At 40.3% G+C, this 72,089-nt stretch overlaps 2 protein-coding genes and 2 pseudogenes across 2 annotated transcripts in view; 3 read left to right on the forward strand and 1 right to left on the reverse strand.

The window, feature by feature from the left end:
- MORC1 (MORC family CW-type zinc finger 1) overlaps window positions 1-13,152 on the reverse strand; it is a 208,992-nt gene extending 195,840 nt beyond the window's left edge. Inside the window, exons 1-5 of the mRNA XM_062180799.1 lie at window positions 13,106-13,152; window positions 12,452-12,486; window positions 7,486-7,554; window positions 2,325-2,415; window positions 863-971 (exon numbers count right to left, since the gene is read on the reverse strand). Coding sequence (XP_062036783.1) covers window positions 863-971; window positions 2,325-2,415; window positions 7,486-7,554; window positions 12,452-12,486; window positions 13,106-13,152 — 351 coding nt within the window. The remainder of the gene's footprint in view (window positions 1-862; window positions 972-2,324; window positions 2,416-7,485; window positions 7,555-12,451; window positions 12,487-13,105) is intronic.
- An 11,520-nt stretch (window positions 13,153-24,672) lies between these two features.
- LOC133750982 (roquin-1-like) lies at window positions 24,673-26,231 on the forward strand (annotated as a pseudogene).
- An 8-nt stretch (window positions 26,232-26,239) lies between these two features.
- On the forward strand, window positions 26,240-27,501 carry LOC133750986 (ankyrin repeat domain-containing protein 12-like; annotated as a pseudogene).
- Window positions 27,502-44,147: 16,646 nt separating this feature from the next.
- On the forward strand, window positions 44,148-59,828 carry C2H3orf85 (chromosome 2 C3orf85 homolog). The gene is made up of 4 exons (XM_062176486.1): window positions 44,148-44,198; window positions 44,299-44,351; window positions 56,828-56,961; window positions 59,296-59,828. The coding sequence occupies exons 2-4, from the start codon at window positions 44,303-44,305 to the stop codon at window positions 59,383-59,385; spliced, it is 273 nt and encodes a 90-aa protein (XP_062032470.1). The 5' UTR covers window positions 44,148-44,198; window positions 44,299-44,302; the 3' UTR covers window positions 59,386-59,828.
- The last annotated feature ends 12,261 nt before the right edge of the window (window positions 59,829-72,089 follow it).

Genomic DNA, 72,089 nt, shown 5'->3' on the forward strand with positions numbered 1-72,089 from the left:
CACTGCTGCTGGGGAGTCCCACCCCTCCGCTGGCAGCCTCACACTTCCATATTACACCCCCAAAACTCCATGTGCATTCCAGGTCTAGACTGGCTACACCAGGCCATTTGTCTCTACACACCAGACCGCAGCTCCAAATTTTACTGGCCACTTGAGGTTCTCTGATCTTTCTGTCCATACCATTGCTTTTGACAATATGGTGACAATTCATCAAACAGTATTCTTTTGTTTATGTAAATCATTGCATGCATGCCATATTTTGTGAAAAGGCTGAAAACTCTTTCATGGTCTCATGGTCTTCTGGGTTTCTACTTTCCACAGAGTGCATCCAGTGCTGGGGCAGTAGTAGTTACTCAAAATGTGTTTCTTTTGTGAAATTACAACTGATGTTCATAATAGTAAAACTCAGGCATGATAACTTAATAAAGTTCTGGATGAGCAAATGAGAGTTGAACTACAGTTATAGTTTTAACTCTAATTTGCATTGTTTCTTTATATTTTACACTCTAAGTTTTTGACTCCAATATACTTTTGACTTCAATATATTTTTAAAATGATAATCCATTTAAGAACAAGTAAAGAAGGAATTTTTAGACATCTTCTCTAAGTCCTTTGTGCTAGGGCAGCCTCTTATTCTGAGAGATTTAAGTACTTGGATAATGAAAATAAACTTCTCATTAAAGGGACACAACAGTCCTCCCATGACCCCAGAATGTCTGGTAACTATCTCTCTACTTATCAAGCATATTCCTAAAGATCTAAATCATAATCAGAATGAACCCATGACAGACTCCACCTCCTGAGAGGGCAAATGAAATCACCACTGATTCCATGGGAATAGAAGGAAACCCTCAAATCTTACCTCACTAAGGCCTTCTCTTTCACAAAATGTCTGAGAAAAAAACACACATGTCATTGTTTCTTCCTTCTTTGTAAAAAGAATAAAGTCTTTTCCAATCCTCATGGACCCACTATATGAAAAATGAAGAACATAATGGTTTATATCTCAAACACTGAAAAAGAAGAAACAGGTAGGCATCCTATTGCATACTGTAACAAATTATCCTTTTCAATAACCCCAACTTTGCTGATCTACCATGAAGAGGGCATAAGTAGTATTCTTACGCTTAAAGTGGAACAGACAATTTGGAATGGATCCAGCCCCACACTCTTCCTTTAGACATGGCTGCTGGAGAAAAGGTTGCACCCAGGGCTCAAAAGAACAACTGTCTGGTCCTACAATGAGCCACACAGATGAACCACATGTCCTTATTTTCCCTGAGGCAAACTACAAAAAATAAATAAAAATAAAAACTAAAGATATACCACCAAGCCTTAAATATGCTTTGAGAATCAAGACAGCATGGAGATGCAACTAAGTTTCTGAAGTCCACAAGCACTGCTTCAGTAATCCCTAAAAGACTTTTCTTCCTACTGTATGTGAGAATTAATTTTAAAATTTTGTAAAGATCCAAGTCAAGTCAGAAATGGGTAGTGGGGGAGGGGAGTGGTATGTAGAGTTGTGGCACAGCTGGTAAAGCTGCTGCCTGTAAGGCAGGTGTCCCAGGTGGGCAACAGTTTTTGTCCTGCCTGATCAGCTTCCTAAACAGCTCCTTGAAGATAGGAAGTAGAGGAAAAGAAGTGGGCCCCTGCCACTCACATGGGAGACCTGGCTTCAGCCTGGCCCAGCCCTGGCCATTGTGGCCATCTGAGGAGTGAACCAGCAGATGGAAGATATCTCTCTCTCTCTCTCTCTCTCTCTCTCCATTTCTCTCTCTCTGTCTCACTCTGACGTTCACATAAATAAATAAATAAATATTTCAAAAAAAAAAAAAAAAAGGCAGCCAATGTTGTAGCACAGCTAGTTAAGCTGCCTCCTATGACACCTGTATCCCATACAGAAAACAGTCTGGGTCCCAGCTGCTCCACTTCCCATCCAGTTCCCTGCTAATGCAACTGGGAAAGCAACAGAAGATGGCCCAAGTGCTCTGGCTCCTGCAACCCATGTGGGAGACACGGATGGGGCTCCACACTCCTGGCTTTGGCCTGGACCTGCCTCAGCCTTTGAAGCACATGGAGAGTGAAGGACAGGATTGGAGATTTCTCTCTCTCTGTCTCTCTCTCTTTCTCTGTCACTCTGCCTTTCAAATACATACATTTTTTTAAAAATTGAGTATCAGGATGCAGAAAATATGAGAGGTCCTTTCCCCAAGTTCATATTTTTTAAAGCTTCACATAATTGAATCATTCTATTAAGATTGGCTTTAACTAAATATTGTTCTCAGTAGAGATAAGATATGTGTTAAGAGGGGAAAAATACTCACCTTTTAAGACCATTGCCATACTGCCCAATGAACTTCATGGTAGACAACCGTTTCTTGGATGTTCCAAAGTATATGATGTCTGAAGCTTCTTCTGTAATTGACAAAGGCTTTTTAAGTGATTAGGGACAGTCTCTGACATCAGCCTGATGTCCATTCGTCAAGACTTTACGTGTCTCAGGATATTAGGATAAATCTACAGCTGCTACATTAACCTATAGACAAGGAGTCTTGCCAGGTTCTACAATCTGCAGCATGATCTTTATGGTATTAAACTGAAGGAGGTCAGAAGACCTAACCATGTGACCTTGGTTAGAATTTAAAACTCTGCACCTTGGGACTAGGGCTGTGGTGTAGCAGGGAAAGCCACTGCCTGTGATGCCAACAATCCCATATGGGTGCCAGTTTGTGTCCTAGCAGCTCCACTTCTGATCCAGCTCCCTGCTAATGTCCTGGAAAGAGCAGTAGAAGACGGCCCAAGTGTTTGGGGTCCTGTCACCCATATGGCAGACCAAGAAGAAGCTTCTGGCTTCTAGCTTTGGCTGTTGTGATCATCTGGGGAGTGAGGCCACAGATAGACATTTTCTTTCCTCTAAAAGTAAATTACTGGGAATAGGCATTTATCCTAGTGACTAAGACATGTGTGTCCCACATCAGAATGCCTGCATTCAATTCCCAGTTCTGGGTCCTCATTCCAGCAACATAGACCTCGGAAGGCAGTGATGACAGCTCAGATAATTGGGTCCCTGTAATCCATACTGAAGAGCTCAACTGCACTCTCATCTCCTAGTTCTATCCCAGGCCCAGCCCCAGTCATTGCAAGCAATTGGGAGTGAACTGTGGATATGCATGCTCTTCCTCTCCCTCTCCTTCTTCTTTTCCCTCTCCCTCAGCTTCTCCCTTGTGTATGTTTATCTGTCTGTCTCTCTGCCTCTCAAATATATAGAAAATTATAATAATTGTTTTAAAAAGCCAAAGGGTACTATTAACATTTATTTAGTATCACAGAGTTCCTAATGGAGATAAACGAAACAAATTAAATGAGATGATACAGTTGTGAAACTTTGAACTCTACTATTGGCACCTGAAAAGCACTAGTGAATGGTTAAGTGTTACAAATATTTGCATCACAGACTCATAGAATGGTAGATGTCCTAAACAGCACTCTGGCCACAAAATCAGCCCTTAAGGCATTTAGATCTGGCTAAAAAGCCCATGAGAGTATTTCAGGCATGGAAAGCCAAGACACTTTGGAAAAAAAAAAAAACTATATGAAAGATCTCTGTGAGTGAGATCCCGGTGGAAAGAACAGGTCATCAAAGAAGGAGGTACCTTTCTCTGAAGGGAGGAGAGAACTTCCACTTTGACTATGACCTTGTCTAAATATGATCAGAGTCAGCGAAATCAAAAGGCCTCCATAGCTTTGGCAGCTCATGACAAGAGCCTAGGGTGATTACTGAAGCCATGAACAAGAGTGTCAATTTGTTAAGTCAACAACAGGAGTCACTGTGTACTTACTCCCCATGTAGGATCTCTGTCCTTAATGTGCTGTACATTGTGATTTAATGCTATAACTAGTACTCAAACAGTATGTTTCACTTTATGTTTCTGTGTGGGTGCAAACTGTTGAAATCTTTACTTAATATATGCTAAATTGATCTTCTGTATATAAAGAGAATTGAAAATGAATCTTGATGTGAATGGAAGGGGAGAGGGAGTGGGAGGTGGGAGGGTTGCAGGTGGGAGGGAAGTTATGGGGAGGAAAAGCCATTGTAATCCATAAGCTGTACTTTGGAAATTTATATTCATTAAATAAAAGTTAAAAAAACAAATATTTGCATCACTAAAGGTTTCTGTGAACCTTTCCTTATCTAGGTTCACGCTTCAAGAATAAACAGAGTAGAGACACAACTAAACTCCAAGAAAGGCAGAATGGCTTCCACTATAATACTACCTGGGGCAGAGGAGCTCATCATTTCAGTATGTCAGAGTCATTTTCTTGATCCCTCCAGCACAACCTGGAACTCTAGAGATTTATCTTCTAGACTTCAGAATATGTTGGCCTACCTGAAGACCCATTTTATAACTGCCTGGAGAATTCTGTCAGTCTGGATATAGACATGTGACAGTGTAGTGGTACCTGGTACAGGGTATGCAAAAGTTATCAAATACCCTGCTTGTTTGAAGCTAATGACATTCCTTCACAAGTTCTTTTAATAGTTAGCCATTAGGTGAGGATATCTACAATGACAATATCAGATACCATTTAAGGAATAATTTTTTTTTTTTTTTTTACAGGCAGAGTGGACAGTGAGAGAGAGAGACAGAGAGAAAGGTATTCCTTTGCCGTTGGTTCACCCTCCAATGGCTGCCACGGCCGGCGCACTGTGGCCGGCGCATCGTGCTGATCCGAAACCAGGAGCCAGGTGCTTCTCCTGGTCTCCCATGCAGGTGCAGGGCCCAAGCACTTGGGCCATCCTCCATTGCACTCCCGGGCCATAGCAGAGAGCTGGCCTGGAAGAGGGGCAACCGGGACAGAATCTGGTGCCCCGACCGGGACTAGAACCCAGTGTGCCGGTGCTGCAAGGCGGAGGATTAGCCTACTGAGCCATGGCGCCAGCCCTAAGGAATGATTGTTATGTGCCAGGTACTATGTTATATATGGGACCTGCACAGTCTATTTAACAGTCACAGCAAATCTACATGGAAGATATTATCATGATCTGCATATTATAGAGAAGGAAATTTAAGGAGTTCAGTAGTCTTCCCAAGGTTACACAACTGATAAATGCTACAGCCAACATTATAAGCGAGAGCAGTAGGTCTGAATATGACATGCTATAGTGTTGTGTCAATCCCATGGTGCTTTTACACATCACAGGAACTTGCATACATGGCTGTCAGTGCTCTGGGCACAATGATGGAATAATGCCCAGGCCAGTCACGACCTCTGCATTCAACAATGTTATTGTAATGGTAGAAGAAACAGAGTAAAAGGAATAGACAAATAAATACGACTATTTCTGAGTATTAAGTGATGAAAAGAAAACCAAGGTGATGTGATACAAGATGAACAGGAGCGTGGCTTTCAGACACAATGAATATGGAAAGTCAGAACTAGAAGGCTGGCATCTGAGCTGAGATTCAAATGATGAGGTATAAGCCAGGTGGGGATGGAGTTAGTCATAAGCAAAGAAGTGCATAACATGAGAAAAAGTCAAAGAGGTGGATGCAGCCAAATCGTGCAAGAGCTTGGAAGCAATGCTGGGCAATATGAATTTACTATTAAGCAGTGGAAAACCACTGAAGTGATTTCAGCAAGACAATGATGAGATTTACATTAAAAGAAAAAAATTACACAAAATACTGTGTGAGAAATGGATAGTACTGAGACAAGACTAGAGGGTAGGAAAAAAAGAAAAGAAAATTTGGAAATGACCGCAGCCATCTTGCGAGGGTCAAGACTGATCTAGCTCAATTTGGACAAGAGATTCTATTTCCAGTCACCAGTCTGCTGTCGAATTTATTACTTGACTTCCAATGCTAATTGAGAACTGCTCTCACAACCACAGTGTGCTTTTTTATGGATACTTCTATATGCCTCAAGTGAAGTGTGAGTTCTTTCTGAAGATCTGAATATTCATCACTTGCCTGTGTTTTGATCATTTTGTTCATGACCCATATAAAAGGACTTGCTTCTTTTTACAAGGAATTCCCTTAGAATATATCACATGTATTCTGTCATTTATTTTAAGAAGTTAGTCAAATGAACTTAACAACTACTCTAGAAGTGAAAAACGAGATTATTTTTTCAGCATATTTTTCATACTCTTTTGTTTCTCATATTTAAACATTGACAAACCAATAACATTTTAAGCAAAATTACCTCAAAAAACCAAAATTATGCAACTTAGTAGGTAGCTTTGCCTAGCATTTTTTAAAGTTGTTAATAAATATTCCTTGGGGTTGGTATTATGGCACAGAAAGTTAAGCCACCACCTGCAATGCTGGCATCCCATAGCAGAGGGCCAGCTGGGGTCCCAGCTGCTACATTTCCCATGCATCTCTCTGTTGATGCACTTGAGACTGCAGAAGAAGATGATCCAAGTATTTGGGACCCTGCGACCCAATGTGGTAGAACCAGATAGTTTCAGGCTCCTGACTTTGGTTTGCCCCAGCGTTGGCTATCAGGCAATTTGGGGAAGTCAATCAGTTCCTCTCTCTGTCTCTCTCTCTGACTCCACCACTCTATCTTTCAAAGAAAAAGAATCATTATTTTAAAAATAAATAAATGTTATTTAAGTCCTCAGACTACAGGTGTAGAAGACACTTCTTGACTTTGTATTCCCAGCTAGTGTCAGCACTAATGATCATCCTTTACTTGGGTGTGGAACATTCCAGAACAGTTCAGTACTGAACACCCTCAGCATTTTTTAAATGTAGTAGTCAAAATGTCTAGCTTGTAAAACATAAAGTATTATAAGAATTTAGGAATACAATGCCTACAACAACTCAACGCCCATATCAGAGGAAGTAACATTCCAACTCCACAGCACACAGATACTGTGCACCTATTGTGTGCTGGCTTTGTGTTAACCTTGAATGCACAAAGATAAGTCATGCAATATATTGTAGATGTCATATTCATTATGGTGCGAACATTCATTTGAAGCAATAAGCCTTTGAACATGCGGGGAAAAAAACACACACAAGGACTTCTGAAAACAAGGAAAGGTGACCTCTGCCTCAAGGTTATGCAGAAAATTAAAAACAGCTTAAGGCAATGGAAACTGCCTCAGGGCTCTCACGAGCAACGCGGAAAGGACGGGACTGAAACAATCTCGGAATCCACTCAGCCACTATGTGCTTCCCCACCATTCCCAGATGCTTTGTCCTTACAATCAGTAGCATTTGCCTTTCGTTTTCTAGAAGTATTTATTTAAGTTCAATTTTTTTTCTGGTATATATGGCTAGAATACATTTACTCTGCTTGCTGAAATATTTAAACCTAAAAAGTTCAACAGTAAATTAAGTCTGAAGTTTATTCCCCTGAATAGCTCCACACCTGTGTTCACGTAGATAGCTCCATTTATTTTTATTTATTTTACGGGTTTTCAGAGTACTTTTTTAAACAGCTAGTTAGGTAGCTAGATAATTAACTTACCAGGGCTCATGCCACATCCATCATCCAGGAAGCACAGCATGAATCCACCCTGCAGTTTTTCATTATCCACTGTAAGAGAAAGCAGTTATTACTAATAAATATTGGGTTTAATTTGTTCATCTGAAAGTCATGCTGCTCACATAATTATCGTCCTTCTCAAATGTGGCCACAGAGTGACAGAGTTATGGCACAATGATGGGGCTCAGAATGGAGTTTTGGCTACAGATTTAGAAGAAACTGCAGGGGGAAAACAATCATGCAACACAAAGGTTTAAATTCACATAAAACAACCAACACATTAATAAACTGCATATACAGCAAGCTATGGCTTGCCCTGGGAACTGGACTGCTCCTTTAAAATCCAGGTATTTCCTTCTTCAGGGAAGAAAAAACGTAGGTGGTGATGTGACCCCAGCTTCCCCCATCACACTGATCAGCCTTCATGCCCTTCCACCAAAGTAGTAATTCTAAAATAAATCTAGGCCATTCTTATTAAATTCATCAGGCTCCCCTCGAAGTAGTTAATTCCCGTAAGAGCCATTTGTGGTGGCAAATATTTGCCTCTTGAAGCTGGATTTGATTTTTTAAAATGGCTAAGTTAGATAGAAATAATTTTGATGATTAAGAGATACCATCAAATTACATAATATAGTCCCTGGCTGTTAAAAATGGTAAAGGTGTGATTAAAACTAATGAAACTAATTTTAGAGCAGTTTGTAAACTTGTTCTAAAAACAATTTCAACAACTGAATATGTGAGTTCCATCACATTTCTCTTTATAAATAATAATGTTATCAAGGAATAATTTATTCACAATAAACTGTGCCAGTGTTGTGGCATAGTGGTAAAGCTGCCACCTGCAATGCCAGCATCTCATATGTGTGCCAATTCAATCTCCAGCTGTTCCACTTCTCATCCCTGCTAACGTGCCTAGGAAAGCAGTGGACGATGGCCCATGTACTTGGGCCCCTGCACACATATCAGAGGCCCAGAAGAAGCTCCTGGTTCCTGCTTTGGATCTGGCCCAGTCCTGGTCAATGAGGTCAATTGGGGAGTTAACCGGCAGATGGAAGACCTCTCTCTCTCTCTGCCTTTCAAATAAATAAAATAAATCTTAAAAAAATTAAAGTGTACAATTTCATAAAATTATCATACACATGTGTATATATCCCATCACTACAATCAAGACAATGAATAAATCTATTACCCCAAATGTTTCCCCTGACCCTCTGTAACCCTTCCTTCCATGCCCTATCCCCTACCTCATCCACAGGCAATCACTGATCTGCTTCATCCCTATAAATTTTTTTCTAGCACATTTGTTAAGTCAACCTCTGTGTTGAAAGACTCCCTAGAATTCACACTGAAGAATTAAATAATGTCCAAAATAGTCCAATAAGTATATAAGATACAATTGGTCTTAATGGATTCACAATTTTATGGTCATGTGCTTACTCCAAAAACTTCCTAACGGTTACCCCAATCCACTCGATCCAAGATCAGAGTCAGCCTTGGGCAGCTTTGCACAGTACCTACAGCTGATGTTGAAGTTCTTGCCATAGACTTCTCATGGAAGAAGCGTTCAGAAGAAGGGCATTCCTTAAGTGAATATCTGGGATAGACCCAGGATACTGTAGCACCTCCTTTTTAGGTAAATCTTTATCTGGGATTGGGGTCAAACAAGTATAGTCTCACATTTAATACTTCCTATTCGCTACCTGGAAACTTGTCCTTTTCTAGTTCAAATTTCAGATGGATTGCTACCATCGCTGCATTATGTAAATCCAAAATGAAATCCGCACTTTGCTTTCATCATATTTCCTTCTCCTTTTAGTGCTGTCTGTTCAATAAACGGCATTAGCCTGCCAGGAGGGTTTGGCTCCTCAAGATGAGACCTCTACCTCATGAAGTTCTCTGTCTCCTCATCCCAAGAACAGGCAACACTCTGTTCTCGATTCCACCTCATTAATGGCTCTCTAACGTGACCACTTCCTCTATCCCCTCTACACTATCTTAGTCCCACATTATTGCAACAACTTCCCAACTTCCTGCTCTCCCTAAAATGAAAGGCAACTGCCAGTGTACAGTCCAATGTGCATTCCACTATCCTCCTGCTTAAAACACTCCCATGACTCCACACTGCTCTCATGATAAAATCCAAGCCCTTAACAAATCTTACTTGCCCTTCATGACCTAATCCTCTTACCTCTTCAAACTCACCTCCTGTCAGTCTTATACAAATATTCCCCTTCCCCCTTGAACTCCTTGAACTAATCTTGAACATTTCAAACACTTTTCCTATCTTCTTTTCAAATTAAAGCCATGGCACACATGGCCACTTCACCTTTCCCATGCATTCACCAGGCGAATGCCTATTTTCCCTCTCTATTAGTTCATATAGCACTTCTAGGAAGGCTTCATATTCTTTCACATCATTAGGTGCTCTTAATGAATGATCTCTTTTTAATCTATTTTACCACCTTCATAGAATATTGAGATACTTCAACCGATTAATGTACCTATTTCCTATTCAGACCAATGGCTATTACATTCTTTAAAAATGTATTTGAAAAGCAGAGAGAGATAACGTACCCACTGGATTCATTACTCTCCAAATTTCCCACAACTTTAGGTCATGGCCAGTTTGAAAGCTATGGGCTGGTAATTAAACCTAGATCTCTTATATGGTGTCAGGAACCCAATTACTTGAGCTATCATCACTGCCTCCCAGAGTCTGCATTAACAGGAAGCTGGAGTCAAGAGCTGGAGGCAGGTATGAAACCCAGGCATTTCAACATGGGACTTGGGTATCCTAATGACAGTACGACTATGAAATCAAATGCCTGCTACCTTTATTTTTTGGAACAGTTATTCCATGGGTAGAACAAATGGTATAAGCTCTCTACTCACATATACATACAACATTTTCCATGGACCACTAGAAAAGGATGCCAATTCCTTAAAAAATTAGTGTTGTATATATACTCAGCACTATATCTAGTGCCTGGCACATGGTAACCACACTTAAAAATGTATTGAATGTATATCAATATCTATTGGAATGAATATACACTGATGTACAGGAGATCATAGTGAAGCATATTTACTTTGAGTTATACTGCCATCAAATTACTTGAAGGAAACTTAAGTTTGGTGAGTAATTCAGGTCTACAGTAAATAATCTGAAAACTAGTACAATTTTAGATTAACCATGCATTTCCAGAACAATTCTACTTATTGGTGTATAAGCACTGGCTCTAGCTGTTATTCTTTTTCTTCCTGAGAAAAATCAGTTTGCTAGGTTGATAGCCATATGTTGGTTCACTGCAACAACAACAAAAAAATGTTATAATGTGAATAGGTAATTTACAATCAAAAACCCTAAGATCGGTTTTTCACAAAATATGTGTAACTCAGAGAAAGTAGGGGCACTTTCATCTCAAACTGGCCAAGATCCTGTTGTGTTTGTTTATGATAATGGCAGGTGTTGGGAAAAGTGGGGTGAGATGAGCATTCTCATGCCCGGTGGTGTCACACACCCAGAGGAACATAGAATCTGTATTCTGATTACATTTGCTGTACTTTGTGATTCTGGGTAAATCTTCTCAGCCCTTTATCAATAGTACCTGAATGAAATGAACCTTACACTATTCTTCTTGCTCGATTTTTAGGACCATTTCCCTGGTTCTGATTATTACAATATCTTGCTGAGGTAATTTCCATGCCACACCTTCCTACTACCTCTGTTTTCATACTTCTTCAGACTGTCTTATGTGCTATTCCTGGGGAATCTTTCTTTAAAAAAAAAAAAAGTGGAAAAGGGGGACAGGCATTTGACTGTATCCCATCTGGGAATGCCTGGGCTCATGGCCCAGCTCCTACTCCAAACTCCAGCTTCCTGCTAATGCACACCCTGGAAGGCAGCAATGATGGCTCAAGTACTTAGATCCCTGCCACTTATGTGGGAGACCTAGACTGAGTTTCTGGCTCTCTGCTTCAGCCTGACCTGGCCCTACCTATTGCAGGCATCTGGAGAGCAAACCAGTAAATGGAAGATTTCTCTCTTTCTTCCTCTCTCAAAATAAACAAATAAGTAAAAGTTATACTATGGCCCAAATGTTTAAAAAAGGAAAAACAGTATATCTACTTAGGGGAATGACACTACTCCAAATTCTTCAATTGTCCAAGGAAAAGCCAGAGTGCAATATTTAAGATGTTCATCCATGTAGCTCTAATATTTTAGTCAATCCAGCTCATCATTGTTCTCTGAATGCTTTTTCTTCAATTATTTAATGGATCACTCCCTCACATCAGTCTGATCTTCGCTGGTCTATCACCTATTCAGAGAAAACTTCCCAGATCACCCTGTGAAAAACTACATACCATTGCTTTCTTTTTTTTTTAACTTTTATTTAATGAATATAAATTTCCAATGTACAGCTTATGGATTACAATGGCTTCCCCCTCCCATAACTTCCCTCCCACCCGCAACCCTCCCCTCTCCTGCTCCCTCTCCCCTTCCATTCACATCAAGTCAATGAGGAAAACATATTTGGTGTGAATGTTATAGCCCTCAAACATTCATACTCCATATTCATTTATGCATTTCAAAATTGTGCAAAGTTGGAAATGAGGTATGCTGGACTATGAATAACCATTAAATTAATATACCATTAAAAATAAAATTGTTTCTAGTGGCAGACAAATTTACTGTTCCAAAATCATTCTGATGCTTTCACAAAACTCTGGAAGACCTAATTTTGTAAATGAGTCCTCTAACAAGTGAACAATTTGACTTCCAGAGTGTACTTTTCTCATGGCTCCCTATAGAGTACTACACTCACAAAGCACTTAGATTACATTAAAAATCTATAGAATGTGGTTTGATTTCATGAAATAAAATAAAAGCAAAATAACTACAAGCTTTTCCATTAGAAGAAAAAGAGAAGAAAGTAAATCCACTCACCTGAAAACACATCAAGTCTTGCAGCCCCTGCATCTCTGGAAACAATACAAAAAAATCATTGCTTCAATATGAAATTATGTTTTTAAAAATTACACTTATCTGAACTGTAAGTGTGAAGTAGTAACCTATTGTCAGATATCAAACAATGCAAAAATTCACTTAAATTGCTTTAAAATCAATTACTAAAATTATTCACTGTGCATTTATATATTAAGAACTATGATGACTTATAATTTTACAATATTACAAAGCCTGAAATTCAGAAATTCAAAAGAAGAGACAGAACTTATTGGTAGTTACACAAAAAGTTCCAAAAGATGAATATCAATACTGTTTTTTTAAATGGCTGGAGAAAAAACATCTAAAATCAGAAGTTACAGAATGATTTTCATCACATATTTTAGTCCAAAGAAGTGAAAAGAAAAAGCAAATTACTATATAATATGTACTGTATACTCATATTTTTAAGAACATATTTGAGCATGATACACAGAGACATATCTAGAGGTAAAGAAACCAAAATGTTAACAGTGGTTTTCTGTAGGTCAAAGGCTGGCACACTGATCTACTGATCAAATCTGTCTAATAATTTTGTATCTAAAGATTTATGGAAATACAATTACGGCCATGTATTTACATACTGTCTATGGTTGCCTTAGCACTATAATGGCAGGGGTGAGTAGTTTCAGTAGAGACCACATGGCCCATAAAAGTGAAAAAACTATTTGTGTTTTACAGAAAAGTGTGCTCATCCCTGCATTATGAAATTGCTGATAATATTTTTTTTATTTTCTAACGCACTATTTTTAGATTTAAAAAAAATCTAAAAGTAATATTTAAAACAGAAAAGGAGGCACAATATTCTGACCACAATATCCTGGGGAGACAGAAGGAAAAAGACAATGAGGAATGAGGTTTTAACTAACAAGGAGGAAGTTTCACTAAGGGAAGGAGGATTCTGAAAGGATGCTCAGTACATTAAGAACAACCACTGCTCTGATGGGGAAACACGTCTCTCCCCAAAATTCCCTCAGTCCCAACCCAAGACCACTCATGTAAATCAAAATAGATGAAGAATCAGGGGGAGATTCCAAGACGGCAGAGTAGGGAAGGAGCTTACTGCTCTGGTCTAGGAGAGGATGGCTTAAAAAAAGTAGAGAGAGTGCAACCTCAGGGAAGAGTTATGGAGAAAATGGCAGAGGAAACTCTATGCAAATTAGAGGAACACAGTGGACCTATGTGGAGGGCGGGCACGCCCACAGCTCAAGACACCAGCAGCCAAGAGCTTTCCCACCATCGTGGGAGGAGGAAAAAAACTGCATCAACAAGGAAAACGTTACGGATGGCCTGCAAGCGGGCTGAGGTCCACGGCTCCTGAGTGTCCTATGAATGCTGTAGGGTAGAACGGGGGTCTGCCCCTGACTCTGCCTGCTGCAGCCGTCTGGTTCTTGTCCTTGCTCAGCCGTGACTGGAGCCAATGCAGACATGCTGTTTTCCTCAGCAGGCAGCTGCTGCCTGCATCACCTGACTGCAGTTGATTTTTGACCTGGTATTTGGGAAGATGAAAGTCAAAAGATGCTGTGTCCAAACATCCACTCTCTACTAATATTGACTTTGTGTATACTTCCTAAAACAGGTGGCGTTTATTTTGAAAAGAGACTATGCTAAGTATGAGATAAAGTTCCAGATCAAAGTGTTTCTAGGAAGAAGAAGAATGGCCTCCCTGGATAAAGTGGCTTTAAAATCTAGACAGACTGCAAACCAAAGACAAGCAATGAACTTCTGGGTGTCATGCAAACCTCTAGCAAAAAAAGACCAGAAAGGCAACCTCACAGCCAACCTTGGTCCAGATCGCACAGCTCCCAGCTGATGGAGCATGGGCAGGATGAGGTTCTCCACTTCATCTACAGGAACACACCTGCTGACTCCCAAGGTCCGAGGGCAGAAAGAGGCCTGCCCTGACTCCACAGATGCAAGAGGGAAATAGTATTGTGGACTTTGCATGCAGCTTCTTGAGCCCCATTCACTGGGGATTCATACCATGGAGAGCATTGGGTCAGGCACTGGGCAACTGGAGGGATAAGGAGGACCTAAATATGTGTAACATATAGGTCCTGCTGTGAAAGAGCTTGTAGAAGAATAAATGCATTTCCAGGGCTGGCACTGTGGCGTAGTGGGCTAAGCCTCCACTTGAGGCGCCAGCATCCCAAATGGGTGCTTGTTCAAGTCCCGGCTGCTCCACTTCCAATCCAGCTCTTTGCTACGGCCTGCGAAAGCAGTGGAAGATGGCTCAAATCCTTGGGCCCCTGCACCCATGTGGGAGACCCAGGAGGAGCTCCTGGCTCCTGGCTTCAGATCAGTCCAGCTCCAGCTGCTGTACCCATGTGGAGAGTAAACTACTGGATGGAAGAGCTGTCTCTCCCTCTCTCTATAACTCTACTTTTAAATAAATAAATAAAATCTTTAAAAAAAACAATAAATGCATCTCACAAAGACTGTGAAGAATGCCCACTGCATGCTAGTGTTGCAGGCAGCAGGGTTCTTCCCTCCATGCACCAAAAAAAAAAAAAAAAAAAAAAAAAAAAAGTATGTGCTCCATAAGCCTCATAGCTCTTCCTTCAGTCAACTGCTACTTCTAAGCACTCTCTCTCTATAGTATATATATATTCTATATATAGAAATTCTGGAATTACCACTGCCATTTCTTGAGCATTTCCCATATGTCAAATAAACACTGAATGAGTGTTTTTAAAAATTCTCTTCCAATCTTTTCCACGGTTGCTTGACTCATAGGTATCCACAGCTCCATTATACAATCATACATTTTCAGAAAGAACCATGTTCACAAAGGTGCTCAGTAAATGCCACAGTACTGAAATGGAAGCTTTTAAAGAAACACTTTCTTCATACAGACCTTCAATGATTGTTAAGGCATAAGATAATAAGTCACCTTCACAATATATGAAGACCTTTTGTAATAATCTTTATGCTTTAGTCCATGATGCTTTCACTCTGAATAGGTGCTGTATGAGGAGGTGGCTCCTGCCATCCCTTTATACACCATATTTTTTCTCCCCCTCTACAGTCTTCCAATATACTTCAGCTATGATTTTCATTAAAATTTGAATATAATGACCTAAAATAATTTCTTAGGATAACAAGGACTTCATAAAGACCTCCCTCTTGGGACCAATTGAGCATCTTGAGTAAGCCTACTAGGTAGCTAAATGTGATGGCAAATACTGATCCAAGCAGTGGTGGAGAATTCACAAGTTCCACAAAGGCAGAGGATCTGAGCAGTTCAGTCTGTCTATCAGAGTACACTAGAAATGGAGCAAAGTGAAAGGCACAGGCTGGTCCCAAGAAAGCACCTGCTATTCAACTCCAGCCCTTGATGCCATGGCGTAATGTGGCCTTGAGATAGCTACTTCCCCTAGTCTTTCAAGGAAAGCAGGAGACCCAGATTTTCAAAGGTGGCTTTTCTTATTTCTTATATGTTACAAACAATTTCGTTTTTTCATCCTTTTTATAAAGACTGTGTAAACTTCCTCTGTGAGCCAAGGAAATATTAGTTGAGCTAGACCTGGTCAAGGGGCTGCCGGTTTCTGAATGTGACTCCAAGAACTCTTTTATTGATTACATTTCTTGCACTCCCATGAGTCTGAAGCAAATTGTGCTTTCTCAGTCACCTAGTCACCCTCTGTTACATAAACTGTTTCTATGGTTCTATTTCTTATACATTCTGATTTTCCCAGCCCTCTTTGTGGAATAAATTTATGAAACAACTTCAGAGGAGAAAAATCAGCTGCCAAAACAGACAAATGTGTTCTTTTCAGTTACAGATGTCAAGTTGATGAGGCAGGACTACTGGATAGGAAGAGCCTTACTTTACTGCTTGTAGCAGAAACAACCAGCAATGCTGAACTCCTGCAGAGACACTAACCAGGTACATCTGTCCTGGCCCCATATCTCCTAATTCCTTCTAAACTGACCTCTATGCTCTCCTAACCAACTAAGACAACCCTTTTCTCATCTTCTCTCCCTCTCCATGACTCACTAGTTGGACTGAAAGTTTCATAAGAAGGAGGAACTGATGACTTTTTGCTTAGAGCTGAACACAATGCCGAGCAGGACTAATACAGGTCCCTGATGTAATAACTGCACACTATTTCATGAGTGGACTTTGGTTTCTGCAGAAAAGCTAGGAAAAAGCCTTCAGTTACAAGGAAACACAAATATAAAACAAGTCAAATGCTGTATTCAATTTAGCTAAAAATTGAATTACTCACAAGTTCCGACAAATACACTTTATTTGTTAAGTAAATCTTTAGTTGTTAAAGTGATTCGTTGAACATCAATACCTTTACTAGAGACAGTAAACTGGGATAGTGAGGTTTTATAACCACACAGCACAAATTTAAGTTCTAACTGCCAAATATTAATTCTGTGACCATGGATATACCATGTAATATCTCTATCAACTTCCACATATGTAGAAGTAGGAAAATTACTTGTACCTTAAAGTGTTGTGATAAGGATAATACTTAATACTCACATATGCTAAGCTACGTGTGATACAGTAGAGACTTCATTTAGGAATAGTTTTTTTGTGTGTGCAAATTGTTGAACTCTACTTAGTTTGAGTTAGTCTTCTGTGTATAAAGTTAATGGAAAATGGATCTTACTGGAGAATGGGACTGGGAATGGGAGGAGGAGGAGTAGGGTTGGGAGTGTGGTTGAGAGGGCGGGTATGGTAGGAAGAATCACTATATTCCTAAAGTTGTACTTGGGAAATGCATGAAGTTTGTATTCCTTAAATAAAATGTTTCTTTGGGGAAAAAATAAAAATAAGATAAAATATTCTCCTTAAACAACAAAAAAAGACTTCATTAAATGCACAGACCTAACTGTAAATTCTCCAAAGTGCACATCAATATATAATTTAGAAAACATTTAAATGACTATCAGCTATTACATTATCATTAACAGAAAAACAGATCCAATTTACCTGCCCTTCAAGTCTGATCATAAATACAAATGAAATAAAGGTGAGTAATTCCACCTCTCTAGTTCTTTTTCTTATAATACTTGGGTTTAATAGCCAATCAAGTCACAAAACATTCTAGATGGGGGAGAAATGGCATTACCTTTTTATTACCAAGTACAATTGTCTAGATTTATGCCATGAAATTCCCTCATAACTGTTGTTCACAGAAACTTTACCTTGCATTGTCCAGCAGCTCAGCCAGTGCTCCAAAAAGGAAACTGTGAGTGGTGCTGATGAGTAAATAAAGGGAAAACATAAAGTTAAGCCAAGCATGTCATCAGTGTAAACAGTTCAAGATACTTGCAGACAAATGTTCTCCAGTTCTGGACAGATAATCAATTAAGAAGCTATTCTAGAAACAACTTGCTCAGCACGGTCAAGATTCTGAATTAGATGTTCTCCACTACAACGCTAGGATAAGAACACATTTGCCAAAATATCCTGTCCACTCCTAATAAAATAAAGACTTCAAGGACTTTACCATCAAAGCAAGCTTTCACCTTTTAAGATCACTTTGTAAGTAGCATGCAAGTATTTTTTTCAAAGAATTTCTCATTAAAATCATATTATTTAAAGCTAATTTATCTATGAAGAACATGGATCTGTTTGCCATTGGAAACAAGGCTCCACCTGTAGACACAGGACCTAGCTGGGGGCCTCTGTTTGCCCACAAATCTGTATTTTCCCACAGCATCTTTCCACCTTTGAAAAACCTGCTCCTCAAATAACCACATGGATTCCCTGTGTCCACTCTCTCCTGTAACTCTTAATATCAAGTTGCTGAACACAACACTCCAGCAGCCTTCACAACTCACAGCACTCTAAGGGCTGAATGGTTGTCTGGGTGAGATCAGGCTGCCATCAGGGTCCTGTGCTTGCTTTTCATTTCCTGATGTGGCTGTTTCAATCTCCCACTTTATCACAGCAATATGGGAAGATTCAGTATGCAATTTTCTTTTCATATTTAGTAAACAGGTAACAGAAACAAGAAAGACTTATTTATCCAACATATCTTCTCATTGGTACAAGAGAAAGTATCATCTGCAATGTCTCAGAGTCCAGATACCTCAAACCACAAGACAACATTCAGTTCATAATTTATTTCACACACACACACACACACACACAAACGTGTCCATTATATTGGAATTTTAAACTTCAGGCACAAATACCGATCAAAGGTCTCCTTAGTCAAATTAGCTTTAAAGCTTGTAATAAAAAAGTAGAATACTATTGTGTTAAAGAGGTCTTTCAATCAAAAGAAAATATAAACCCTAAAATAAGTATAAGTTATATGCTTTACATTTTCATTTTTGAAATTTATTTACTTATTTGAGAAGCTGTCAGATGCAGACACAGAGAGAGCTCCTATTCACTGGTTCACGCCCCAAATGCCAACAACTGCTGGGGATAAAACGGGTTGAAATCAGAAGACAGGAACTCACTAAGAGTTTTCCAGGTAAGTGTCAAGGACTCAAGAGGCAGGCTATCATCTGCTGCTTCCCAGGGTGTACATTAGCAGGAAGCTGGACATAAAGCAGAACTGGGACTTGAACCCAGGCATGACAACATGAGATGGAGTCATCTCAAGTGGCACTCTTAATTGCTATGCCAAATGCCTACCCCGAAATCAGCACTTTAAAACATAGGTTCTGCTAGTGGATTTTAAATATATCAGTCAGGGTACAGAAATTCAATATATAAATAATCCTTCAGGAAAGTAATTTAAATAAAAATAATTCTAACAATGCCATGAGAGGCACATTCAAGAGATTTTTTTTTTTTTTACTGGCTGCCTAGCAAGTCCCAATACATACACACTGGGACTGAGCCCTACTTTGGAGCTCAGTCTGGTGTTGTAAATGACCACACACAAGTTATCAAGCACAGAACGAAGGCATGGCAGATTGGGTGATCAGCAGCTGAAGTTACAGTGTGATGGGAAAGAGTAGCTGGTCAGGAGGAGCACCAAGGTCAGGGAAAACTTCTTGGAGTCTGGATGCCTCAATGAAGCCCTGAGGGATAGAACTGAGTTTCTTACAGAGCCAGAATGGAAACTTTCCAGCAAGACTCTGAAGCAGAAAAGATCTAAGGAAATCACTGTGCTCAGCTTATGTACCGTGAGGGGAACAGGTGAGGTAAGAAGGCATGGCTGGGTCACACAGGAGTCCCACCCTGTGGTGAGGAACTCAATCAGCCCTGGATATACATGAATTCCACCCATGCGTACATTCAGCCAACCAGGGCTTGAAAATATTTGGGGGAAAAAATTATGAAGTTTCCCAGAAAGCAAAATTTGTTTGCCACATGCTGTGAACTATGCTGATCCAAGTGAAGGAAGTGGTGTGCAGGCCCAGGAAATAATCCACAGATGACTCAAAGTGGAAGTTCTACACAACTATCGCATCACATTATCTAAGGGACTTCAGTATCCAGGGTTCTGTTAACCACAGAGTGCTGGAACCAATCCTTGGAAGATACCAGGGGGAATGACTTAACTACTGGTCAGCACAAGCCTAATGCTGTCAATGTGGCCTATGTGTAGTCCCCCTCCCTCAGTGACATCTGCCCTCAAAATAGAGTACTTTATTTACTGACTTCAGCTTCTGGGGCCCCCCTGAGTCTTTGTAGAAACATTTCATGAGGTGGGTGTCTCATGTTTCAAGCCCTTTTTTTCTCTGCCACGCCTTACTCATCAGCAGTTATTTCAAAACATAGAATGCAGAGGCAAATGACACAGATTTCCTACCTCATCTGTCATTTCCAATATGGCAAAGTATAGCCATGAATTCTAATTCATGGTGATGGGTCAGTTATTTGGAATCTGTTAGTAATGTGGCTTTATTGAAAGTATTAAATGACATCACAGATATACCAAATTTGGAACCATGGAAATGGAGAGTTAAGAAAGCCAGGGATGGCCAGCCCTGCTGCAATGGACAAATTGCAATTCTGAGATAACACCGGAAACCAGGATTCAGTTGATGTTCAGTTCTGTGAAGAATGACTGAAAGTTGGAAAGGGAGAATTGGAGGCAAATAAGCCATCTCCCCAGATGCCCTGGGTAAGACTTCCTCTGACGTGTCCATGGCTCACAGCAACAATGATTTTTCATTCTCCCCTTGCTGCACTCCCACATCCAATCCTTCATCAAGAGCAGCCTTTCTCCAAATCTATCAAATTCGTCTGCTTCTCTCAATTTGCACTGCTACAGCCTTTGCATTAAGCCACCACCTTCGCTCTTCTGGATTACACACAGCCTCCTGATGGGGCTCTCTGCCTTCCACTGGGGTTGCTCTATGGTCTGCTTTCTTGATAAGTGGCCAGAAGGAGGGTCAGCTTTGCCACCCAGAACACTACAGTGGTTTCTTCTTTAAGAACATAATGACACCACCCGTCCTCCTTCTTCATTTCTTATTTTTAATTTTTTTAAGGACATGCTTGCACATGCTTTCCACTTGCAGGTAGTGACTCTCCTTAGTGTCCATGGGGTAGTGGTTCAAGGACTCCTTCTGACACCAGAATCTGAAGATGCTCAAGTCCCATACATACTCTGGCTTGGTATCTACCTATAACCAATGCTCATTTTCTATGTAATTTAAATCATGTTTAGATGACTTGTAATATACAATATAAATGCTACATAAACAGGTGCTGTGCTATACAGTTTAGAATATAGTAACAAGAAAAATATCCATGGGTACTTCACGTGCTCAGGACAGAAGCAATTTTCTCCCCAAGTTTACTTAAATCTGCAGCTATAGAACTCATGGATACAAATGCCAACTGAAGTTTTTCTATATGATAAATACCCGTATGGGTCAGCTGTTAACTTTTTAAATATGCTATTTATTTCACCTACTTGAAAGGGGGTGGGGTTGGGGGGTTATCCCTTGGGCCATCATGTCTGCTTCCTTTACTCATTAGCACCAACATGGATCGGAAGCAACATAGAAGGTACCCAAACCAGCTCTACAATACGCGACACTGGTGTCCCAACCATTGCTTAACCTGCTGTGCCCCAAGACCTGCCCCATCACAGTGTCAATTAAAGAGCGCCAGAAAGGTTTTGCTTGGCCCAGAATTCTCACAATCACGTTATTTTACAACACAGCATACACAATTCAAATAAATAACTCCAAAAACCAACAATACCGAGTTCACTGTATTTTTCAATTGGGTATTTCACCATTGTGTAGAGACCCTCCCGACTCCAACCCCAGCTGGATACTCACGAGTTGGCATGGATGAACTCCAGATGCAGCTGGGCCCGCTGCAGCACCGCATACTTCTCTCCCATGCTCTCCAACAGGACCCAAGCGACCCAAATGAACACCAAGACTGCATCCACTGCGGGTCGCCGACGTCCTCGCGCACGCCCACGCACACGCACACGCACACGCCCCTGCCCACCCACAGGAACACGTGCTGCGCCACAGCGTTGCAAACACACGCGCCCTCTAGCGGTGCAAGGCAGAGCTCTCCCAGAGCGCCCTTGACTCTCAGCTCATGGTCCTAGGTCTACTACTGGAAGAGAACACATCACAGCATGGCTCCTCTTCAGGAACTGAGGACTTAATAATTTTCTCGGACAGCTGCTGCATTCCTTGCTGCTTTTAATCACTCCCCAGAAGGAACGTGGAGCCATTTGATGAGTAATGGCTACACACACATACCAGAATGGGCAGAATCGGCTGGTGCTGTGCTGTAGCGTAGCTATTAAAACTGCTGCCTGTGGCGCTGACATCCCATTTGGACGCCGGTTCTGGTCCCGATTCTTCCTCTTCTTATCCCGCTCTATACTATGGCCTGGGAAAGCATTGGAGGATGGCCCAAGTCCTTAGGCCCCTGCATGCACGTGGGAGACCTGGAAGAGGCTCCTGGCTCCTGGATTCAGATTGGCCCAGCTCCGGCGGTTGTGGCCATTTGAGGAGTCACCAGATGGAAGATCTTTCTCTCTGTCCCTCTGTCTGTAATTCTCTCTCTCTCTCAAATAAATACATCTTTGAAAAAAACAAAAAACAAAGAATAGACAAAATCTGGTTTGCGTGGGAAGAGTGTGTAAGGGAGCTAAATAGGTGGTTCTCTTCCCTTGTGCATATGAAGGAAGGGAGATTTGTATTCTAACCCAGCATTTATCTTCCTGTGTCTCTTGATCATGTGTTCTCCATTTGAAGGAAAAGAAAAGGCAGAGGATAAAAAGAACTAAAGACGTTTAGAACAGAATTTGGACTTGGCTGCACTGTGGAAACATGTTTCTCCATGAGTACAATCATACCCACCTGGAGGGGTCACTAAATTTTTTTTTACTCTCAGATGATATTCACAGCAGGTTTGGCTCAAGGACTAGATGTTCTGTATTGTTCCAAAAGACAGAACTGAGCAGATAAAAGGTGCAAAGAGTGGGGTTGAAGGTAAATATTAAAGAAAAGCTGTGCAGACCACCTGACCAAATGGTGTTACCCAACTGAATTCTGAGTTGACAAACCCAGGACAGGATTTGTCAAGGATGCTGTATGGAAAGGGTCTACTTGTGGTGGGCAACTGGTTGACCTCTGAGAAATGCTCAAACTCTGACTCAATGTCTACAATTATTTGACTTGGAAACTAAGGTAACTTGGCAGTACTCAGCAAACATTTTGCATTATCATCTTACAGTCAGAAAGAACATCCTTTGAATAAAGAACTTGAACAAGCTTGTGATTTCCAAGCATTATGTTGGCAATGAAATTCTCAGAAAAGAAAAAAATGTTCATTTTAGAGTAGTCATCCTACTTCAAAAGAGGAATTCATCAGCTCCTACATTTATAGGAATCAGGAGAGGAAGAGAATTGGAATGGCAACTCAAAGGAACGTGAAGTTCTACTTTAATTTGAAGACTGGAAGTGCACATAAACATTTTGAGTCATTTTCCTGATTGCATTTTTGTTTTAACAGTGGCTGATATAGTGATGTTTTGATAACAAAGTTCTCTTTACTAAGCAATTTGTGCTCTCTTTCTCATTTTTACTTCCATAAAGTTTCACAAATATTATATTTTATTTTCATTTTATGAGCAAGAAAAGTTTGATAAGCCTCTTCTGGATTTATTTTACTACCCCTGTTTCCAGCTGCTATCTCAAAGTAACTCACTGTTGGGAGGTTACCAGAGCCATTAGCCTATAATTAGAAAAGGCTGTAATATTTTATTTGTACCAGAGGAAAGAATATCAGGGAAGCACTCCTTCCAGTAATCTGAGCTAGGCCTATTCTACTGTAAGTGGTCAGCTACAAAGCACTAGAGAGTATTAGCCCGGATGACAGACACAGAGGAGGATCTGTTAGTCGTGCTCAAAAAGAGGCCTGAGAGCCATTGCCCATTGTCCACCTAAACACTTTTCCTTTGCCCATTTCAGCTGTGCTTAGCTTTCCTCCCATCACAAATGCAAATCTCATTCCTCTTCAGGGCAATCTTTTGGGGATTCCTTGTTGTGTCATCTCCCTCAACCATTACTCATTCATTTTAACTTTATTTCATAACAAAAATACTCAGGGATGGCTGGGAGGGGAGAACGAAATGAGAATGCCTTTTGATCATCTCATGGTGATCCTTTCAGGTGAGCCAGTTAGGGATAAGAAACTCTTCAGCATCTTTCTAACTAAACATTTTAGATTTGTTACACATTTGCTATAGTCACAAATACTAGTTCAAATCTTTCAAACAACACTTTCCTTTGTATTTAGATAACCATCTCATTACCATCACAAGCATGTCTAGCTTAAGACAAAGCTGATAAACTGATATTTGAACCAACTATCCACAACAGGATGCCGTGTCTTAACACCTATAATTAAGAAGAGACCCTCGCATATTATACTAAACACAGAAAACAAATGCTGTTAAATGGATAATGATGAAAGAAGTCCATGACCCTCCATTGAGAAGATGTCTCTGAAAGCAATTTAACCCTTTCTATTCAATGTTTTTTTTTTCATGTGTGTAAAACTGAATTTCATTAGTGTGTCTTCATCTCTTCCAGTCTACTCGTTCTTAGACAATGGTGGGACTTTCATAACATCAATTCTCAATTATCCATATAAACGAGTATTTTTATATCCAGGTGTGCAGCATAATTCTATGTACCTCTAAAGACTGTGGGAAAATGTGGGGCCTAGAGCTTGCCCCAAAATAGTGATGATATTAGATAATGTAGAAACTATCATAAGAGGAATAGGTTTGAGTAGCTCTACTGAGTATTCTGAGTCCCCCAGTGCAGAGGAAACTGTAACTCTGTTCCACTGCCAACAGTAGGAGAAGGCAGGATCCCTCCTACGAGAGCAGCTTCATCTTTAGGTGAAGAAGCAGTTGAAAAGCTCTTTTTCTAGCACCAGAATCTTCAGCAACTCTTCTACTCTTTGAGCAGCAGTTAGGGCCAGAGGCTACCGGTTCCTTGGACTGGCATTGCAGAAGGAAGCTCTAAAAATGGTTCTACTGGTTTTGAAGATGGTTCTGCTCTGTCAAGAAAAGCATGAGTTCTGTTTGTGGTGTGAAGATTGGAACCACGGTTTCCTCAAGCTTCTAAAATGTATTGGACATGTTGTTCAGCTCCTTTATAGAGATCCCTGCTTCAAAGTCATGGAACATGATGACGATTCTTCCTTGATGCAGCTGAGAGAATTTAGAACGTTTGAAGCTCTTCAGAAAGACTCCCAGATAGTGCAGGCTGCTGTGGAATCATGTTTACGAACTGCAGCAGACCACTGATCCTCTTTGCTTTACGGAGACTAATCTCACAAATCTCATATATGTATTATTAATAAGTTGCAGACCTCAGCCTCTTTTGCACAGTGTTCAGGAACCACCAATTGCTCTCCAGCAGACTGGAGACCCAGCAAACTTGAACCCACAAAGACCTCATTTGGAGCTGTTGGCTAGCATTAACCCTAGTCCAGATGCTCCTCTCCCTACTTGGAAACAGCTAGAAAATGGGTTGGTTGCTATACGTACAGTGGTGCATGGGCTAGTTGATTATACTCAGAACCGTAACAAAAAAGGAGCAGATCAACAGCAGCCTCCACAGCATAACAAATATGTGACTTATTTGGGATATGAAGCAGAGAGAAGGATGGCTTTGTGGGGCCAACGTACATTTGCCCACTCACAGGAGGAAGTGGAAAAAATTCAGAAAATGAACAAACATCTGGTTCCCCAAAGAACACTGACTGCTTTGTTGGGTCATCTCAATCAGGTGGGCCTGCCTTGAGCAGAAGTTCCTGAACTGCTAGAATCTGTCCCTAAGAGGATTTGTGCCTTACCTGTGAATCCACATGCTGTACCTCTCTCCAAGAGAGCCAACAGATCTGCCTCCTATACCTGTCACCAAACCACTTCAGATGGAACCAGAAGGCTCTCAGTTATATCCAGCACCACAGGCAGATGTGATTACCAGGATCCTGAAGGAGTTGCTCCACCATTTGCGCCAGCACCTTATCAACAGTGTTTGTACCATACTCCACCATCGCAGTGTGCATACCACTTTATCCGTCCTCCACCTCCTGTTCTTAATCCTAGTCCTTCGTACTTGGATAATTATCTGCCCTATCTACAGGATCATGTAGTAAACTGTCAGTATGGCACACAGCCACAACAGTACCCACCTATGTAACCCACCTCACAATGATAGCCATCAAGTGTACCCTTCCCAGTCTTACACAAGAAATTCCACTTCCAGCAGTACCATCTTATGTACCTAATCACAAAACCAATTCAGGGGGAAAATTCTGACAGTGACAGCAAAATGGTAGAGAAGTCGTATGGAAGAAAGAGTAGGAGGCTGGCACTGTGGCATAGTGGGTAAAGCCGCCACCTGCAGTGCCAGCATCACATATAGGCACTGGTTCTAGTCCTGGCTGCTCTTCTTCCAATCCAGTTCTCTGCTATGACCTGGGAAAGCAGTAGAAGATGGCCCTAGTCCTTGGGCCCCTGTGCCTGCATGGGAGACCCAGAAGAAGCTCCTTGCTCCTGACACCTGGCTCCTGGCTTCGGATCAGCACAGCTCTGGCCGTTGCGGCCAATTGGGGAGTGAACCAGTGGATGGAAGACCTCTCTCTCTCTCTCTCTCTCTCTCTCTCTCACTCTCTCTGCCTCTCTCTGCCTCTCCTTCTCTCTGTGTGTAATTCTGACTTTCAAATAAATAAATAAATCTTTTTTAAAAAAAGAGTAAAGATTGCGTCTTATAGAAAAATTCTAAAAATCGACTGAAGTGATGTAAGCAAGGAGATGAAAGAGAAATCATCCATGAAACATCAACTTCCTTTTACTATTAGCCCAACAAGAAATGAAGAACGAGGTTCAGACACAGAGAAAGAAGGTCCAGAAAAGAAGAAAACCATAAAAAGGAAGCTGGAAAGAAGAAATCAACACCAGTTAGCATTCTCTTTGGTTTTCCACACTCTGAGCACGAGCAGATGGCACTTTTTTCAGATGACAGCGAGAGACAACAGTCCAGATTCCACATCAAATCATCCATCACAAACAGCACCAGCCCAGAAGAAAACCCCCAGTTTTTCATCGCAACAAAATGATGAAGTTAATAAAACAAATGAATATGGTGAGACTCCTTTACACATGGCAGCTATTTGAGGAAATATGAAACAAGCTGAAGAATTAATAAGTTTAGGAGCAAATGTGAATATGAAAGCTTTTGCGGATTGGACACCACCGCATGAAACTTGCAATGTTGGATATTACGATGTTGCTAAGATCCATATTGCAACTGGAGCAGATGTTAACACACAAGGATTAGACGATGACACTCCACTCCATGATTCTGCTAGTAATGGGCACAGAGATAGAGTGAAACTATCACTTCATCCTGCTGGAAACCCATTTCAAGCTAATAAGCATGGGGAGCACCCAGTGGATGTGGCAGAAACAGAAGAGTGGGAAGTACTACTAAATAGAGAGGTAACTTTGTTGGATGATGATGAAAGTTATACAGAATATTTATTTTCCACATGGTGAATGTACTTGAGTTATTGCTTGATCAAACTCCCTCAAGGAATGATGCAAAAATCACCAGTATGTATCTTACAAAGATTTTGGAGTTACTGAAAAAGGCTGATGGAAATACCCAACATTTATTGCTTTGTTTACATGAGGTCCTTGGAGACTTTACTGAACTTCATCCCATCTAAATTCAAAACATTAATATTTAATTAAGAATTAGTTTAACTTCAAATAGATGTTTGTATGGGTGAAGCTTGATAACATTGTTATCCATCTGATACATCGTGTCATCCATATGCCACATGAATTTTAAGAGTTACAAAGTTAGAGAATAACCAAGACTGTGAATTTCAGAACTTAATAAATTTGGAGTAAATAAAAGGACATCATCTGTGTAGCACCCCACATATGGTTTATTCCACTGGGCCATGTGCTTCGTGTCAGTGACACTCAAAAGTAGTTGTTCCACAAACTGGGTATTCCCACTGCTTAAAAAAAGGAGCTTGTCCTGGAATGTAAATCAGTGTATTGCTTTCTTCATCAAAAAGGAGAAATGCCATTGAAAAAAAAAGTCAGCTGAAGTAAACAGTGAGCTTAGTGATATAGTGGTTTCCATTTTGTTGCAAACTTTTTATTTCATTCCAGATCAGTAACAAAATTTGTAGACTGGCTCTGCTTCATGAACCATAATTTGAGTAGCAGTTTTGTGTCATAAATGTCAGAGACTTAATGATGTTGTTACAGGAATACATGTCCTGGTTAATACAGCTTATTTCTGTATAAGTATGTGACACTTTTAAATTTGTGTAATTCTTAAGTCTTTTTTTGTTCCCCTATCTTCTGCTGTTTTCTCATGGTCTTCTTCCATTCCTATACAGAAATTCTAATAATAGTGTTTGCTCCAAATAATTGCTTCTTGCTATTATGCTGGAAACTCAATCATATTCAGATAATCAGATCGTGCTTCCCAACCACAGCTATACTAACGGATAAGTGGATATCTCTGTCACATAGTTCACTTTTTAACACTCATTAATTACCAAGGTATAGATTTTATTGACAACTTTGTCAGACCTTAGTTTCATTACAGAAAGAGTGCCCAATGGATAAAATTTAAAATACCACTTATTGTTAAAAGAGTTGTTCATCTTTTTCTTATGTTACTTTGCCAGCAATCTGGCCTTGTTTATTAGGCAGCTGGTATAACTTTTTCTCACATGAAGTGTTCCATAATAGTAAGTACACAAGCTACTTTTAGAGTCAAAGTATAGGACAAATAAGAAGAGTTCTGCAAAGAGAGTGATGTGTTGTTACCCATTGGTGTTTACTGAGTGCATTTCTGTGTCTTACAATACCAAAATGACCAGTGTTTCAAGCCTCATGTTCTCTGTGTTAAAATAGTAAATTGTACTCTTATAAATTTGTTGTTGTAGCTTGTTAAACTCACTTCCTCAATTTTATATTTCAGGAACTGTGAAATATGACTGCTAGTAAATGCTTATGGAATTAATAAGTTAGCAAATTAAGAGATCCACAAAAAGAGAAAGAAAATATATTATTGTTGAAATTTGTATACTTTAAATAAAATTTAAAAATAAAAATAATAAAAAATATTTTAAAAAGAAAATATATTATTACAAAAATAAAATAAAAAATGGAAAGAGGGAAAGGAAAGAGAAGGGGGAAGGGTGGGAAGTCTCATTATGTGCTTAAAATTGTATATATGATATACATGAAGTCAGTTCTATATATGCAAATAATTTTTTTAAAAAGGGAGAAACTATTAGTGTAGTTTAAATAAATAAAGGGTTTTCCTGTCTTCATTTGGAATTAACTGACAATAGATAGAAATGTTTCCAAAAAATATAATTTTGTGTTATGGAAAATATTAGTGAAGTTATTAAGCCATGTGTATACCTGAAATCAGAGGCAGAGAAGCTCACAGGGAGGGAATAAGTCAGTTGAAGACACCAGGAAGCAGACAGACACACAGAGGTTAATGGGTGAGGATGTGAAAATTTTGTGAATAAAAATAATTTTTGAGACTGACCTCCAATAAAAGTATTAAGAAAATCTGCTTCATGGAACCCCCACTTAAGGTACTGATGTCCAATTTCTAAATTGAGGCTTTGTGTCAATTCAATTGGCTTCCAAGAATTATGCCCCAGCCTGGACCTGAAAAAGCAAGATAGGCTTTTCCATAATTGTATTTCCTAGGATTTGCCCATGGAAAGTGAAGGGAAATAATACATCCTAATCTCTCTCAAACTTGTTTACCCTTCTTTCAGCAAGACCTTTTTAAAAACCATTGTAAGTAGCCAACTTGAGTATGTTATTAGAATGCAAAGTATAAAATGAGATTCATTGAACTTTGGGACATTCTGCAATAAAAATCTTTTTTAAAGTTCAAAGGTGCAAAAAAACCCTCACACATGTAAGGAAGACTTGTACCTTGACCTTTGAGCTTAGCACTTACTGACATGCAATGAATCACTGGTAATTCAAAGAAAGAAGTAAGTACATTTTTCTTGCTGTGGCAAAAAGAACTGTCTCTTAACATTCATTTTCTAACTCAAATTGCACACCTTTGAAATAAATTGAATTGTCCTGCATAGTCTCCCACACACCATTTTCAGACTGGGGATTTTATTCACCTATAATTCTACTACTTTCACATCATATCATACCACAGCAATACCCAGAGAATGCTTGCTATATTTTAGACATTCAGATAAACCTTTGTTTCTAATTTGAAATTTGCTCATTATCTGATTTTTTCCACTATTGTCATATTCTTCCCACACCAGATTGTTAGACTTCATTCATTTGAGGTAAGTTCAAATAACATTGTAATTAGAGAAACTTAGAGTGGGCACAATGTATATGAGTGACCAAAGCTGTACAACACTTTTAGAAGAGTTTTTGTTTCATTTGTGTATTATTGAATTTTTATTATCTTCATTCTACTATGATTATTATATGACAATAACATAATGGAAGAAGTCCAACCTGTAAAAGAAATAAATAAGCCTCAGCTGTGATGTCAACAATGCTCTACCATCAGTCCAACACACCACCATCTTTTTACTTGTAGCCGGAAATTTCTTCAACAAGGCATAAAGCCTTTCATTTCACAGATACTGCTGAGAAAAATCACCAGGTGTGGCAGAGGAGAATTACTGAGTGGGGATCGAATGTGGAAGTAGCTCATTTCAAGGCTCCATATAAAAACACTGCTATTACCCTGCTCTTCTGTCTCAGAGGCATTTGTAAGCTGTTCCCAGCATGGATGAGGCTGGTGCCTGGCCCAGAAGCTGGGACTTACACTTAGGCCTTATGCTGGCATGGCAGTTTCTGATGGAGTCTTTTCCCGAGTCTTCTCAGAGATAACAGGACATATTATTGGAGAACAGTGAATCAATTTAAAAAAATGCCAAGAGGCTTTGAAAGGAAGCATGTGGGTAAGGATTTCAAATCTACAGCATTTCATAACTTTCTAAACTCCACACCTATCACCTTAAATCATTCCATTTTATATAGAGAGGTTGGGGATGGAGAGTGACTTGTTTGTTTAAGCAGAGGTAAGCTACATCCAGCCTGTGAGCTGTATAATGTGACATCATTTAATCTAGCCTTGTCAAGGCAACTGCAGGCAGAACTCAAAATTAAGTAAGTCTATAGCAGGCTAATTGCTAAGTTGATAATTTTGTATGGCCTGCAAATGAATAATGTTATAAATATCCAAATAGCCCTTGGCAGAAAAAGGTTCCCCACCCTTGGTAGAGCCTGAATCTCTTCCACAGTGGCTTCTTGTCAGGGCATCCTTCTGTGTAGCCAGCTTCCCTTGGTCTCTCTTTTCCTTGGGGAGAGGGGAGCCTATCTCTTTCGAATTCCCCACTTGTTCTTCCCCATTCCTGGATGACACAGAACTGATGAATTGTGTTGTTGTCTCTCTTCCCTGTGGAAATTAATTACTCTATTACCTAAGGGACCCCCATTACTTGGAACCTATCTACCATAATAAGTGATGAATTTAGAGTAGAGATCATGGTTCCAGAAGTGGGACTTTCTTCCTATTATATCCCACCTCTATAGATGAAAATTTCCATAAATACAAGAGGTAATGAATATTAATTACTACCTACTTCCCACTACAACATGCATGCCATGATACACCAAACTCAAGGGAATCCTCTCATTAGACTTGGCTGGATTTATTCAATTTTTATCCCACATTATTTTATCAACTTAGGGATTTAAAACTTTCTTTAAGATATCTAGTTGAGGCCGGCGCCATGGCTTAACAGGCTAATCCTCCGCCTTGCAGCGCCGGCACACCAGGTTCTAGTCCCGGTTGGGGCGCTGGATTCTATCCCGGTTGCCCCTCTTCCAGGCCAGCTCTCTGCTATGGCCCGGGAAGGCAGTGGAGGATGGCCCAAGTCCTTGGGCCTTGCACCCGCATGGGAGACCAGGAGAAGCACCTGGCTCCTGGCTTCGGATCAGCACGATGCGCCAGCCGCAGCAGCCATTGGAGGGTGAACCAACGGCAAAAAGGAAGACCTTTCTCTCTATCTCTCTCTCACTATCCACTCTGCCTGTCAAAAAATAAAAAATAAAAAACAAAGATATCTAGTTGAATGATAGAATAGTATGTCATTGATCATCCATTTAACTCTTCTTTTTTTTTTTAAATCTCCCTTTGGTACACAAACAAAACTCAACCTTGTCATAGTTTTATCTTTTTACCTATATCCCAATCAAACTATGCAATATCTTCACTTCATGATTTTAGACTTGGACTGAGTCCCATTGTTGTTTATTCTTTCTGTTTGTGGTATTTTTTTATTTTTCTAAAAAAATTTTTGAGATTTATTTATTTAAAAGTAAGCATGACAGAGGGAGGAGAGAAGGGAGGTTCTATTTGCTGGTTCACTCCTCAAATGCCTGCAACAGCCAGACCTGGCCCAGGCCAAAGCCAGGAGCCAGGAACTCTAAGTCTGGCTCCTTCATAGGTGGCAGGGGCCCAGGTACTTAAGCCATCATCTGTTGCTTTCCCAGGTACATTAGCAGGGAGCTAGATCTGAAGCAGGGTAGCCATGACTTGAACCAACCCTGTGAGATTGGATGCCAGCATCGCACTTGATGACAACGCACTGCACTGCAATGCCAGCCTCTTTTCCTTTCTCATATCCTCCTCTTCAGGACTGTCCCCTCCATACTTCATCTCCAGCCCAAACTCTGTTCTTCATAACATTATTCTTATCTAAAGTAAACAAAGGATTATTAATCCTAAACAGATAATCTGATGGTAACAGTGAAGAATATGCTGCCCTTTCTACATGAAGAAAACTGGGGTACTCAACAGGCTGGGGACTGTGTAACCATTTTGCTTCTATTTGAAGTTAAAAGTTCTCTGGAGAGCCCCATGTAAGGGATAATCATACTCTCAAGAGCCTTGGAATATGCACTAAATTTGATTTCTTATTTCCAACAGATAATATTCTCGGGCTTACTTTGAGAAATCTGTTTAAATTTGGAAGAAAAAAAATGACCCTAATGCATTCAATACCCATTACATAACCACTAATGCACCCAATAATCTAGTTTTAAGGCTTGTGAGAGATTTCTGAATGATTAGTAATCTCCCCAAAATACAGTCAGCACCTACTAAGTTTGCCAACTCACTGTTGCTCATTTTTACCTGCCCTGATAGATTTTCCATTCACAAACATGAAATTTCCTAACCAACATATTCACCAATCTCAGTTGGAATGGGCTCTAAGATTATACATAGCCTCAATGTGGTGACAGTTGACAGAGATACAATTATTTTTAACAGTCTTCAAATTCCTGAGGAGGAAACAGAATCAAGAAAAATGGAGAGGGAAGATTATAGAAGAACATTTCTCATCTTTTTCAAATATCTTCTGGCCAAGAAAGAAAGGCAATCTCATCAAGAAAAAAAAAAAAAAAGATCATCAGCTGACAGAACTTCCTGAGCTTCTTTCTCCCCTCTGATTTGCTCTACCAGCCTACAAACACTCCTATTCCTTATGGAGAAAAGAAGGCCTAAGAGAAGCAAAACAATGCGCACTCGCGGGAATTTGTCTTTGCTACCATTATGGACTGTACTGTGTCTCCTCAGAATTCCTATGTTGACGCCTTCATCTCAGAATGTAACCGTATTCAGAGACAGGGTCTTTAGTGTGGTCAGCATTTTACAGTGGGGTTGTCAGGGTAAAACCCCCGTCAGATCTGACTGGAGTCTTTATGAAAACAAGAGATAAGGACATAAAAAAAGACATAAGGACTGCATGCAGAGAGGAGGATCATGTTCACAGGCACTGGGAGACTGACCCTCAAAGAGCCAAAAAGAGATGCCTTGCAGGAATCCAATGCTGCCAATATCTTTATGTTGGACTTCCAGCATCCAGAACTGTGAGAATTAAATTTCAATTGTGTAAGCCTCTCAGCCTGTGGTAATTGTTAGAGCAGCCCCAGCAAACTAGCACAGCTGCCCAACAGCAATTCATGAGAAATAATTCCCACCACTCTCATGCAGCCACTGTGCACCCCTCCTGTTCTCCCTTTACCCTCTTGAAACTTCCAGCCCGGTAACCAGAATCCTGCTAATTCTCCTCAGTTGCTGTACCCACCTATGGCATTTAGTTTTCATACACCCTCTGCTGTATGTTAAATCTCCCAACTTTTCCTCAAGGAGTCGGGAATTTCAAGCAGTATGTTAAATACTTTACAGCTAACCTTTCCCCTGGGGAATACGGCTGTTGTTTTTATACACATTAGGCTGCAGCACATGTACTTACATTTTGTTCCTGAGAAAATCACACTGGTGAGGGCTCAATTACAGGTCACAGGAGAAAAACCACCACAAAATGATAGAAAAGCTTTTCCTTCGAATCTACTCTAGATGATGAAGTTTATCTTCAGAGATTACCAGAGCCATGGGCGCAGATTGCTTCCCCACAGCACTAGTAGTAACGCCCACCGAGCTTCCCGCAGCGAAAATCTGGCCCTGTGCACTTCCTCAGTGAATCTCCAGAAGTGCTTTCTTTGCTTTTAGTTTAGTGAAGTACAGATGACTTAACAAATGACAGAGTGCATCCTGCTAGTGAGCCAACTGGGCAGAGCCCCTTGATAGTTATGTGCTCTGCAAACTGCTAGCACATGGCTGACACTTAGTGAATGTCACATATGTCAACCATCAATTATTCAGTGTGTGATGAGGAAAATGCCTTGGCATGTATTACCTCAAGGCTTAATCAGGCAACTGTGTGATTCTGAACACCATGTCATAAAACAGATTGGCATTTGTACTTAAACTAAATTGTGGATATTTGTATTAAAGGCATATATTTTAATTTGCTTATAGTTACAACCAATAGAAATCACTGACATCATTGAACACCAGTAACACAGAGAATTTTTAAAGTACATTAGTAGAGTACACACAAATGTTATTGTAATAGCTCCAAATGACACCTGACTGATGTATTGTGTTCATTCAGGCTACCGTTTTATAGCTTGTAGCTACCCTTTCCTTTCCTAGAGTTTGCTTCCTCCCTCAATGTCATTTGTCCTTATGGGAAACCCCATGGGAAACCTCACTGGGAAACTTTTCTTGAGATTATCTTCTCTCACATAAGAAATCATTTTTGTATCTCTTTGTAACTCTTGTATTTGGAACAATACACATGGAATGTGTTCAAACTAAATGAATTTTGAAAGTGCCTAGAACATAGGAGGTGCCTAATAGTTGTTGAATGAATGAATAAAAACTGAAGGATAAGACTGCAAATTTCAGATCCTTTTTGCACAGATCTGCAGTACATGTATACATTGCAGATAAATGAGAAAGAGTGGAAAAGGATTCACTGGGTGATTGAAATCAAGATGACAATTTGTCCACTTGTGAAGTGAAACCCAGGTGGGATCAGTCCAACCTTTCATCAAAGACCTTGAACCACCTACATCTACAAAAAGGGACATCTGCTATGCAAGTCTTTAAACAGGATTTCTAAACTACATCAAACGTAAGGACTCTCTGACTGTAGTAGATGTTTAAATCTGCAGCAACCACAGTAAAAGTGAAACGAGGAGAGAACACATTTCTCCAACATTTTAGCTCAATTCTCCAAATTCACCAAGCTCCTACTTTGTTAAAACATCTTAATGTGCCGGCGCCGTGGCTCAACAGGCTAATCCTCCGCCTTGCGGCGCCGGCACACCGGGTTCTAGTCCCGGTCAGGGCACCGATCCTGTCCCGGTTGCCCTTCTTCCAGGCCAGCTCTCTGCTGTGGCCAGGGAGTGCAGTGGAGGATGGCCCAAGTGTTTGGGCTCTGCACCCCATGGGAGACCAGGAGAAGCACCTGGCTCCTGCCATCGGATCAGCGCGGTGCGCCGGCCGCAGCGCGCTACCGCGGCGGCCATTAGAGGGTGAACCAACGGCAAAGGAAGACCTTTCTCTCTGTCTCTCTCTCTCTCTCACTGTCCACTCTGTCTGTCAAAGATAAAAAAAAATTAAAAAATAAAAAAAAAACATCTTAATGTATTTAATATACTTTTTAAAAAAAGATTTTATTTATTTATTTGATATGTAGAGTTACAGACAGAGAGAGACAGAGAGAAAGGTCTTCCTTCCATTGGTTTACTCCCCAAATGGCCGCAATGGCCGGAGCTGCGCTGATCCAAAGCCAGGAGTCAGGTGCTTCTTCCTGGCCTCCCATGCAGGTGCAGGGGCCCAAGCACTTGGGCCATGCTCCACTGCCCTCCTTGGCCACAGCAGAGAGCTAGACTGGAAGTGGAGCAACCGGGACTAGAACCGGTGCCTATCTGGAATGCTGGTGCCACAGGCGGAGGATTAACCTAGTGGGCAACAGTGAAGGCCCCCTTAATATACATTTGTTAAATATATCTTTGTTAAAGGTATATTCATGTATTTGAAAAGTAAAAAGATCTTCTGTCTGTTGATTCACTCCCTAAATGTGCACAACCACCAGGGCTGAGCCAGACTGAAACAAGGAGCTCAGAATTCTTAAAAAAATATATATATATATTTATTTATTTATTTGAAAGTCAGAGTTACAGAGAGAGAAAAGGAGAGGCAGAGAGAGAGAGAGGAGAGAGAGAGGCCTTCCATCTGATGGTTCACTCTCCAATAGGCTGCAACAGCCAGAGCTGTGCTGACCCGAAGCCAGGAGCCAGGAGCCAGGAGCCAGGAGCCAGGAGCTTCTTCTGGATCTTCCCATGTGGGTGCAGGGGCCCAAGGACTAGGGCCATCTTCTACTGCTTTCCCAGGCCATAACAGAGAGCTGGATCGGAAGTAGAGCAGCCAGGATTCAGACAGGCACCCATATGGGATGCTGGCACTGCAGGTAGCGGTTTTACCCCCTACATCACAACACCGGCCCCAGGAGCTCAGAATTCTATCTGTATCCCTTACATGGGTGCAGGGCTCAAGCACTTGAGCCATCATATACTGCCTCACAGGATGCATTAACTAGATGCTAAATCAGAAATGGGATAGCTGGTACTTGAACAGCATTTCAATACAAGATGCTGGCATTGCAAGCTGTGATTTAACCTGCTGCACCACAGTACTAGCTCCTACTTTAATATACAGCAGCTGTATGCCCTCCCCCCCCCCATATCCTGGCGACAGCAGCAATGAAGAGTTGATAGACATGATGGTAAGAGGTATATGGAGTACTTACACTGAGAGGAAAGGTTAAAGAAAGGCTGTACCTGCTATCTGTTCTCAGCAAGTCTTCATTTTATTCACAGATTGAAAGCAGAATGAAAACAAAACCTTTAACTTCCAAGGCAAAACCATATTTCAAATGGAAATTCAAAAAACAGCTTTTAATTACACCAATTACTATATCTTGTACCTCTCTAAAGAACTGCTTTCTGCACATAGCTCAAGACTTAACAAAACCCCTATTCATTCTTGGGATGTGATTGCTGTATCGTTCTCTTCCTAAATGTCAGCCAATAGCCTCAGGTGTAATGGGGTATTCCTTCAATTCTTGGAAGAAAATGGTACCCCTAAAAGGTTTGACCTGATAATGGTGATGCATTATGCTCAGAATATAAATTACAAAAAAACCTTTATCTGCAGCCAAATCCATTTTAAAATTACTCTGGGGACAGACATTTGGTCTAGTATTGAAGAGACTGGATTCGGATGCCCAGGAACCACATTAGAGTGTCTTGGTTTGGACCTGGCATCATTCCCATTTATAGCTTCCCGCTTTGGGGAACCGTGGGAGCTACACGTGATGGCTCAAGTAATTTAATCCCTGCCACCTACATGGGAGATCTATATTAGGTTCCTGACTCCTGGATTCAGCCTGGGCCAGCTTTGGCTATTGTGGGCATTTGGGGAATGAACCAGTAGATGGTCTCTTTCTCTCTCTCTCTCTCACTCTATCTCTCTTTTATTTTGCCAATTTCTATTTCTCTCTTTTTTATTTATTTTTAAAATATAAAAATTTAAAATATTTAAATTAAAAATATTTTTAAAATATAAAAATTTAAAAATAAATAAAAAAGTCTCCTTAACCAGAAGCTATGGGAAAATTTTTGTCCTCATTCATCAACTCTTTTTTATTATTATTATTATTATTTATTTGACAGATAGAGTTAGACAGTGAGAGAGAGAGATAGAGAGAAAGGTCTTCCTTCCGTTGGTTCACTCTCCAAATGGCTGCTACGGCCAGTGCTACACCGATTTGAAGCCAGGAGCCAGGTGCTTCTTACTGGTCTCCCATGCGGGTGCAGGGCCCGAGCACTTGGGCCATCCTCCACTACCTTCCCATGCCACAGCAGAGAGCTGGACTGGAAGAGGAGCAACCGGGAGTAGAACCCGGTGCCCAAATGGAATACCATTGCCACAGGCGGAGGATTAACCAAGTGAGCCACGGCGCTGGTCCCATTCATCAACTCTTGAAGAATCTCAAATAGCTTCATAAAAATAAGAGCTGTCATCAACTTTTTATAGGATGAATGCAGTTGGAAATTCAGTATAATGTTTAGTATAGCTTAATATATTCTTCCCCTGCACCTTTCAGTGAGGCTGATGATGTCATTGAATCAGGCCCGTGTACCTTGCCCTTCACCACTTCTTATCAGAATCCTATAAATGACCACTGCATTCGCCAAAGGTTTGATTGCACAGGTGTCATGACTCAGCAGAAACTAAGCTGTACTTGCTCCACATTCTTTTTTCTTCTGCTCTTATTTCACAGGTTTTCCTCCTATTATTTACATTTCATTGATATGGAAGAGACTATGGGAGCTTACCAAGGTCTATCATATCGTATTAAAGTAATGACTTCTAAGTATAAAGCATCAAAGTTGTAAACAAACTCCACCGAGGAGTTGCATTAATTCATGCCACTTGATAGACATTCCAATTGCATTTCAAAGAATGCTTCTATGCCTTTATAATTAATTGCCAACTTTCATGGATTTCAATTGATATTGGAACACTTTACTCAAAATTTTATTAATTATTTTAAGATTAATATTTTGAGGGTTTTTGCTATATATTTAGAGAAGAATTTTAAATAACAGCTGCTTATAAATGAGACAAGCAACATATACAGTTTAACATTTATTTGGAGAGAGAAATACACAGGAAAGTGACGGCTGTATGAGAGAGAACTTAAAAGTTTACCAGCCTTTTCTGGGAGTAGAATGGAGGCTGCAAGGGAGAGAGAGCACATGGGCTGCATGGGCGAGCAGGCTTCAGGGTGGCCAAAAAGCTGCCCATGCCAAGAGGCATGGGGTGAACAAGAGGGAGGGCCCAGGTGTTCTGGGCCTTTTATTCACTTCCAAAGGGGAGTGGTTATGTAGTATTATTGGCAGGTGGGCATATAGGGGAGGTCAGGTAGGGGCATGAGATGATAAAAGGATGAAGGGTGAAGGCGTGGTCTCCAGCTCACAAATCTAATCAATTTAATCCTATCTGCCTGCCTATATCACAACTTTTTCCTCCATAGCTCACAGGAAGAGACAAGCTCTAGGAAAAACTACTTAAGCCCAAGCTTCAACATAAAAAACAAAATTGCTACACTATACTTGTTTTCTGCAGCTGATTGGTTAAGGGTGCAAACTTATAGTTACAGTGCAGGAAAACAAGGACTCAATGTAGTTCAATCCAAGTTGAACAAATTGATTCAATTACATTCAGTAATATTGATTAGGGCTATTACATGTGAGGCATTAAGAGTACACAAATAGGAGTTAGATGCAGTAGCAGCCTTATTATCTACTCAGGAATATTGAAACGAACATATGTAACCATAATGCAAAAAATGTGGCCTAACAACTAACAGTGTGTAGATGTAAGATATAATAGCCAAATCTGATTTGGGGGATCAAAGAAGCCTTCATTTACAAGGAAAGACACCATTTTCTGGCCAATGAGGGAGGTTGTATTGTAGCCATATTTACTCTATGAAATTGATTTGCCCAGGCCACATTCAACTACAGACCCATTTGGAGCCATACTTGAATAATCTATCTTATTATCATGAGCAGCCCCTCTACTTCTGCTGCAAAGCTTTACCCTGGAAAACTCCCTGGAAAAATTGTGAAACCTCTCTGAGGCCAAATTTTATCCGTAAAATAATGATAATACCATCTCCATAGAATTGTTGTAGAGGCTATATAAGACAATGTGTAAAATTCATGGGACAGCTATTATTATTTTGTATTTGCATTATACATTTCTTCAAAAATAATGACTAATCACCTATTTTGTGAGAGAAGTAAGACAGAAGAGATAGGAAGCAACCCTTCACAGACAAACTTCATCTGAGGTCCAAATTAAACTCTACCACCAATGGCTCTACTCCCAACCTGTGTGTACTGATGGTCCTCTTCCCCACTTAATGCTGTATAATTGTTCAAACCTGGTAAATGCCACTCTTAGGATCATTGGTTACTATCCTCACTCTGTCTTTTATGACCTTGTCTAAATATGATCAGAGTCGGCAAATTTGGAAGGTTTCCATAGCCTTGGCAACTCATGACGACAGCCTAGGGTGGTTACTGGTGCCAAAAACTAGAGTGTCAATTTGTTGGGTCAACAACAGGAGCCACTGTGCACTTGCTCCTCATGTGGGATCTCTGTCCTTAATGTGCTGTACATTTTGATTTAATGCTATAACTAGTACTAAACAGTATGTTTCACTTTGTGTTTCTATGTGGGTGCAAACTGTTGAAATCTTTATACTAAATTGATCTTCTGTATATAAAGAGAATTGCAAATGAATCTTGATGCAAATGGAAGGGGAGAGGGAGCGGGAGAGGGGAGGGTTGCGGGTGGGAGGGAAGTTATGGGAGGGGGAAGCCATTGTAATCCATAAGCTATACACTGGAAATTTATATTCATTAAATAAAAGTCAAAAAAAAGAGAAAAAATAAATAAATAAAGACTAATGGAAGTAGAAAGAGGAAGATGGGTTACTCTATTGGTTCATCCATGGCTGTCAAATTTTTTTAGACTATTTTCTCTTGGTTTTCTTGAGATTCTTCTAGTCCATCTCTCAGCTACAATTCATACTTCTCCCCAAAGTACAAAGTAAAGGGGACTTACAGAATTGTGGCAATGGTGATTTCATCTCTAAAATCTTGTACAGATGGACATGTGGAGTAGGCTTCTTAGGATTTGACTGTGCTTGTTTTTTAAAGACTTTTTAGTATCTTTCTTCCCAAGCCTTTTCTTCATCAGTAAATAGAAGCATAACACCCAGCTAGGTACATTGAAATTTCTAGACAACCTTTACAATTCAAAGATAGGCATTAAGAAAGTTGTTTTCTTCCACATTTATATCTCCTTTCATACTCATTACAATTTGCCTACCTTTTAAAAATACTTGTTTATTTGAAAAGTAGAGAGAGGGAGGGAGAAAGATCTTCCATATGCTGGCTCAACTCCCAGATGGATGCAACAGCCAAGGTTGGACTAGTCTGAAACCTAGATCCAGGAACTCCATCTGAATCTCCCACTTGGGTGGCAGGACCCAAGCAATTGGGCCATCTTCCACTGCCTTCTGAGATGCATTACTAGGAAGCTGAATCAGAAGTGGAGCAGCTGGGATTTGAACCAGTGCTCTGTTATGGGATGCCAGCAATGCAAGAGGAAGCTTAACCTGTTGTGCTATACACAGGCACCAGATTGCAAAATCTTAATGAGATTGACAAACAGATGCATAATTTGCTAGTAATAAATTGTATTACATGACTGCTTTGTTCAGTTACCTGTCACAACACTGAGAAGGAAAATTGTTTTAAAAATGAATGTAGTGGTGGCGCCGCGGCTCAATAGGCTAATCCTCCGCCTAGCGGCACCGGCACACCTGGTTCTAGTCCCGGTCGGGGCACCGATCCTGTCCTGGTTGCCCCTCTTCCAGGCCAGCTCTCTGCTGTGGCCAGGGAGTGCAGTGGAGGATGGCCCAAGTCCTTGGGCCCTGCACCCCATGGGAGACCAGGAGAAACACCTGGCTCCTGCCATCGGATCAGCGCGGTGCGCCGGCTGCAGCGCGCCAGCCGCGGTGGCCATTGGAGGGTGAACCAACGGCAAAGGAAGATCTTTCTCTCTGTCTCTCTCTCACTGTCCACTCTGCCTGTCAAAAAAAAAAAAATGAATGTAGTGTTCCAGTTATATATGTACATTTGTTGAAAACAAAAAAAAATTTTATGATATAGTTAAATATTACTTGTTTCTAATTCAACATTTTTGAGACACATATATTCACATTCACAGAAATATGAGAAATAGGAGACATGAGGTATATTTAAAAGCCACCTCAAGCAAGGGAGTTCCTGGCTATTCTTTACCAAGCTTTTCACACTGATAAATCTTGCAAAACTATTGCACAGCATTGCAACCAGGGCATTGACATTGATATATTCTATTGATCTCATTCATATTTCCCTAGTTTTCCTTGTATTCATTTTTCTGTTTGTGTGTGATTTACTTCTCGGTAATTTTGTCACGTGCTTGTATTTATATATCTACCACTACAGCCAAGATATAGAACTATCCCATCACCACAAAGATCTCTTGCATTATCCTTTTATAAGCCTCATCTGCCTTCCCCTATCTCTAATCCCTGGCAACTACTAATGTGCTTATTTTGATAAATTTTACATTTTCAAGGTTATATAAATGTAAAAATTTGGAACTGGTTCTTTCCGCTCATAATTTTCTTTTTTTTTTTTTTGTGGGAGGTAAAATAGCAAGGTTTATTAAGAAGGAACATCTGTAAGGACGGATGGGCACCTCTCCAGGCAGGACCTGAGAGAGAGTGCCCAGTCCCTCAGACTGGGGGGTGGGGGGGGCTGCATGGGTGAGTGGAGAGTACACCTGGCCAGGCCAGGCCAGGCCAGGCGGGCAACTCAGCAAAGATGCTCCGCTCATAATTTTCTTAGAGTCGTCAAAGTTACTGGTCTTATCAAAATTATTATTATTGGTAGTGATCTATGGTATAGATGTACCACAACTTAACATTCAGCTATTAGGGGGCTGACACTGTGATGCAGCAGGTTAAGCTGCAGTATGCAGTGCCAGCATCCCATATGGACACCAGTTCAACAACCAACTGTTCTACTTGCAAATCAGCTCCCTGCTAATGCACCTGGAAAAGCAGCAGAAGATGAGCCAAGTCCCCAGCCCCTGCACCCACGTGGGAACCAGAGGAAGCTCCTGGCTCCTGGCTTCTGCCTAGTCAAGCCCCCGTCACCGCACCAGGGGATTGAACCAGTGAATGGGAGATCTCTCACTCTCTCTGTGTCTCTCCTTCTTCTCTCTCTAACTCTGCCTTTCAAATAAATAAATATTTTTTAAAAATTCAGCTATTGAATGACGTATGATTTGTTTCCCAGTTTTGCTGAATACCAATGAAGTTGCTATGAATATTCTTATTTAAATATGTTTTAACATAAGTTTTCTGTTGTTTTTCTTTTTTAAGATTTATTTATTTATTTGAAAGACAAAGACACACACAGAGAGAAGGAGAGGTAGAGGGAGAAGGAGACAGAGAGAGAGAGAGAGACAGAGAGAGAGAGAGAGAGAGGGAGGTCTTCTACCTGCTGGTTCACTTCTCAAATAGCTGCAACAGCTGAAGGTACACTGATCCGAAGCCAGGAGCCAGGAGTTTCTTATGGGTCTCCTACATGGGTACAGGAATCCAAGCACTTGGGCCACCTTTCACTGCTTTCCCAGGCTATAATAGATAGGTGGATCAGAAGTGGAGCAGCTGGGACTCAAACCGGCATACATATGGGATGCCAACACTACAGGTGGCGGCTTTTCCCACTACCCTATAGTGCTAGCCCCTTCTGTTGTTTTTTAAAAGAAATACCTAGCAATGCAATTGCTGAGTTGAACAATTATTGCATGCTTGAATATTTAGGAAACTACCAATTGTTTTCCAAAGTGATGGTACTAGTTTACATTTCTATCAGTCATGTTTAATAACCCAGTTTCTCCACTTTTTTTTTCTTACATTGCTTTGGTCTGTTTGGACAGTAAAATTGGTAAATAAATAAATAGCTCATGTAAGAGCAGCCTGTAAAACGCCAGTTCAAAAAGTCCAAAGGGTAAAACGGCTGGTGATATTTAAAGCAAACCACCTCAAGCCAGGGCCAGTCTGACTTGACTGAGCTGCCAGGGCTCCCAGGTAAGCAGCAGATGCCTTATACTTCTGCAGAGTGTCTGAGAGACCCCAAAACTTTGCTTGGGCTAAATTAAGATAAATAAATCTGTTCTTTCCAAAATAGGATCATGACCTATAAAATGCTTCAAGTAGCCCTGTGTTCAACATTGCTTATAGGTAAGAGTGTATTTCTTTTTTATTTTTTTACAGCTTTCAGGTTGATAACTCCTTTTGACTTTTTAGAGAAATGAACAAATATGTTTTCTCGGTAGACTTAAAGTGTTGCAGGAAACAAACTATTGTTTCCATGCTGTGGTTTTGGACATGCTGATGTGAACTATGTGTGTGACCATTTTTTTCCTAATTACGTACTTACATATTAATATGTTGCTGTTGCTAAGAAGTCTATTTAATTGCTTCCTCCAAAGAAATGCCCTGGTTTCCTTGCACAAAGGAAAATTTTAAATCTTCCTTAGAAACTATAAAACCTACATAGTACTATTATATGGAGACCTCAAATGCTTTGGGAGTGTGAATTCATTAACCTTTAGGGCAAATCGTAGCTCCAAGTGGTGTTTGAAAGGCAGATGAAGAAAGTCACCAGAGGCCAGGTGATTTGCTGTCAGATTGACCCAGTAACTCAATGGCTTCTATCAGCATTGAACTGAGAGGTCTTATTTTTTTTTTTTTTTTTTTGCTGTGACAAAACCTGAAAATACTTAACAAAAGTATAAAATATCTTCACAGTTAAAACTGTATAGCTCATAAATATTTCTGATAAAGATGCTTAAATTAGGATAAATTACTGTTTCTATAAGCTTGAGAGTCAAGCAAAAAATATATATATTTTGAAGCTTCTCCATATATCATGGATAGATGATACATAGATAGATAAGTAGATGATAGATAAGAAAGAATGAATAAAATAGAGAAATAAATAGCTGTGTGTAAATAATCTTTAGTTCCTAAGCATAGAAATAATTTTAATAGAGTTTTAATCAATACTGTACTTTGCATTTGAGTCATACTAGGGTTTAAAAATCTTTAGTCAAGCCACAAGCAGTTATCACCAAGGCAAATACAATCATGCACAGTTATAGCTCACATCTTCTAATGAAAAAAAGTGAGGCTGATGTTGTTTGAATGCCTGGGAGTGCACTGTGAATTAGTCATGTGAATTAGTCATTAGCTTATAACCCATTAGCGCAATGCTTTGCTTTGATGTTGATCCTTGCAGTTGACATTAGAGGGGGTGAGGCGGATGCCTGTGAAACTAAAGCACTATGGTTGGTTCTCATTCACCTGTGAATGCTGCAGGCTCAACCACATCTAACAAAGGAAAATGGCTCTGTAAAATTTCTTAAGAAACTTTAGATTTCCTTAAGAAACCAGTTTGAATTAATGTCAACTCTAGTTGAGATAATAAATATATCTCCCTGTAAAAAGAACTAGTTTGATTGAGTTCACTTCAAAAAAATAATAAAGAGGTTGACGTTCTGCCATAGTGGGTAAAGTTGCCACCTATGACACAAGAATCCTTTATGGGCACTGGGTCCACTTCTGATCCAGCTCCATGCCAATGGCTTGGGAAAGCAGCAGAAGGTGGCCCAAGTGCTTGGGTCCCTATCATGCACATGAGAGACCCAGATGAAGCTCCTGACTCCTATTTCAGCCTGGCCATTGAGGCCATTTAGGGGAGTGAAGTAACAGATGGAAGCTCTCTCTCTGTCTCTTTCTATAACTTTGTTTTTCAAATAATTCAATAAATCTTTAAAATAAATAGATAACAATAAAAACAATAAAAATCATTCTGTGGCTGAAGTTTATGAAATAATAAATAGGAAACTAGGAAGTAATGACAAAGAAGCATTTGCATTGCTGCCAGCCCTTCAGGCTTCAGGGAGGAAGTCCTGGCTTGCAGGCTGAGAGGAATCAGACTAGAACCCGGTGTGCCGGCGCCGCAAGGCGGAGGATTAGCCTGTTAAGCCACGGCGCCGGCCCTGACTTTGCTCTTTTCTTGTGGAAGCAATGGCTGCAATACTGACTCTACTTACTTCAGAAGGATCTCTTGCCTGATATCCTGCTGCCTGTCTCACGTCTGACATTGATAATTGTGTGGCAGGAAGAAGAGTTTTGTTCTCAGAGTTCTTTCATGCAGAATTTGGACGTGAATATAGCATCCACATATGATTAAAATTGTTCAAACTGGTCATTTCACTAAGCTCTCTTTCCTCTAGGAAGTGGGAAGCAAAGTACCTATTTTCAGAATGGCCATGAGAATACAATTAAGATAACATATATAAAGCCCTGACATATAAAATAAGTTAAGGCAGTACAATTAATTGCTGATTTTGGTATAAAAGAAGACAGTTCTAGTCCCGGTTGGGGTGCCGGATTCTGTCCCGGTTGCCCCTCTTCCAGGCCAGCTTTCTGCTGTGGCCAGGGAGTGCAGTGGAGGATGGCCCAAGTCCTTGGGCCCTGCACCCCATGGGAGACCAGGAGAAGCACCTGGCTCCTGGCTTCGGATCGGCACGATGCGCCGGCCGCAGCGGCCATTGGAGGATAAACCAACGGCAAAAGGAAGACCTTTCTCTCTGTCTCTCTCTCTCTCACTATCCACTCTGCCTGTCAAAAGAAAAAGAAAAAGAAAAGAGCGAAGTCAGGGAATTGGGAGATCTCACGTGACAAAATAAAGCAGAACCAAGACAGAAGTAAAGGCTTTCAATGACAGCTCCTAGTTGAAGAAATAGTGAAAGGCAGCACTAAATTCCACATGATCCACCTCCACAGGGCAGTTATTAAAACCAAACGGACAGAATTCACATAAAGAGGAATTTGGAAAGTATTTCATCAAATAAATGAATTTTTGAACATTATCAAGAATTACATTGCTTTTGGTTGTTTCTAATGTGTATATTTTCTTTTTTTTTTTGACAGGCAGAGTGGATAGTGAGAGAGACAGAGAGAAAGGTCTTCCTTTTTGCCGTTGGTTCACCCTCCAGTGGCCACCGCGGCCGGCGCATCTCGCTGATCCGAAGCCAGGAGCTGGGTGCTTCTCCTGGTCTCCCATGGTGTGCAGGGCCCAAGGACTTGGGCCATCCTCCACTGCCTTCCCGGGCCATAGCAGAGAGCTGGCCTGGAAGAGGGGCAACCGGGATAGAATCCGGCGCCCCAACCGGGACTAGAACCCGGTGTGCCAGCGCCACAAGGCGGAGGATTAGCCTGTTAAGCCACGGCGCCGGCCTAATGTGTATATTTTCTAAAAGATTGCTTTCATTGCCATTCTACTAAAATAAAATAAAAATAGACTTATTTTCTCTCAGCAATTGCATTCTCCTGATTTGACTTGGCAGCTGGAGTTGACCCACACATGAAACGATTTAGGAGTCCATGCCCACATTTTTTCCCTACAATAAGATCTGTCTATAAAGTCCAAGTATATCTTCTTGTTTTAGACAGGGAGCAAAATAAACTGCCTTGGTCTTTATTTCATTGCTCTAGCTCTTGTTTTTCACTCCACAGTTAGTAACAAATGCTGATTTGTCTTGAATGATTTTCTATTTGGCTTTGATTTTTGACAAGAGCTTTGAAGCTCACATTTTCTGGCCCCTAACCCTGTCAGTACTTCTACTCTCTTTTTGCCTCCTTCATAGTCACAGGAAGAGAGGCCCTTTTTAGTCACCCTGAGGTTCTCCAGTTCCTGAGAGAATCTGATGCCTTTCTTTTATAAGATGCTTTTTTAGATTTATTTATTTATTTGAAAGGCAGAGATACAGAGAAAGAAGGAGAGAGAGAGGTCTTCCATCCTCTGGTTCACTCCCCAAATGGCCAGAGTGGCCAGGGCTGGGCCAGGCAGAAAGCCTGGCGCTTGGAACTCAATCCGGGTTGCCATGTGGGCATCAGACACCCAAGTACTTCAGCCATCTTCCACTGCTTTTCCAGGAGCATTAGCAGGGAGCTGGATTGTACGTAGAGCAGCTGGGACTTGAACCAGAGCCCACATGGAATGCCAGCACTGCAGGCAGAGGCCTAACTATGCTACAGTGCCAGCCCCTATTTTAAGATTTTTTTCTTAATTTTACTTGCTCAGCTGAGCTAATGATTAACTGGTGCTCTCAATTAAGTACTTTGTGGGAAAAAAACTAAGAAATAATTTACTTGTAGGAAAAATGTCATTGTTTATGTCTACACTCAGGCACACTGGATGCTATAGGAAAGCTAGATATTCTGCTATCTATACCGTATCATTTGTCACAGCTTTGGACATATGAATCCGTCTACACATTTAGTCAGTCACCCAGAAGAAGTAACTCTTGAGTTATATAAAATGTCACCTTTCATGAGGACTAAAATCTAATAAAAACCTAGCATGTCCAAGGAAATCACATGGCTACATGTGTGAGCACATATGTCATCATTTGTGTGTTGGGAGTAGGTTCACACAGATTTCAGTTCAATTCATGTGATAATAATTCCTACTTACTTCTTGAAGTAGTCAGTACATCAGCAGTTGTGATAGCAGCAAAGCGAATGTTCCTGATGGAAATGTTTAGTTATGAAAGCATTCTGTGAGGAGAGCTGACTCTTCCAGGGATGTGGGAGCTGGTCCTGCAGCTCAGCACTCTGCTTTTCTAGTTCTCTTCCATCCAGCCTCTCTGCCCTCTGTCTTGTGATAACCTCTATCTGCACTGTTCCTTTTGCACATCGCTTTTCTTTCAAAACCTTTTATCTTTTGTAACTTTCCTTCTTTTTTTCTGTCTATCCTTTTATTTCTTGATTTCTCTCTCCCCCTTCTTACTTTCTTTCTCTTCTTCACACTTCCTCTCTTATAACCCAAACTTTCTCCTATCTAGCCTCCTCCAACTTTCTCTCTTTCTCTCTCTCAACAATTTTTAACTGAACTAAAACAAAGTGAGATACTCTATTGTACTAAATATAACTCTTCTTTTTTTTTTTTACCATAAATGATCCTAGTTGAAATCTGGGGGGAAATAATCACTTTTTCACTATGTGTAAAGAAAATTCTTATTTTTTTCCAAGTCTGTCTTTGTTTTTTCTAATTTTTTAATTTTAATTTTTATTTAGTTTTTAACAGTTACAGTATAGTTAGTAGATACAATCCTAAGAGCATAATGATATTCCCTCCTGCCCTCCTTCCGTCTCTCCCTTTCTTTTAAAGAAACTTATTAACACAAAAGATATTCCAGTTTAATAAAATATGAACCTAGAGTGTTTTATCCTCTTACAAAATCACAAATTTTTTCCTACATTTAAAGAGATTTTTGAAAATGTTACCATATTGTATGTCTTGTTCTCATGATCCTTTTCTCCTAAGTTCCCAGAAATCACTTATACCTTATTTCAGTACTTAGGTTGAATCTGCACATAACTTTATGGGGTCTTATTTCATCTTTTTTTTAGTAGATAAACATGTTAAAGGCAAGAACTGAAACTCAATCCAATAGAAATGGCAAATAATGAGTATTGTCCTTTAAATATTTACATCGAGTGCTGGGTGCTTTGTTTCAGGGTCATATGCTTAAGTATTAAACTCATGGCAGGACTGTAGTTTTTATTCTTTGTTTCTAGTCCCAATATCAGAGAGCACTACAAATAATAACATCAGTCAGATTCTAAGGCAAATAGCTATAAATGGACATAGACTGTAAATCTTCCAGGTATTTTATGCCTTTTGTTCCCACTGAATCCTATTTCATTCATTTCAAAGACATGCAGACATTGAAAATTACATGAGGAAGGGAATTCACTACAGTGGCTACCCAGGGATGACAAGTTCCTGCTGGTTGGAAGGCTCTGGTCTGTGTTCTTTTTTATTTTTCCCGTGTCTTGGGCTCTGAGACAAGACTCTTGGGTTCTCTGGACCACTTCCCCAAATAGCATCCATCTTCCTTGTCGTGGTTTTGCTCAAGTTGAGAAGTAGAACAAACGTGATTATGGTAGACAACCCATGTCCTTTATTACTGAGAAGGAATAATGAAGAAGATGTAGCTTAGTGCGAGGACATAGATGCCTGATAACCAGATCCCAACACTTGACAGCTTTGCTATCCATTGCAGGTTGCAGAACAAACACAGAAAGTGCATCCCCTGAGGAAACTCACTCTCAAGAGGAAAGAGGAAGAGCTGAGCTGGACATGCTGAGTCATATTTCTTGGGTTTATCCCATGAATGAGGCAGTACACCATCTAGGGGCAGAGCACACAAAAGGACAGAGAAACCTGTGATTACTGTAAATTAGCTCCATCCACAGGGAACAAGGCAAAAATGTGTCAGGAAACTAAGCCTTTTAATTCTGTATCTTAAGTTTCACATTAGGCTTTCTAGTCTTTTAGTCTGAAGGTTCCTGACACAAGTATCATTTTCATGGTCATATGCACAGTGTACAGACTATGCAGTTATTTTTCTGCCATGAGATTTTTTTTCCCTTCTCTGGCTGATGATAACACAGGGAGTTTTTCCATTTCAAATGATGCAATTTCTGTGACTCCCATACTGCTCACTTGGCCATGATGGGCATCCATTCCTTTATACATAATGCGAATACATTTTTATTTGTTTTGCTTTCATTACCACATAGGCCTATTTTGACCTCCCTTTCATTTATTTATGTCTGTCTCATTGCTGAATTTCTCATCATGTAAGTTCCATGAAGGCAATTGGAGCTAAGCCCACTTATCTTACTCTATATGCTTCTGATGACATAAAAGCATACAGAGAAAGTTCATTTTGGTTAATGACTTGTTTGTTGTGAATACATTCCTGTTCAAATTATTAGAGATGGAAAAGACTTAGAGATCCTATAATGCAGCCTTGTTTGACAGAAGAGGAGATGAAGGTGCAGCAATAAGAACTGGCTGGCTGAACTCGCTGGTCACAGGCTTGGCCAGCAAAACTCCTTTGTCTCTAATCTCTGTTGGCTTGTGTGGGGAGATCTGTGCTCCTGAACAGCTCCAGCCTAAGTGTTTGCCTTAATTCTACTGCACAGAATATTCTGCCAGAGGATACTTGAGAAGTGTTTAGATAGAACACTGACATATCCTGTTAAAATTGACTATGAAATAAGATGAAAAGAAGGGAGGGCATGCAGGTAGTTGTATAGAAAGAAATATATTGTTTACAGCTGGTAGGGAAATGGTGCAGTCTTATCTATGGCGTGATCTGCACCTTGATTTACATCCTATGCCCAGATTCCCACTTTCATTGCTGAAAGCCAGGTGGCCACATGGCCCAACTACCTGAGCCAGGCTCCACCCCCATCCTAATGGGATTTGCTGCTCCTGCTTCCCTGCCCGCCCTCCGGCAAAGTTTTAAAAGGGCCCGTTCCTGAACACGTGCTCTCTTTGTTCTTCTCTCCTGCGCTCTGCTCTCTCCTGCTCGCTCTCTCTTGCTCACTCTCTCTAGCCTCCTCCTCTCTCACTCCCCTCTCACCTCTCCTCTCTCCCCCTTCTCTCTTACTCTCCTTTTCCCTCTTCACCTCTTCCCTCTGGTCTGCTGAGTTTTCCCCAATAAACCCTTTCCCTTACTCTGGTGTACGGTGTGTTTTGTGACGGACTAACAATAGCTTATTATCATAAAGTTTTAAAAAGGGATAAACCTGGCTGATATTGCCTACATTAACACACACACACACACACAGCCATTTCAAAACCAACAGCAATAAAGCCCGGGCTTCAGTTTTCAACTGGCAGCACTATCATGAGGCTCGCCAACTCAAAACCCTGGCCTTGCTCTCACTAACTTTCAAGGTTGATCAGGCAGAATGAAAAAGGGAGGAGAAACTTCTCAAGCAGAAAGGATAATAGCATGTCCTGTTATATTACTTGCATTTTATTTCTAGCCCTGCCACTAACTTCCTATGTGACCTTGAGTGAGTCATTTCATCTAAGTGTATCAATTTTCTCATTCGCAATGTAGGATAATAAATACTGCTTTCTGTCTGTCTCATGGGTGATGCTATTATCACCATCAATTAATATTTATTAGATGTCTGTTGGGCCCATAATGCTGAGATATGTGCTTTGTCCCGGGGAGGGGAAGGAAATTATATCAATAAAACAATTTCCATGAGAAAAAGATGAAGATTTACAAAAGACAGAATTATTAGAGCTTAAAAATGGCTATGGTATATATTTAAAGCCTGCTTCTCTGCCAAGATTTATGTAATAACAATTTTTTTCTTAGTGATTGTACAATGTGTCAGGATAATTGTGTTTCAGATATTAGGGATCTTTGGGATAATTCCACACGAGATTTTGTAAAGCAATTACTGAAAATTCTTTATCTATGAGTTATAATATAAGCAAATCATTTCTTTAGAAATATTATTTATTGATTGTACTGGATTTAATTTGCATGGACATTTTGTTTTGAAAATGTTTTTGAACACGCTAATAACACATAAGATATGCATCATCATAAGTCACACTTTTTTTAATATAACAAAGAGTAACCTAAAAAGTCACTTATTAGTCCACCTCAGCTAAAACAGAAACTTCAGTGCTGGTTGGTCCACACTGGGACATGAATGAGGGTTCCTTTTGATCCTGTCTTCCCATCCCCACTGTCATTTACCTATTTCAGGCCCTACTTACATCATGTGAGTTAGAAAAAGAGCCTCCAAACTGGGGTCCCTCATTCTGCCCTCTTACTTTTACCATCAGTCCTTCACACCATGGAGAAACAGATCTTTCAAAATAAACCTGTGAATGGATCAACGTAATGTGGTATACACACACAACATATTACTCAGCCTTAAAATGGAATGAAATGTTGGCACATGTACATGGTGGATGGACTTTGAAGATATGCTAAGTGCAATAAATAACAGATATTGTATGATTGTGCTATTTAAGTTATTTAGAACAGTCAAATTCTTAGAGAGAGAATAGTGCCTCCCAGCAACTCGGGGAGGGGGTCATGGAGAGTATGAAGTTTCATTCCAGAAAATGAAATAGATTTAGAAATGGGTAGTGCTGATAGTTACAAAACAACATGTATGTACTTAATCTCATTGAATTGGATGCTCAAAAATGATATGAGAAGTTTTATGTCTTGTATATTTTATCAAAATAAAAAAAAATGTTTAAAAGTAAATCTGGCCCTACCATTTTCTTATTCAGAAATTATCATTAACTTCTTGGTATGACAGTAAAAATTCTTCGGAATTGAACTCCAGCTTGTTTTTCCAACATTATCTCTGACAATATCCACACCACAGCCTTATCTTTGAATTACATTGGCAAAGTGAGAGTCTCTGAGCCTGAACCCTACCCAATCCTTAGCTCTCCAATCTCAACCTAGAATGCATGCTCTATGCATCCAATCCCTTCCTCCCAACTGTTGAAACCACACATAACTGTAACTCAAAATGCAATTCTCTATGAGACTTCCATGCCAATATCAGAATTAAATACTCTCACCAAGGATAGTCTAATAATCATGAGATGTCATCTTCTCATCTTCCATGGGCTTTAGCTCCAATGGGAGTTCCTATCTATACAGCAAACAATGATTGAAAAAGAGTTATTTTTTATTTATCTGATCACGCAATGACCATCATCAGAGCAGAGACTGGGGTGGGGGAAGCAAGGAATTTAAGGTACAATATTTGCACAGCCTTGAGATGGAATTCCTTCTTAGATTTTGTGCCTTAGGAGTCTCACTAACCTCATTAACATCCCAATCCTAGTGATCAGTAATTTTCCTTCACAATAGAAAGTAATTTTAACGCATTGTGTTAGTTATCCACAGTTGCATAGCCCATTTGCTTGAACCTTAGCAACTTAAAACAATAAACAGTTATTACTTCCATTTCAGGATCAGAAATATGGGAGTGGCTTAGCACAGTGGTTCTGCCTCAGTCTTTCTCATGGTGATACAGGAGAGATGTCAGTGGAGGACATCGACTGCTACGGGGTGGACCGGGCAAAAGCTGTAGGTGTCCAGGTGCTCCCTGACATGGCTGTTGTGGGAGGCCTCATTTCCTTGCCTTGTGTCCCTCTCCCTCAGGGCTGCTTGTGCCCAAGTGTCCCAGTGCTCAATAACAACACTTTGTCTTAAACTCCCTTAGTACAATAAAACCTTGTGTTGCCTTGCTTTGTGTTCTACCTTTGACCTTTGCTCCCAACCATATATGAAGCACCAAAGAGGGGAGTTTTATATTTTATAGCTCACTATAATCCCCATCCATCCAGGACATTGGTGTACACAGCCCTGTTAATGATGAAGCTAGTAAGTGCCTAACATAATGTTACTTGTAGCTTACACTTTGTAATAAGTGATCTTTTATCACAAATGGTGAATAACTTATATTGTTGCCATTTATAGGCCAGACATAAATGTATTCTTTTTATTGATTCAAGTTATAATTTTTAACAGTGTTGTTATACTTACAAATGTAAACACAATTTAGAAAATAGTTAAAATTATTGGTAGTTAAAGCATGAAGGCCCTAAAATGTCTTGATTTTTCAAATTATCATCTTTTTCCCCTTAATCTTAAGGTAGGAGGAATACAAAATACAAGCCAGTTCAATTTACTGATGAATCTATCAATTATAGGCAAATAAATCAAAATGACAGGAGAGCAGTCTGCTTCAAACTAACAGATACATTCTGTTTTGGAAGGCTAAGAGAGCAAGAATAAGACTGGATTCTTTGGTTTGGGCCATCTTTGATCTAGTCCTCATAGTTCTCTTATGTGTATTGTAATAATAGCCCTTTACATACGAGAAAAAACTAGTGGCCAGCACTGTGATGCAGCAGATAAAGCCATTGCCTGCAGTGCTGGCATCCTATATGGCCATCTGTTCAAGACCCGGCTGCTCCACTTCTGATCCAACTCTGCACTAGGGCCCCTGCACCCACGTGGGAGACCTGGAAGAAGCTCCTGGGTCCTGGCTTTGGCCTAGTTCAGCTGATTGTTGCAACTGTTTTGGAAGTGAACCAGTGGATGGACGATCTCTCTCTCTCTCTCTCTCTCTCTCTCTCTCTCTTTCTACCTCTGCCTCTCTGTAATGCTGCCTTTCAAGTAAACAATAAATTTTTTTGAAAAAGAAAAAATACTGGATAAATTAAGCAATTTTGGGGGAGGCATTGTGGCATAGTGGGTGGAGCCACTGCCTGCTGTGCCGGCATTCCCATGTGGGCACCAGTTCAGGTCCCTGCTGCTCCACTTCTGGCCCAGCTCCCTGCTGGTACGCCTGGGAAGGCAGCAGAGGATAGCCCAAGTCCTTGGGCCCTTGCACCCAGGTGGGAGGCCTGGAAAAAGCTCTTGGCTCCTGGCTTGGGACTGGCTCAGTTCCTGCCATTGCGGCCATTTGGGTAGTGAACATGCATATGGAAAATTCTGTCTCTTTCTGCCTCTGCCTCTGCCTCTCTGTAACTTGCCTTTCAAATAAATAGATCAATTTTTCAAAAAAATTAAATAATTTTCCTAAAAATGTAATAGAGCTAGAATTTTATTTATTTCAAAAAACGTTTTGAGCATACTTTCTGGTGCAGTGCTGTGGCACAGTGGATTATCTTACTGTCCGCAAGGCCAGCACTCCAAATTGAAGTGCCTGTTTGAGTCTTGGCTGCTCGGCTTCCAATCAAGCTCCCTGATAACGTGCCTAGGCAAGCATCAGAAGATGACGCAAGTCACCCATGGGGGAGACCCAGATGCAGTTCTAGGCTCCTGGATTCAGCCAGGCGCAGGCCAGGCCCCAGTTGTTGCAGCCATTTGAGGAGTGGACCAGCAGATGAAAGATCTCTCTGTCTCTCCCTCTCTGTCACTCTGCCTTTCATATAAATAAAATAAGTCTTCTTAAAAGATATATTTACTTATCTGAGACAGAGAGAGACAAACCGACAGACAGGCAGGCAGAGGAAACATATAGGCAGACAGAAAAACCAAGAGTTCCCCACTGCTGTTTCACTCCCTAAATCCTCATAGACAGCTAGAACTAGACCGAGAGCCAGGACATCAACCCAGGTCTCCTCCATGGGTGGTGGAACCTAACCACTTGACCTACTGACTGCTGCCTCTCAGGGTGCCTTCCAGCTGGGGGCTGAAATTTAGAGTGGAGCCATCCAAGAGGCAACTTATCTGTTAGGTCAAGTGCCTACCCCCAAAGCTAGAATTTTAATTTAAACCTTCAGCCTCCCTTGTGTGTAAAGAAACTCTGAAATCTTTGTCCATATACCATGGAGTATTGGCTTCTATGCTATATTATATGCAGGTCAGAGTGGTGGTGTAATGGTGACAAAAGGCATAAGAGCAGCCACCTCCCTCAGGGCTTAGTTTTTGCAGTTTCCCTCTCAGGCACCCAGACCTCAAAGACCATAGCTATGTCGTTTATTTTTTGTAAGTTTTTAAGGGTTTTATTCAGTGAGAGAGATGCACAGGAGAGTGTGAGTTTTAATTAGGGGAGAAAAAGAAGTCTAGAATCTAAGATGGGTCCATACCAAGCAGAGAGCAGGCCAGGAGCCAGCCCTGTGGAGCAAGCATGCAGGCAGGAAAGCAGAGAGCAGGTGACCTGAAGGCCACGCACTCTGAAGGCGCAGGGTAACAAGGGAGGCTATGCCCTTTAAAGAGGAAACATTGAAGTGTAAATCCTTGCCCTGAATGATATGCTCTTGGTCTGAATTGCAGGAGCACTAGGAGCACCATTTTTATGGGAGGACCCAGCAAACCAGTTCCTACATCTCAAAAGACACATAAATTTGCAAGATTACTGGGACTCAGATCATAGTCCAAATGCATGGGGGAAAACATTGGCTGATCAGGTACTGTATTTATTCTTGAAACGAATGGTCAGGGCTGGCATTGTGGCACAGTGGCTAGACCACCATCTGCAACACCAGGATCCCATATAAGCACCTGCTTGAGTCCTGGCTTCTTCATTTCCTGGCCCAGCTCTGACCTTGAGGCCATTTGGTGAATGAACCAGCAGTTGGAAGATCTCTCTCTCTCTCTCCCCAAGCCTTTCTGTCTCTCTTTCTTTCTCTGTAACTCTGCCTCTCAAAAAAATAAATAAATCTTAAAAGCAAAAGACAAACAGCGACAGAAACCAAAAGGCCCTTTACTGTCTATCTTTTTAAATAAGTAATTCATCAGTTGGCATTAACACACCAATAGCCTAGCCCTGCCTTATTCTCTCGAGCTGCTCTGAACTGACTTATTCTTTCTTCCCCAGGAAGTAGCTTTTGCCTGGTAAATCCCACCCCTTTGCTAAAGACTAAGCTCAAATGTCATCTCTTCTCTGAAACCCTACCCTTCTTTCCAAGGAATAATTTGTCCTTCCGTCTTGCATTTGTGAATGCTGTTCACATGTGAATGGCTCTCAAAATGTTACATTAGAGATATTTGTTTCACATGCTTAACCTCTTTGCTTAAGATTACAAGGGTAAGTCTTATTGATAAAGGTAATTATTCTTTCAACCTAATAAAATGATTGTTATGTAGTTAAGGTTTAATAAATCATTACTTGTTTGGGTAGGTGCATGAATGGATAGTGGTCACATTTTAATTCAATCTCAGCTGTTCAGTAGCTACTTTTCTTCTGTGACAATTATTCAAGCTAGTTCCTTCATTTACTTGGACTTTTTGCATTTTCCTATTCATTCTCATTCCAACCCCAAAAGAAATAAAGGAGAAACTTGCATTAGCCAGTTTTATTTCATGGTTACTTTTCTCTGTTAGAAGAAGTAGAAAAGGGGCCGGCCCTGTAGTGCAGTGGGCTAAGCCTCCACCTGCGCTGCATCCCATATGGGCCCTAGTTCATGTCTCAGCTGCTCTTCTTCTGATCCAGTTCTCTGCTAGGGCCTAGGAAAGCAGTGGAGGATAGCCCAAGTGCTTGGGCCCCTGCACCCATGTGGGAGACCTAGAAGAAGCTCCTGGCTCCTGGCTCCTGGTTCCTGCCTTGGGATTGGCCCAGCTTCCGCTGTTGCAGCCACTTAGGGAGTGAACCAGCAGATGGAAGGCCTTTCTCTCTGTCTCTCCCTCTCTCTCTGTATGTAACTCTGCCTCTCAAGTAAATAATAAATAAAAATCTATTTTTAAAAAAAGGGAAGTAGAAAGATACCTCCTGTCCACTGGTCAACTCCCCCAAATGACTGCCATGTCTGGGATTGGGCCAGGCAGAAGCAAGAAGCCAGAAACTTAATCTAAGTCTCCCACATGGGTGACAGGAACCTGATTGCTTGAGCTGTCTATCACCTACTGCCTACCAGGGTCTCCCTTGGCAGAAAGCTGAAGAGTAGAATTGGGTACTGAACTCAGGTAATCTGATATATAGGCCTCTGAACAAGCATGTTAACCACTAGGATAAATACACACCCTTCATGTTTACTTTTCTAATGGAAAAAGACATTGAAACTCTAAGACAAATGAATTATTTTGAAGATTTCAATTATTTATGATTTCCTTCTTCCAACTTAGCAATTTGGAAAGCAAAGCTATACAACAAGTCAACTAATTAATTTCTTCACTTACTCATTCATTCTTTCTGCATACTTAAGGCTCTCATTATCACCGGGCACCAGGTTGTACAAAGTCATAAAAACGGAATGTCCTCGTTTTTCTGGGGTCTCAGTCCTACCATTACTCTGCGTGGCTGAGTCTTTAGTGGTCTACCAGGATCAACTTGCTCCTCAGTGTTTGCTGATGAAAAACACCAGCTTGAATGATGCATATAATTTTATGTCTATTTCTTTCAAAGGGACAACATTTATAGGAATTACAATAAGACATGTATTTATTTGGCAAATTAAACAACTATGTAAGCTGGTAGACTGTGTCATCTTTATGAAATGTTGAAATTAGAGGCAGGTGCAATCCTGCCTCTAACTGTAGACCAATTCTGTGATCAACGGACAGTTACAGCAATGTAGGCAGAGTCTACCGCATTGGTTCATACTGTGGCCCACTAAGCTGCAAAACTCTTCAGTGTCAAAGTACAGACAGCTAACAATATCAAACCCAAACCCTATTTGGTATAATTCTTACAATTCTTCCATTATGTATTTTTGACAGTTTTTAGGAGTATCTATGATTATTAGAACTGCTGCACGATATGCTTCACACACTCAGATTGTGACTTGTGTTTCCTTTCATTGCAGGCTCTTGAAACATGGCATGCTTTGAAAACAACTGCCCAGTATTATTTGGGTGTGAATATCTTCACCTATGACATTTCCTCTGTCCAATAAATGTGCTCTACCGATGAAAGCAGAAGAAGGATGGTGGCAATCAGCATGGCAATATGCCAAACCCATGGAAGAGCTGGGGGCAAATCCATGCCATTTCTAGATTATTTATTATGTCTGTCTTATAGAGTTGATGAAAGGAGTAATGAAAATCCATGTAAAGGCTTGGAACTAGAAGTTCTCAATAAATTGTAGCTCTTGAAACGAGAACCAAATAAAAGTATAGTAATAATATTTACCCAAATGTGAACTTTTGTGAGAAAAGAAAAGCAAAAACCAAAAAAAAAAAAAAAATTAGTGTCAGTAGTTTATACCTGTTGCTTCCTACTACCTTTTATTTAAAAGGGCTACTTAGAAGTTTTGCAAAATGTGTGCAAGTTTCTACCCTCTGTTCCATAATATACTGATTTTGTTTTAACTTCAAGTAGTCATTGTAACTTATTGTCCTGGTACATTTATTAATCTTTTGCAATAAAACTGGAAAATAGCTGTGGAAAAAAGTGGACTACATTTATCCTAAACCTTCCATGTATTTGAGGAATACCACTTCAGTTTGAGAAGTAGTGAGATTGGGCCCCCACCTCCATCCCAGATCACAGATAACTGAAATTGTTATCTTTAAATCTTTATTTTTTTTCCATATCCCTACCTCATGTGTTCTTTTTATCAATTTCTTTTGGACTGGTAAGGTAAATAGAAACATTCCCCCTAAGACCATTATTGGTCTTATGTAGTCTTATAATGATCTTAAGCACTTTTTGAACAACAGGTAAATCAGTAAAACCAGACCACGCTGCACTGTAACATCTTTGGCCCCTGTAATCAAAAAGACACTGACAACTATTCAATATTCCTCACTTCCTATCCTATTGCCTAAAGGCAACTTCAGTGGGAAATTTGAGGCTGATTTATGATTCATTATGTTAGTTGCTACCCATTTCCAATAAACATAAACATTAATTTTTAAATCAAACTACGACTAAATAGCAAAATAAGAAAGATTAATAATTTGGTTTTGCAGGAAACAAATTGGAGAGTATACACACAAACATATCTGCACTTTTTTCAATAATAATATGTACTTTGCTACCACAAAGTTCCATTCTTTGATTTTTTTAATAAAAAATAGAATATCTTTTCATTACTCAAGGTTCTCAGGAAAACAGAAATATATGTCTCACTCAATCATGGACACATAGAAGTAATATATGTAATTACTATATTCTATAGCTTTTTTATTGTAGCATATTTATACTCAAAGTATGCTTGTATACTTGTGTTATTCTTACTGTGGATAATAGTTACACTATTATAAGATTTTTTAAGGTTAGGATTTAACTGTAATTTATTTTTGCTATTCCAACCATATTCAAGGCAGTTTCTGGTGTGCAATAAGTAAATGGTGAACATATAGGTATTGATGAAGAGGGTGCCTATCAGGGAGGTAAATGGTATTTACAAGATTTCACTCTAATCCTTTCTACATCCGTGGCAGGACTAATAAATATGATGTTATACAGTTTATCCACTTGCTATCTAGCAACTCCATAAGAGAACTGAATGAAAACTCGCTAACATTTTTTTCATGACTGATCTTTAATTGCCTCCACTCAGCTGACCCAGCCTCAAAAACCACCCACCCTTCAGTGCCAGTTCATTATAATTTAAATAGAATAATTCATGGATGGGAGCTACTGTACACATAAAACAAATTAAAAGTGAGAGTATTTATTTTCATATGTTGATTTTTGCTCATTCCATTTATTGTCCTTGGATTGATTTGAAACATCTCAAGCAACTGAGCCAGGCAAAGAGTACATACATCTCATATTGTTATCTTCAATGACAGCAACAGTCCAAATAAATTTTATTGAAACTAATTTAGCATTGACTGGTAAAATATACAAACTACCCATCTGACTCAAAGATACTGCCAGACTTCTTCAAATTAGAGACAAAAAATAATATTTGGAGATTACATCACAAATTGGAACTGTCTTGGAAGGCAGTTCAAAAGTAAAAGTGAAATAAATTATCCAAATTTAAAATACTTTATTTCATCTATCTCAGTGACAAAAGCAATCATGTTTTCTCTTTTTGATCATGTTACTGGGGAGAAAAAATCTAATTATTTTTAACAGTTAATTTGAGGAAAAGTATGCCTTCTTAGCTCTTTTCCATTTTGCTCCGTAAAATTGTACCATAGGAGAGGCGGCAAGATGGCGGAATAGGCAGGAAGTACACTTAGTCCGGGGGGAGAGAAAGTTTAATATAAGTGGAGATACTGCAGGCTCAAGGAAGAGTAGGGGATGAAACAGCAGAGGAAACTCTTCCGGAACTAGTGATTCACAGTGGACCTGCGTGGAGAGCGTGGGAGCCCAAGTTCGGGACACCAGCAGCAGACTCAACGCACCAGCGCTGGAACGCGAGGTGAGCCGAACCTCCATAGCCCGAGATACCAGCGGGCAAGCGGAAAGAGGAGGCTAGAGGGAACGAGGCTTGAAACTCCGTGGGGAAAAGTTCACCAGGCTAACTAGAAGAGAGAGAAAATAAAAAATAAAAAAAGTGACTGATACGGACACAAGTTTCTCTCTCTCCGCTCACCTCTCACAGGCGAGCAAGACAGAGCAGGCGCCATTTTGGACATACGTCATAAGCAGGGCGACCTCAGGTCTGCACCAGCCCTGAGCCTAGCAGAAAAACCTGACTCTGTGGGGAGGGGTGAAATAACAGGAGATTAGCATCTAACTTGGCAACCCAGTGGGAGACTGCAGGAGAATTGGAGCCCACACTGAGGGCAGCAGAGATTCCCTGTGTGGTCCTTGGGAAAGAGCTTCCGATCTCTGGCTCCTGTGGGTATATCATTTGCCTGCTAACTACCTCCAATTACGTTCAGCTGTGCGGAATTACTTCCCTTTTAAATCAAAAAAAGAAAGAGAGATTTACCACACCTAACCTGGGAGTGTCATCCTTGACACACCCTCAACCCTGAGGAACCAAACACAGCTCTCAGTCCACACTCATCTCAAGCCTCTAAGGCTCCACTGAAAGCAGACAGTCCACTTAATATAGAGCCATAGTGTAACAAGAAAAAACACCACAGTGAAGAAACCAAATATCTCCAACATGCCAAACAACAAACGCAAAAACCAAGCTAACAAGAACAAGGAAGAAACTATGACGCCCCCAAATGAAAAAGACACCCCAATTCAAGATTATGAAGATGATGAGATCGAAGAAATGCAAGAAGCGGATCTCAAAAAATTGATAAGAACATTAAGAAGTTCTCAAAAACAAATTCTTGAACTACAGAAATCCTTCATGGACAAGATAGAAAATCTCTCTCGTGAAAGTGAAATATTAAGGAGGAATCAAAATGAAATGAAACAACTAGTGGAACAAGAAACTCTGATAGTGACTAGAAATCATAATGAAATGAAGAGTTCAATAGATCAAATGACAAACACATTAGAGAGCCTTAAAAACAGAATGGGCGAAGCAGAAGAGAGAATATCAGACTTAGAAGACAGAGAACAGGAAAGGAAACAGGCAAACCAAAGAAAAGAAGAAGAAATTAGAAATCTAAAAAATATTGTCAGGAATTTACAGGATACTATTAAAAAACCCAACATTCGGGTTCTAGGAGTTCCTGAAGGCATGGAGAGGGAGAAAGGATTAGAAGGCATTTTCAGTGACATACTAGCAGAAAATTTCCCAGGTTTGGAGAAGGACAGAGGCATCTTAGTACAGGAAGCTTATAGAACCCCTAATAAACATGACCAAAAGAGATCCTCACCACGACATGTTGTAATCAAACTCACCACAGTGAAACATAAAGAAAAGATCCTAAAAGGTGCAAGAGAGAAACGTCGGATCACTCTTAGAGGATCTCCAATTAGACTCACAGCAGACTTCTCATCAGAAACCCTACAAGCTAGAAGGGAATGGCGAGACATAGCCCAGGTACTAAGAGAGAAAAACTGCCAGCCCAGAATACTATATCCTGCAAAGCTCTCATTTGTGAATGAAGGTGAAATTAAGACTTTTCACAGCAAACAGAAACTGAAAGAATTTGTTGCCACTCATCCTGCCCTGCAAAAGATGCTTAAAGATGTCTTACACACAGAAACACAGAAACATGGTCACCAATATGAAAGAAGGTAAAGGAAGGAAACCTCACAGCAAAAGATCACAGGAAGCTCAATTTCTCTTTGACATAGAATTAAACTCTGATGCTCTGTTAAATCAATGTGTTAAAGTAATCTATTATGTTCTCTTGATGTCTGTTAAATTCTAATTGTTCAAAAACAGCTGAATTTTTATTAAGAGCTATGGGTTATTTAAATATGTGCTTTTTTCAAAAATTTGAATATCTGCTGCTCATAAAACTAAAGCGTTGTTGGTTCTGTGTTTAGCTGTCCTCCTATAGGTTCCTATGGACTTTTTCCAGCCACTTTTATTGTATTCAGTACTTTGGGATGGCTCTGTAAACAGATGAAGCCAATAATGTATTAACAGTACCAACTGAGAGAAAGTATGGTTAACTGAGGTTACTAAAAAGAAAAAGCAATTCAAATCAATTGGCAATCTACAAAAAGAGTTAAAGATTTTAAAAGCTATTATTAAAATTGATATATTGGTCTATTATGCTATATTATATGTGTGTACATATTGTATGTCCACATGGGGAAATTTTATTAAGAGTTTTATTTTAAATGGCTTATAGATAAGATTGTCCATAAATTTAAGCTGCTAAAATCAATCAAAGATACATTTTAATTTGTGGGACCTGAATCTGTGTATCATATGTTTTAGACTTGTTGGTAGAAAGAAACTAAAAACATTTTAGATGGTTGTGCTTAAGTTTACTGGCTAAACAAACTACACCATGTTAGATATTTAAGAGGTGTTTTCAAATACATGATTCTTAAAATTTATAGAAGGCATTGGACCTTCTGGTAAATGTTTTCTTAAGTTGTTATCTAATGGTTGAAACGGTTTGCTAAGTATTCATGTGATATTGCTATTGTCAGCAAGCGATCTAGGACTTGCTCCCTCATTTCTCTATTCTAAGCCCAACTTGTTCTTTCATTTCTCTATTCTCTTCAAGGTAGGAAACTAATTCTATTATGAAGGAATCTGTAAGATGCACAATTTAATCTTTAGACCTTATAAAAGAGATGGCTAACATTTTTCTGCAATAGCATAGCCAAAATAAGAACTCAAATAATAATCTCATAGCTAGATTCACTTCGCCATCAGCGAAGTATACAGTAAGTAGAAAAAACCTCCCTTTCAGAACAAAGGGAAAGAAAGTTTTCAAGTGAGAATATAATTTTCCTCATGGGCATTGTCTACCTTAGAAAAACTACTACAGAACATGCCTGTGACTATAGACTTGTAGTTCAGGCCACCGAAGATTAGAGATGGGAAACGGGCACTCCCTTGACTTGCATCCTCTGGTCTGCTTTAACACAAACCAGGAGGAAAAGAAAGCTCGGCATCAGAAGCAATGGGTGGCAGGCCTATTAATGGCTGATCTGTACAGTGATCTGCCCTCAAGGAGACCCAACAGGCCAGTCCACTGCAGTGGCTTTCAATGTGGTAAGCCTGGGCTTCAGCAGAAGTCAGCTTGTGAAGAACCCTGGCAGCTCTGCCAAGAGTTGGATCACTGGAAATGGACCTGCCCTGGAGTCGAAGGATGCCCAGGTCAGAGCCACAGATCTTATTGGCTCTAAGCTGAAAAGCCCTTCACTCAGCCCAACTTCCAAAGTGACCACTGCAGCTGAGGGTATGGTCAAGTAGGGTCAGCAACATTGCAGGCAGAACTGTAAATTTCTTGTTAGAGATGCCCCCTGCCTTTACCTGGCCAGCACTCCTCCCAGGCCAGCCAAGTAATGAAAGTCAACAGAGTGCCTTCCCCTAGGAGGTTCACACCTCCCTTAGGATATACCCCATGTGAAGAGATAGATAGGTCTGGGCCTCTGAATTTACAAGGCCTAAAGCCCACCAGATTATTATCAAGCCCCTTCTATCAGGTTCTATTTGCCTCTCAATCAGAAAACTTAATTGTAGCTTAGACAGCACCTTTCTTAGCTCCTCTAATCTGTCCTTTGTTCTAGGCCCTGTCCTTTGTGTCTAGGCTCTGTCCTTTGTTCTAGGCCCTGTCTAGTGCACTTGGGCCTCATTCCTTTGTAATCATAACCTCTACTCTACCACCAATGGCTCTACTCCCAACCTGTGTGTACTGATGGTCCTCTTCCCCACTTAATGCTGTATAATTGTTCAAACCTGGTAAATGCCACTCTTAGGATCATTGGTTACTATCCTCACTCTGTCTTTTATGACCTTGTCTAAATATGATCAGAGTCAGTGAACTTGGAAGGCTTCCATAGCCTTGGCAACTCATGACGACAGCCTAGGATGGTTGCTGGCGCCATAAACTAGAGTGTCAATTTGTTGGGTCAACAACAGGAGCCACTGTGCACTTGCTCCTCATGTGGGATCTCTGTCCTTAATGTGCTGTACATTGTGATTTAATGCTGTAACTAGTACTCAAACAGTATGTTTCACTTTGTGTTTCTATGTGGGTGCAAACTGTTGAAATCTTTATACTAAATTGATCTTCTGTATATAAAGAGAATTGAAAATGAATCTTGATGCAAATGGAGGGGGAGAGGGAGCGGGAGGGGGGAGGGTTGTGGGTGGGAGGGAAGTTATTGGGGGGGGGGAAGCCATTGTAATCCATAAGCTGTACACTGGAAATTTATATTCATTAAATAAAAGTTAAAAAAAAATCTAAAAAAAAAAAAATTGTACCATAAAAGGAATTCTTTGACTATCTTTAATTCTGACTATAACTCCAGAACAACAACAAAAAGAAATAGCCTGACTTGTGGAATGGTTGAAATTTTAAATACCTGTAAATCCCAGACATGACACATCAGGAGTTTTTCTTTAGAAGCTTAATGTTTCATTCTGGTTGTGGGGAGAAGGGAGAGTTATGTGTGGCCTGGTGTGTAAGATGTAGCCTCTGAACCAGAACCTGAAGTTGTCACCCACTACTATTGTCTCTCTTGGTTCTTCTTCCTCATTAAGTCCAGATGTTGATTTCCAGATATCATTGAGATCGTGGCTCCAGACTTTCTCTTCAGAGAAGGTATCCTGACTAACTGGTCTTAAGTGGCTTACTGTATTATTTTTATTCTTGTTGCTATAGCAAATTACCACAAATGCAGTGGCCTAATCATTGTGAATTTATGATCTTTGGTACTATAGATTAAAAGGTTAATATTGGTTTTACTAGGTTCGGAGCAAAATGTCAGGAACTGTGTTCCTTTCTAGACAATCTTGGAGAAAATCCCTTTCTTTTCCTTTCCCACTTTATGTAACACCTCATTCCTTGGTATGCAGCTCTCTCCATCTTCCCAGTTCTGATATTAGAAAACAAGCTCATTATTTTTAGCAAACAAATTGAAGAAAAGTACGCCCTCTTAGACATGAAAAGTGTATTTTAAAATGGTTTCTTTGATTATTTTTAATCCATGCAGTAACTAGAGAGAAAAAATCCTGACTTGCAGTATAGTTGAAATTCTAAATACTTTTAAGTATCAGGCAAGATCCATGTGGAGACCCAAATGGAGTTCCTGGTTCCCAGATTTGACCTGGCTCAGCCCTAGTCATTATGGCCATTTGGGGAGTGAACCAGCAAATGAAGATGTTTTTCTCTTTCTGCCTCTCCCTACCTCTCTGTCACTCTGCCTTTCAAATACATTTTCCTTCTATGTATTTTTTAAAGATTTTATTTATTTATTTGGGATATAGAGTTACAGACAGAGAGAGGGAGAGACAGAGAGAAAGGTCTTCCATCTGATGAATATCTGGCCGCAACGGCCAAAACAGCCAGAGCTGGGCTGATCCTTAGCCAGGATCCAGGAGTCTCTTTCAGATCTCCCACATAGGTGCAGAGGCCCAAGCACTTGGGCCATTTTTTACTACTTCCCTGGGCCGTAATCAGAGACCTGGATCAAGACAAGGTCATAAAAGACAGAGTGAGGATAGTAACCAATGATCCTAAGAGTGGCATTTACCAGGTTTGAACAATTATACAGCATTAAGTGGGGAAGAGGACCATCAGTACACACAGGTTGGGAGTAGAGCCATTGGTGGTAGAGTAGAGGTTATGATTACAAAGGAATGAGGCCCAAGCGCACTAGACAGGGCCTAGAACAAAGGACAGAGTCATTATTAGAGGAGCTAAGAAAGGTGCTGTCTAAGCTACAATTACGTTTTCTGATTGAGAGGCAAATAGAACCTGATAGAAGGGGCTTGATAATAATCTGGTGGGCTTTAGGCCTTGTAAGTTAAGAGGCCCAGACCTATCTATCTCTTCACATGGGGTATATCCTAAGGGAGGTGTGAACCTCCTAGGGGAAGGCACTCTGTTGACTTTCATTACTTGGCTGGCCTGGGAGGAGAGCTGGCCAGGTAAAGGCAGGTGGCATCTCTAACAAGATATTTACAGTTCTGCCTGCAATGCTGCTGACCCTACTTGACCATCCCCTCAGCTGCAGTGGTCACTTTGGAAGTTGGGCTGAGTGAAGGGCTTTTCAGCTTAGAGCCAATAAGATCTGTGGCTCTGACCTGGGCATCCTTCGACTCCAGGGCAGGTCCATTTCCAGTGATCCAACTCTTGGCAGAGCTGCCAGGGCTCTTCACAAGCTGACTTCTGCTGAAGCCCAGGCTTACCACATTGAAAGCCACTGCAGTGGACTGGCCTGTTGGGTCTCCTTGAGGGCAGATCACTGTACAGATCAGCCATTAATAGGCCTGCCACCCATTGCTTCTGATGCCGAGCTTTCTTTTCCTCCTGGTTTGTGTTAAAGCAGACCAGAGGATGCAAGTCAAGGGAGTGCCCGTGTCCCATCTCTAATCTTCGGTGGCCTGAACTACAAGTCTATAGTCACAGGCATGTTCTGTAGTAGTTTTTCTAAGGTAGACAATGCCCATGAGGGAAATTATATTCTCACTTTAAAACTTTCTTTCCCTTTGGTCTGAAAGGGAGGTTTTTTCTACTTACTGTATACTTCGCTGATGGCGAAGTGAATCTAGCTATGAGATTATTATTTGAGTTCTTATTTTGGCTATGCTATTACAGAAAAATGTTAGCCATCTCTTTTATAAGGTCTAAAGATTAAATTGTGCATCTTACAGATTCCTTCATAATAGAATTAGTTTCCTACCTTGAAGAGAATAGAGAAATGAAAGAACAAGTTGGGCTTAGAATAGAGAAATGAGGGAGCAAGTCCTAGATCGCTTGCTGACAATAGCAATATCACATGAATACTTAGCAAACCGTTTCAACCATTAGATAACAACTTAAGAAAACATTTACCAGAAGGTCCAATGCCTTCTATAAATTTTAAGAGTCATGTATTTGAAAACACCTCTTAAATATCTAACATGGTGTAGTTTGTTTAGCCAGTAAACTTAAGCACAACCATCTAAAATGTTTTTAGTTTCTTTCTACCAACAAGTCTAAAACATATGATACACAGATTAAGGTCCCACAAATTAAAATGTATCTTTGATTGATTTTAGCAGCTTAAATTTATGGACAATCTTATCTATAAGCCATTTAAAATAAAACTCTTAATAAAATTTCCCCATGTGGACATACAATATGTACACACATATAATATAGCATAATAGACCAATATATCAATTTTAATAATAGCTTTTAAAATCTTTAACTCTTTTTGTAGATTGCCAATTGATTTGAATTGCTTTTTCTTTTTAGTAACCTCAGTTAACCATACTTTCTCTCAGTTGGTACTGTTAATACATTATTGGCTTCATCTGTTTACAGAGCCATCCCAAAGTACTGAATACAATAAAAGTGGCTGGAAAAAGTCCATAGGAACCTATAGGAGGACAGCTAAACACAGAACCAACAACGCTTTAGTTTTATGAGCAGCAGATCATATACAACTGTGGATGACAAAAGACTTAAGTCGCCATGTTTAAAATTATAAACTCATCAACCAACAAGAGGCACTTGCTTACTTCACAGTATTTTTGAAAGCACCTGTAGGATTTTACAAGTATTTAACCCTTTAAGCCTCTGGGGCTTTCTCATTAAGATAACTATCATGTCTAGTAACACAAGATCATTAGACTTTTTAATTCTCAAACATTTGTATTAATAGCATTTTCCATTATAGAAACTTAAAGTCTGGTACCATATCACATCTTGACAGTCCTTCTAATATACTCCAAATAGACTGATTAGTTGGTGTCTCTATAAGATGAAAGACATAGGTCCTTCGATTTTTTCAGTGGGCCCAAACTGGAAAAACCAAAGTCCAGGATTTACTGGAAATTTTAGAGACCAGATTGTTTGAAACTTTGATTTTTTGAATGCCTGTCAAGAATGCCAAGAAGGCTCAAAATCCAAAATATCTGGTTGAAATAAGATTTCTTAAAATCATGACATAACATAGACCAAATTTGATCATTGTTACAAGGTGATTATTCAAATCTTTGAAAATAAGCACATATTTAAATAACCCATAGCTCTTAATAAAAATTCAGCTGTTTTTGAACAATTAGAATTTAACAGACATCAAGAGAACATAATAGATTACTTTAACACATTGCTTTAACAGAGCATCAGAGTTTAATTCTATGTCAAAGAGAAATTGAGCTTCCTGTGATCTTTTGCTATGAAGTTTCCTTCCTTTACCTTCTTTCATATTGGTGACCATGTTTCTGTATTTCTGTGTGTAAGACATCTTTAAGCATCTTTTGCAGGGCAGGATGAGTGGCAACAAATTCTTTCAGTTTCTGTTTGCTATGAAAAGTCTTAATTTCACCTTCATTCACAAATGAGAGCTTTGCAGGATATAGTATTCTGGGCTGGCAGTTTTTCTCTCTTAGTACCTGGGCTATGTCTCGCCATTCCCTTCTAGCTTGTAGGGTTTCTGATGAGAAGTCTGCTGTGAGTCTAATTGGAGATCCTCTAAGAGTGATCTGACGTTTCTCTCTTGCACCTTTTAGAATCTTTTCTTTATGTTTCACTGTGGTGAGTTTGATTACAACATGTCGTGGTGAGGATCTCTTTTGGTCATGTTTATTAGGGGTTCTATAAGCTTCCTGTACTAAGATGCCTCTGTCCTTCTCCAAACCTGGGAAATTTTCTGCTAGTATCTCACTGAAAATGCCTTCTAATCCTTTCTCCCTCTCCATGCCTTCAGTAACTCCTAGAACCCGAATGTTGGGTTTTTTAATAGTATCCTGTAGATTCCCGACAATATTTTTTAGATTTCTAATTTCTTCTTCTTTTCTTTGGTTTGCCTGTTTCCTTTCCTGTTCTCTGTCTTCTAAGTCTGATATTCTCTCTTCTGCTTCGCCCATTCTGTTTTTAAGGCTCTCTAATGTGTTTGTCATTTGATCTATTGAAGTCTTCATTTCATTATGATTTCTAGTCACTATCAGAGTTTCTTGTTCCACTAGTTGTTTCATTTCATTTTGATTCCTCCTTAATATTTCACTTTCACGAGAGAGATTTTCTATCTTGTCCATGAAGGATTTCTGTAGTTCAAGAATTTGTTTTTGAGAACTTCTTAATGTTCTTATCAATTTTTTGAGATCCGCTTCTTGCATTTCTTTGATCTCATCATCTTCATAATCTTGAATTGGGGTGTCTTTTTCATTTGGGGGCGTCATAGTTTCTTCCTTGTTCTTGTTAGCTTGGTTTTTGCGTTTGTTGTTTGGCATGTTGGAGATATTTGGTTTCTTCACTGTGGTGTTTTTTCTTGTTACACTATGGCTCTATATTAAGTGGACTGTCTGCTTTCAGTGGAGCCTTAGAGGCTTGAGATGAGTGTGGACTGAGAGCTGTGTTTGGTTCCTCAGGGTTGAGGGTGTGTCAAGGATGACACTCCCAGGTTAGGTGTGGTAAATCTCTCTTTCTTTTTTTGATTCAAAAGGGAAGTAATTCCGCACAGCTGAACGTAATTGGAGGTAGTTAGCAGGCAAATGATATACCCACAGGAGCCAGAGATCGGAAGCTCTTTCCCAAGGACCACACAGGGAATCTCTGCTGCCCTCAGTGTGGGCTCCAATTCTCCTGCAGTCTCCCACTGGGTTGCCAAGTTAGATGCTAATCTCCTGTTATTTCACCCCTCCCCCCAGAGTCCGGTGTTTCTGCTAGGCTCAGGGCCGGTGCAGACCTGAGGTCGCCCTGCTTATGACGTATGTCCAAAATGGCGCCTGCTCTGTCTTGCTCGCCCTTGAGAGGTGAGCGGAGAGAGAGAAACCTGTGTCCGTATCAGTCACTTTTTAAATTTTTTTTCTCTCTCTTCTAGTAAGCCTGGTGAACTTTTCCCCACGGAGTTTCAAGCCTCGTTCCCTCTAGCCTCCTCTTTCCGCTTGCCCGCTGGTGTCTCGGGTTATGGAGGTTCGGCTCACCTCGCGTTCCAGCGCTGGTGCGTTGAGTCTGCCGCTGGTGTCCCGAACTTGGGCTCCCACGCTCTCCACGCAGGTCCACTGTGAATCACTAGTTCCGGAAGAGTTTCCTCTGCTGTTTCTTCCCCTACTCTTCCTTGACCCTGCAGTATCTCCACTTATATTAAACTTTCTCTCCCCCCGGACTAAGTGTGCTTCCTGCCTATTCCGCCATCTTGCCGCCTCCCTTAATCCTGTCT

This window comes from Lepus europaeus, chromosome 2 (assembly GCF_033115175.1).
Source record: "Lepus europaeus isolate LE1 chromosome 2, mLepTim1.pri, whole genome shotgun sequence".
Lineage (NCBI taxonomy): Eukaryota > Metazoa > Chordata > Mammalia > Lagomorpha > Leporidae > Lepus > Lepus europaeus.

Coding starts and splice junctions, on each gene's coding strand:
- C2H3orf85 (XM_062176486.1), top strand. CDS start 44,303: ATGACCTATAAAATGCTTCAAGTAGCCCTGTGTTCAACATTGCTTATA. Junction 44,352..56,827: donor GTGTTCAACATTGCTTATAG/GTAAGAGTGTAT, acceptor TCTGAATTGCAG/GAGCACTAGGAGCACCATTT. Junction 56,962..59,295: donor GGAAAACATTGGCTGATCAG/GTACTGTATTTA, acceptor CTTTCATTGCAG/GCTCTTGAAACATGGCATGC.